This window comes from Carassius carassius, chromosome 50, assembly GCF_963082965.1.
Source record: "Carassius carassius chromosome 50, fCarCar2.1, whole genome shotgun sequence".
In the NCBI taxonomy this organism is placed as follows: domain Eukaryota; kingdom Metazoa; phylum Chordata; class Actinopteri; order Cypriniformes; family Cyprinidae; genus Carassius; species Carassius carassius.
The window spans coordinates 1,581,503-1,653,591 of NC_081804.1; the positions used below are offsets into that span (position 1 = coordinate 1,581,503).

The following is a 72,089-nucleotide window of genomic DNA, read 5'->3' on the forward strand; positions in this document are numbered from 1 at the left end:
TGTATGAGTTTATTTCTTCTGTTGAACACAAAATAAGATATTTTGAAAAATGTTGCTAACCGAACAATTGACGGGCAACTCTGACTTTTTTCCTACTATGTAAGTCAATGGTTCCCATCAACTGTTTGGATACTAATATCTTATTTTGTGTTCAACTGAAGTAAGAAACTGTGTAGTGTGAGTAAATTTAAGAAAGAAGGTGAGAAATTGTCTTTCTGTAAGTGAACTAAATACTCCCTGAACTGGAATATGTATTGATATTGAGCTTTAACTGTAGGATAGTAGATTATTGAGAAATAAGTGTTGAACATCATCACTAACAAGATGGGGGTTTTTTCTATGTAATGCATACATAAAAATAAAGGAGTAGTATATAATCAAATATTTTATTTCATCTCAGGCAAAAAGCAACAAAAAGTACCAGCAAAGTACCAAAACAAGTTCTTGAACGCATGTTTTTGGACATACACCATTGTGTGTATATATATATATATATATATATATATATATATATATATATATATATATATATATATATATTTTTTTTTTTTTTTTTTTTTGTAGTGTAACTCTCGCATGATTTTATTAGTATAGCCTAATGTACAGTTAGTAAAGTTGACTCAGACAAATAAAATCAGACTTTTAGATCCCCTAAAAATTTGAATATAGAAACTTTAGCGAGGTTCTGCCATCTGATACATCACTGTAACATTATTAGTGAAGAAACCAACAAACTATTTTTGAACTGTCACATCAACAGGTGATCGATGAACTGTCTTACCTTCGAAGAATCTCTGTAAGGCCTCCGTTTCATCAATCACGGTTTCCATTCTAGTGGCTCCCGCGTATAAACTCCATGAACATTAACGGACGGATCCTCCGGCGCGGCGCGCGGGAGTGGCGGGAGTCGCGTGCGCTTTAAACGCGCATCATCTCGACGCACAATTATCTTTATATAAGTTACTAATAAGCCACTGAGTTCCCCGGAACGAGTTCGGTGTCAATATCTTCTCTGGATTATAAAGGACTATAACAATAATAAAAACCAGTTTTGTTGTAACGGTTTCTTGCGTAAAACACAAATTCCTTTTCTGAGGAGATTTTACCTTTTAATGTCAGGTGGAGGCATATTCCAGTTTTTCCCTGATGATTTCGTTTATTTATAAGCACGAGGCATAACTACAGATCTATTTTAATACGAGATAGTCATTTGAAGTTAGATAACATATTTTATTCGGTTAAAATGAGCCAATGAGAGGTTTTTTCCGCGCACGGAGATACGCTCGAGTCACTTTCAGTGAAGCGCGCTCACCGTCCTTCCATGCGCGCTCTCGCTGAACTTGCGCCATGCGCGCGCGCTCACTTGCGAAGAATGACAAATGTCCCCCTAAAAAACTAGTTTTACCAAGGATTTTCTTTCCGGTTTATCAGTGACAATTTATTACGTTCGAAATTGATTTTTCAGGCCAACTAAAGAAACAAAGCCCAGAAACGAGACCTAAACACTTGCGTTTAATTCAATAATTAGTAGCCAAGTAATACATTACTGAAATTTTGTTACTTTTGCATTGAAAACATAAGGTTCTACTCTTAATTTTTTCCCCTGTAATTTAAAAGTATAGATAAAATATAACATAATAGTAGATTTAGCCTCCAGGTTTAACATATAATTTTATAACGCGTTTAAAATGTACTACCTTCTAATTTAAAAACTTTGGTCAACCATTTACGCAATTTTATTTGTATTTGTAAGAATTAAAAGAGCAGTTCTTGTCTATCCTTGTTTGTTAATTAAGGCTGATAAGAGGTTTATAAACTAATTATTAATGAGTTATGCACTACCTTTTAGAGAAAGTAATTACAGTAATTGAATTACACTATTAAATTTAACAAATATCAGCAAAAAAATGTAAATACCATGCTATTTGTATTTTTTAAGTGAATGTTATAAATAAGTGCTTTATATATCAAACTATTACCTTCTGATGGTACAGCTATTATTTTATTTAGGCCTATTTTTGTCACAAAACTACATGGTATTGTTGCGATTTTGTGTCATTTTGTATTATTTTTATACCGTTTTTTCATGATTCAGTTTTAAAAATATTGTAGCATCACATCGGTTGTGTTATTGGTTGAGGGATTGTGAATGAATGAGGTGTAATGCAATCATTTATCACTGCATGAGCTGAGGGATCTGTTTCTTTCGTCTCTTTATCCGCGACCTCTTTACAAACAATGACGCTGTGTCCATCCAACCCCCCTCCCAATCAAATGCAGTTTTGTTGTTTTTACTCACAGCTGGAGCATCTTTCTCTTTCGTTCTCTCGCTCTCCTTTTTCCTCTGTTTGACTTGAACAAGACGCCCGTTCTTCCCACGACACACTATGTGGATTGTTTGGGAGGACGCAGGCGAGAAAAAGAGAGCTTGAGGCTGCAGAGACAAAGAAACATCTGGCTGTGTTAATGCACTTCATATAATTGTGAGTGTAGCTGTGTGGCCGCACACATGTGACCATCCACAATTAGTGTGTGTGTTTGTTTACATGTGAGTGTCTGTATGTGAAGTTACAGCATGTCTTACTCTGGCTCTATATGGCTATTGTTGAGTAAAGTCATTGAGACCATGTCATTCAGTAAAGCTAATCTATAAGCAAATGATGACAGACACGGTTTGAAGCGATTTGCACTTTGCTTTTTTATTGCTAAAATAAGTTGATAGCAATATAAAACCCCAACTCATTACCCTCTAAAACATTTTCTTATTATATTTTACACAAAAACCTTAGAATTTCCTCTCTCTTTCAGCAGGTGTGTCTACATTCTGACTAATGTGTCTTATCATCCATTCAAGTAAATTATAAAGTGTGTGCTAGTGTGTTTGTGTTACATAGTTTTTATTTATGTGTGCGATTACTGGTTGCAGATATTTTTAAAACCAAATGTTTCCATATGTACATTATTAAGAATTTTATTTTTTAGTTGCATGTAGTTACAAAACAATGCAAATCTGAGAATTAATACATGAAAATACTCAATTCTATTGAAAATAAAAAACCCAGTCATAGGATCATTTGTGTCTTGTTCAATTTAGATATCTATTTTTTCATTTTAAAACTTCCAAACAAAACGTTTTTTGTCATGCCAATATTCAAAGTCTGTCTTTACAAACTTTGTTTTCTAGTTAGAAATAAAAAAATAAATTTCCGTCCATATTCATTTTCTATCCTCACACTGAAATTTGATTTGCAATTCTGCATCCTGTTTGCTACCTCAATTAATATGCATAATAATTGATTTATAATTTACATTATACCGTATGATTCTGATTAATTGGCATATTTATATACACATAAAGGTATTAGACCACTTATATTGATTAAAAACATTCTCCAACCTCGAGCCAGTGCCTCTTGAAATAATTAAAAAAAATACAAATAATTTTTTTCATTTTTAGAATAATTGTAATTTTTTTTCTTTTCTATTTGCCAGTGTAACATTAATAAATCCAAAGATTACAAAAGAGACAGAGAAACTTACTGTTACTGAGCGATTTTAAATCACAACAAATGTTTTCTCCAAAATGTTTGATCATCAAGCAGTAGCTTTTTTGTAATGTTTAAGTATTGGTATTCTGTATAATATGTTATTAATGTATAGTGTGTACTTGCCTAGGAATGATTTAGAAACCTCTATTTAAATGTTGTGTTGCATTCTCGTCACTCCCGTTCACTAGGGGGCGCCAGAGTCCATCACTCGGACCGAGCAGGGAAGTGTTGCCAAGTCCGCTGTTTTCCTGCGCAAACGCGATTGGGGTAGTTTTGTTGGGGAAATCTGGCAACCCTGAGGGACCAAATCAAGATTGCGATTGGACAGGCAGGTAACCCGCGTCATTGCCATAATCATGAATTTATCAGCAAAAATAAACGTATTTTTAATGATATTATACTGAAATCTTTATGTTACTCTATTATTTATTCAACGCTTTGAATTATTTGACAGTTATTTATGTGGTTTAATAGCGTTATTTGCCTTTGTAACACATTTATTGAAATCCAATTCTTCTTTCTTACTAATATTGATGTGCTGATTACAAAAATATGATGTGCAGTTTCAAAACTGAAAAAAAAAATGCTTTTGTTATTTTAACAAGAGCTTTAAAGCTAATAAACATAAATAATTAGAACTTAAAACTCTTTTTTGTAGTTTTTTAAAAAAGTTTTTATTAATATTTTTGAACTCAGGAAATTTTAGACCTTTTTTTTGCAAATCAGAAGACATTTTCTTTTTCAATATTCTGTTAAATTATTTCCATTTTTAATACCTTTTTATATTTCTATAATTATTTATAAATATTACATCGATCAACACTCCATATCCCATTACATATCCCATTACGGCAAAGCAGAAAACAGATTTGTGAACTGCAATTTTTTTTGCAAGATAACAAAACTGTAATTCTCATATGGCATAAGTATTGTCATGACATGTGAAATTTAGTAATTTCTCTAAAATATTATCTCAGAAATATTTCTACACTTGGACTGGAGTAAATCTATGGAAATTCAAGTCAACAAGAGAAACTATTTTAACTGGAACTGATTTAATTTGATTCTTTCACTCTCTGTAAAGGGTTTGTGTTAGCTGAGCTTGATTAAAGCACACTAGCCTGGAGATGCCAACATTGTGTTCGCACTGCTCAGATAACACTGACTAGCAAGCAGGTTAACAAATATTGTGCATCCTGGAATCATTTAATTTTATTGAACTGCACATTAATATTGCTGCACACACATGGAGAGCATAATTATTCTACCTTGTAATTCTACCACCAAAATCTTTCTCATATTAATGCATTGTAACAGTGCTCAGTCACTAAAAGGAATTGACTATTAAATGCATATTATACTTACATTCAAAATCATTTATAGAATCCTTGTGTAATTCAATAGTGTCTGTTTTACACAATATTTAATGTGAAATATTTTTATATTTGTGCATCATGTGTTGTGTTAACGGCAAAGTCTATGTTGTTCATGGCTTGGCTATTTATCAGCACAATGCAGCTGCTGTAACCCAGACTGTAACGTCACTGTCAGAACAAAAGATTTGTAAAATGAGCGTGGGGACAAAGCAAGAGATGCAGTCAATCTGTTGGCCCACACTGAGCCGCAGATACAGTGATCGGCCTCCTGAACGAACCACACTTTAATAATGCAAGCTTTAGACTGGCTTTCAGAAAATGAGCTGGTTTTCATTCATGGGAAAAACACGGGAAACAAAAGAGACGGACAATTTGTAACATTAGGCTCACATTTGTACCTTGTAGAGTTTCTGAAGAAATCCCAACTGTGTCTTAAACTACTGTATATGCTTAAATTGGCCAAGACACCAAAGTCTATACACAGAAGTCAATCTACTTTTATTTATTTTGACATATTACATAAACATTATGTCTTGTGGTTGCTTTAGCCTGGTTTCTCATGATGTATGCTCACTGTTTAGTGTGCTTTATACTGAGTAAGTGTTGATTGTATCTTGTTTTCTTTTCTAGTGCTTATTCCTGACTCATTACATCTCTGTGGCTACAGCTGACAGACTGTATTATTGCAATGCAATCAACTACTGTTTGCTTATCTGTAAATCAAAGTTTGATTACAATTCGTAATCTGCCATATATAATAATATTTTCATAAATAATACCTGACAATACTTGTTGTTTCCCTAATCCAGAATTATACAAATTCTTTTAGTTTAATAACCTGTATAAGACTGGGATCTACATGTCATGTGTACGGCACTTAAAAAATGTTGTCAAAAACATTTTTAAAGTAGACACTTTGAAGTGCATGATCCCTTTTTATTTAATAAAAAGTACTTTTTATTTACTGAACTCTTTTGAAACTAATTTTGAATAATTTGTTCTAATTAACAATGCATTACCTTTGTGTTCTATTGCAGGAATCTCTGAGGCAGGGAGCTCTGGAACTGAGCTAACATTGCAAGGAGTTTGGAGACCATGGACCAGGACCATCTTTTGCAGCTGTAACATGAACTTCTAGCTGGCACTTCTGCGATCGGGAGGCCATGACAGGTGAAGGGACCTTGGAGACCAGAGTGGCTGAGATGGGAGCTTATAAACTGAGATGCTTTGCTTTCTGGCAGTGGCTGAACCTTATCATAAGAACCTCTGAACTTGTAATGACTGGAATATCTGGAACCAGGTGGCCATGACAGAAATCTCTGGGCCTATGTGGGGATTGCTTGGAGCCAAGGGTGGCTGTGGACTAAGATGGCCTTTGGAGATGGCTCTGGCCTTTACAGGAACCTCTGAGGAGGCAACAACACTGTTGAGGTGTCTATGACAGATGTGCAGCAGCCATAGAAGAAACCCCTTTAGTAGCTGTGTGGTGGCAGAGAATGAGAGTGCTGTCATTGTGAAGGTGAAGAAAGAGAGAGAATGAGAGTGCTGTCATTGTGAAGGTGAAGAAAGAGAGAGAATGAGAGTGCTGTCATTGTGAAGGTGAAGAAAGAGAGCTCTGGTATGTGGACAGCTGTGGCAGGAACCTCAGGAATGGAGTGCTCATGATGGGAAAAACAGAAAGAGGCAACCAAAAGAAGTATGTACATACATATAATATCTACACATCCCTCCGGAAGCAGTTCCGCCAGACGCAAATACTCCTTCCTTAAGCCAAGCCACAAGACGCTACACAGTCTCCTGCTTCAGCCTACAAGACACAAAGCTGCATGAGAGACGCCAACTGGAGTGGTCTTATGTGACGACCTGAAAACAGGTTTGACTTTTTGGTTCCTTCCCATGATAAATTTATTATTTTTAGCTGGTCTCAGGTTCACTACCTTAAACCAGTTGTGGGACATGATTTCCCCCAAACCAAGTCACCGGGGGAAACGTCCTTATAACATTGTGAACACCAGAACCCCTAGTGAGCAGACTGTCACCTGCTGTGGTACTCTGGAGGGGAGTACACTGCTGTGTCTGCAGGAGAGAGCAGTTTATATGATGTGTAAGTTTGCCTTACTGCAGCACGATTGTTCTGTATCTATTAGGAAGAGATTAATTATATCATACATACCATGGTATGACTTGTATGGTGTCTTCCTCAGAATGTCCCAGCATCCAAAGTCAATCAGCTTGACTTCAGATGTCTCCTCTCCCTGTTTATCAGTAGGTTCTCCAGTTTGACGTCACGGTGGAGCACTCCTCGGAGGCAGCACGTGATTTGTGGCACTGTTTCTTCATTGAGGCTTTACAAGATTCTCACAGGGACAGGACCATTCGAGGACCATGATGAAGTGGTCAGGGTGGTCCTGATGATTTCTGGCACACTGGGACCTTTATTCGCCAGGATGATGAGGGCGATTTCTTTTGGAAGGGGTGCTGGATGATCAGACTAGAAGAGTTGAGTTATGGTTTCTCAAATAGTGATTTAGCACAGTCTTGGACTATTTTGCTAATTTAATTTGTGATTTATATTAATATTGTTTTTATAGTGCTTACTATGAATTTACATTTCGTGTGCTGGGTCCTCGTGACATATTTTAAAGCCACCTGATGAACAAACATAAAATAATTCATTAATTTAGATGCACCAAGAGGGTTTTTAGAGGGTTAAACATTTGTTGGCTTGGTAATGTGTTATATAATTTTACTTACTTTAAGATCATCCTCCAAACGTCTCCCTTCATACACCGTGCCAAATCCACCTTTGCCCATCTGATCACCCACAGTGTAGCAGCTGAAGATGTAGTCTATTAAAAGATAAAATAACACAATTTCACATGAGATCAGTGCATATGATGTGAGATGGTATATTTAATAAAAAAATAAGCAGGGGTCTGATCGCAGGGATGAGGATGTTGAGGCTCTGTGTTGATGCTGGGTTTTGGGGGTGTTCTAGGACGTTCACCTTGGAGATTGAAGAAATGTTTCTTTTCTGAGACCACAGAAGCCCAAATTCAGACCCAGAACAATAAAACCCACAGAAGAGGAGGGAGTTCAAAGGAGGAATCTTTATATTACCAAACTGCAGGGAGAGGAAGAGTAGATATAAGTCATGATCTGCAAGATTAACCACAATCTGATGTGATCTAGACCACCTCAGAGAAAACCAGTGTTGAGCTGCTGCAAGAGCTTTTGAAGCACAGCAGCTGTGGTCAAAGAGTTCTCGTGTGTTCTGATTGGTGGAGGATGATGATGAGTGGACAAATAGTGAGAGACTGATCTGCTCACCTGGTTATGTTCGTGGATGTTTCGACGTGGAAAGCAGTTCGGAATGGAAATATTGATATTTTATTTGTTAACAACATACTTTTCGTACCTTAATTTCAGTAAATGTTATGAAATTAGAGAACTAAGCCAATAGCAGCTCTGGCGGTGTCATTTGATTTGGATGGGAACTCCGGATTGTGAATCATTTGAGTCAATTCGGGAGTTCAGAGCGTGATTCATTTCAGTCAGTTTGGCAGTTCGGAGCGGGTTCGCGAATCATTTGATTCAGTTCGGGAGTTAGGAGCGTGAATAATTTGAATCAGTTCGGAGCGGGTTCGCGAATCATTTGAGTCAGTTTTGGGATCGCGAATCATTTCAGTTTGGGAGAATCAGTCAGTTTGGGAGCTCGGAGCGGGTTCGCGGATCATTTGAATCCGTTCGAGAGTTCGGAGCAGGTTCGCAAACCATTTGAGTCAGTTCGGGAGTTCAAAGCGAGTTCGTGAATCATTTGAGTCAGTTGGGAGTTCGTAGCGGGATCGCGAATCATTTGAGTCAGTTCGGGAGTGTGGAGCGGGTTCGCGAATCATTTGAGTCAGTTCTGGAGTTCAAAGTGGGTTCGCGAATCATTTTAGTCAGTTCGGAGTTAGGAGCATGAATCATTTGAGTCAGTTCGGGAGTTCAGAGCGGGTCCGCGAATCATTTGAGTCAGTTCGGGAGTTCGGAGCGTGAATCATTTTAATCAGTTCGGGAGCTCGGAGTGGGATCGCGAATCATTTGAGTCAGTTTGGGGATCGCGAATCATTTGAGTCAGTTGGGAGTTCGTAGCGGGATCGCGAATCATTTGAGTCAGTTCGGGAGTTCGGAGCGGGTTCGCAAATCATTTGAGTCAGTTCTGGAGTTCAAAGTGGGTTCGCGAATCATTTGAGTCAGTTCGGGAGTTCGGAGCGTGAATCATTTTAATCAGTTCAGGAGCTGGGAGTGGGATCGCGAATCATTTGAGTCAGTTTGGAGATCGCGAATCATTTGAGTCAGTTCGGGAGTTCGGAGCGGGAATCATTTTAATCAGTTCAGGAGCTCGGATTGGGATCGCGAATCATTTGAGTCAGTTCTGGAGTTTTCGAATCATTTGAGTCAGTTTGGGGATCGCGAATCATTTGAGTCAGTTCGGGAGTTCGGAGCGTGAATCATTTTAATCAGTTCGGGAGCTTGGAGTGAGATCGCGAATCATTTGAGTCAGTTTGGGATTCGCAAATCATTTGAGTCAGTTCGGGAGTTCGGAGCGTGAATCATTTTAATCAGTTCGGGAGCTCGGAGTGGGATCGCGAATCATTTGAGTCAGTTAGGGGATCGCGAATCATTTGAGTCAATTTGGGAGTTCGTAGCGGGTTCGCGAATCATTTGACTCAGTTCGGGAGTTCAAAGCGGGTTCGCGAATCATTTGAATCAGTTCGAGAGTTCGGAACGGTTTCGCGAATCATTTGAGTCAATTCGGGAGTTCGGAGCGGGATCGCGAATCATTTGAATCAGTTCGGGAGTTCGTAGCGTGTTCGCGAATCATTTGAGTCAGTTCGGGAGTTCAAAGCGGGTTCGCGAATCATTTGAGTCAGTTTGGGGTTCGTGAATCATTTGAGTCAATTTGGAAGTTTGGAGCAGGTTCGCGAATCTTTTGAGTCAGTTTGGGGTTCGCGAATCATAGCTGTATATGGATAGGCATTTTTAACTAATTAAGTGAACTCGTATTTTTTGTTTTAATGATGTGACTTTTAACAGTATCAATTATATTCAAAAACTAAACAAATCGTGCCTAAAAAGTGCACGCATATAGGCTAATGTAAAGTTGCATGATGAAGTCATACTAGTGCGCATGGCGCGTGTGCATTTTGAGTGCATTCTTTCACTGCATTATTCGGTGTATTTAAATGCATTTATGAATGCATGTGAATGACCACAAAATTCAAGATATGGGGGTTAGAAAATGTATATATTTATATCAATTTATGTAGTTAATCAATATCACATGAAGAGTGCCATTTCAGTTTTTCTCCAAAAATCAGCATGATTAAAATGTGATATTAAGTTACCACAAACAATAATTTAATTACAAACAAAATGTTGCAGAATAATGTAATATATGAATGAATAATAGCCTAAAGAACCTTTGTGCCAAAAGGGTTCTTTCTTGTCATTATAGAACCTTTTTAGCATAAAAGGTTCTTTGGAGTTGAGTAAAGAACCTTCTATATAGAACCCCAATGAACCCTTTTCTAAGAGGTTGTTTAGGATGTTGATCGTACACCTCGCCAAACGTCATCGGACTCATTTCAGTAATTCTCTGTCCATCGCTGTGAAACTCACTGACCACTACAACAAACCCACAAAGAGTGTAAGAATGTCTTCGCTTCATAAAGCCCGCGAATTCTATTCGAACGCGCTCTGTGATGTCATAAAGCTTTGTATCTCTCAGAACTTTCATAATGATTGCCGTTAATTTTATATACAGTATAAAAAAAAACAAGTAAAAAAAACACACACACACACAAGACCAAAATCTGAAAGTCAGAATATTGTGATAAAGCAAATATGCATCATAATATTAATTAAATGTTGTATCCAAATATTTTAAAACAGTTTTTATTAAATTTACAAAATGTAAAACATATTTTAAACAAAACAATAAAAAAAATTTTTTCTGCATATACGAAACCTCATAGAAGCTGCCATTAGTATTTTTAACTGGTTTAAAATTAAAATTGTGTGTGTGTGTACTGTAAATACAGTAAATAAGACTTAATAATGACTTTTAGGAGCCATATGATAGTTTGTCCAACAGAGGGCGTCTATTTAACATTTGGCCTAATATGTTCAGAATGTGATTTGATTTAATCGTGTGCAGTCTCTTGTTTTACAGTGCGAGGTTTATTGCTACACGTGTGTATCTTTTCTCTAGCATATACAATGATGGTCTTTTACTGTTTGAAATCACTACTGTGTCCTACATTCAACTCTGTTTGGAAACTGTAAACCTCAAACAAATTTGCCTCTAAATTTATCACCAAGTCATTCTTTTGAACAGTTTTATGAATAATGTTTAACAGAACTTGCTTCTTTCAGCAGTCAATGTAATCCTGAGAAAGTGAGCATTTAATGTGTCATCAGATGTTAATTATAAACCAAAACTCAAGGTTCCTAAAGCCAAACACTCCACTGATCTGTGCGCATGTACTGCACCAACCTGTCTGCATACCAGTGGACTCAAACTTTGTATGTGTGAAGTTTTTCTGTTTTATGTCATATGTGAATTTTCATTTTAAAGGAATAAATGAACATTTGCACTTATCTCTTCCAAGATGTAGATGAGGTTGTTTCTTTATCAGAACAGATTTGGAGAAATGTAACATTCCATCACTTGCTCATCGATGGATCCTCTGCAGTGAATGGGTGCCGTCAGAATGAGAGTTAAACAGTCCAAACTGGAATATAGAACATTAAATGCATAGAGCGTGCTTATGATGCTTTTATAATGCTATTTGTGTTATTTTTGGAGCTTGATGGTCTCTGGTCCCCATCCACTTTTATTCTACAGAATAAAGAAAGTTATTCAAGTTTGGAATGGTGTAAGGGTTACATTTTTATTCTTAAATAATCAGTTAAAAATGCATCCTAAAGTGAGTAAAGTGTGTTTGCAGGCCAGAGTCATGCTCCATATCAGTGACATCCAAACCTGTCCAGTGTTCCACACCTTTGCTCTTCTTTCACTCCATTCTTTGAAGATGCTTCTTCTTGATCATACAGAGTTACAGAACTGGACCAGGAACAGGAATTTGCTTACATCACTAAACAAATGTCACAATATGCCATACATGTTCTGATATAGGTTATAGTATTATAGTAATGTCCCTTTAAACCCATTTTCTGCTTTGCCAGTACATAGTGCATATCATATGGCAATAAAATTGTTGATAACGAAGAGATGACTTTCAGTGAACCAATAAAGCAAAATGTTTTCTTGGTCCAGGTATGGTAAAAATTTGATATAGTGGTATGGTATAGAAATTGTTCTGGTATAGTGCACCAGGTAGAGGATACATGTTTTAGTTGTGGGGAAAAGCAAAAAACAAAAAAGCAAAAAAGAAGATTTTAATTTAAATTATTTGCATTCATATGCAGTGAATTGCTTGTATGTTGAGGAAATGCATTGTGTGAAAGTGAAATTGATATAAATAGGCTATGGGTGAAGCACCTTTAAATAATATTTGAATTATTCAGTGTTATTAAATGCAATATTAGGTCTTTGTATTTATTTATTGTTTTTCATGTTTAGTACTCTGATATCTGAATAATGGATAGTCATTCAATCTCAACGTAACATTTTAATAAATTGCTTAAATGCATTATGTGACATTGAAATGGCTATGAATCAGGGTTTTTTTTTATCTACAGGGCGAAGGCCTTTAAATAGTCCATGACTAAAATGTTTTGTAAATGTTCCAGAAGCACTGCATTAAAAGTGCAGGCTCCGCCCCCTCTCGCTTGACAGGTAGAGTTACGAGCGCGAATCACCTGTCACTCTCGCTCGAGCGCACCTGTTGCGTCGTTATAGACTTTTCCCCTCAACTTTAACTTTTGGTTTTACATTTTTGTCTGTGTCAAGCAAAGTCGCCTTGGCTACCCAAACCCCTCCGTGTTTGGAGCAAAGTTCACCTCCGTGAGAAAACAGATTGATATGGAGCCTTGAAGAAGACTTTCTGGAAACGGGAGGAATTATCGGGAACTGAAGCACGGGACCGTAGATTCTCTCTGCTGAGGGTAAGAGCGCGTTAGGTCACCACTTGAGAACGACGCTACGCGTCAAAACTGTGCTTGCGATGCTTTACTTCTGAAGCGTCACATCCGCTCTTATTTGCGTTTATTTGCAAATATGAACGGAACGCAAATTCTTGAAAATTTGTTTTGGTCAGTCGTGCGATTAAACGACTAAACGCATCTATGAGACTCACTCAGACACTCACATCTTAGCCTATAAACAGAAGATGTAGCCTACAGTTTCAAATGATTTTAAAGTTGTAAACAAACACTATTGGAATATGTTTAGTATAGTTTAGTATAGTATTTCAGTTTTTCTAGTTAAAAGGTTCATGTAAACACTATTTGCTTTATAATTAATTATAATCCCCCACACACACTTTTTTTCAGACTACTCTAGAGCTAGAACCGCCTTTACAGGTTTGTGGACTGTTATAGTGACGTTTTAAACTTTCAGTACTGATTCATTAGCAAACATAATATTGCTGCTGGTATTTGAGGCATACAACTAAACGTTAATATTTCACCTGCCAAGATAAAAACAAGACTGACTGAGGTGACATTCAACATGGAGATATTTCTTGATAACTAATGTCCTGAAGTTCAAAAATCAGTGATGTAATTCTTAACAAACTGAGTTTTGCAGCTTATGTTTGACTACAGTTGACTGGCATTTTTAGAATGATAATCAGATATATGTGTGCCATTTATATTCCCAATAGTTTTTATCTTTTGCAAAGTATTCATTGTTTGGAAGACATTTGACATTCAGGATCCGTTCCAGGTGAACGTGATCGCAATTATATCTTGACCCGGGTGCTTGATCAAATCTAAACCTCCTTCTGACATCAGACCAGCAAACAAGCCTCATAAATGATCACAATACAGGACAAACACAGTCATTCACAGAAACCATCATCATCATTATTGACGGGGAATAAAAGCTTTTAGCTGACACAAGCTTTTTGCTCATGTTTATGTTCGATTCACATTATAAAGCCAATTCACCCCTGCAGGGCAAAGGTCCAGCAGACATTATCTCCATTTGCCCATTTGTTTGAGGAGACTACTTCATTTACTGAAGTCAATAAAGGAGAGCTTAATGGTCATGGGGGCTTGACTTTTTTTGTGTATAGCTTTTAAAGCTTACACAGATCAGAGTTTTGTGGTTTTATTCAGGCCTGGGATCTGATTGGCTGAGGTCACCTGGAATTTTTAACTGACTGGTCACTGTAATATCTCCCAACTCAATGAATCAATCTTCTGTGCTGATGATGCCTAAAAATGAGCACAATAGAGCAGGTGAAGCGGAGATAGTCATCAGAGGCTGTTTGTTTTTGCTCAGTCACTTAAGTGAAAGCAAATTAAATTACACATCATGTTCCTCGTCAAAAGACTGTGGTGGCTCTTTCTGTGGCTTGTTTATGCAATTTGCTTGGAAACCAAGGTGGTCATTAATGTATATGACTTCTCAGGTTTAGATCTGACAGATATGTGTTTTTGTGCATGTGTGGTCTTTTAGCGGCCACTTCATGCATGTTTTAGTGACCTGATTTGCTTTGAATTAATACAGTAATTAGCTCACAGGATGTTAATTGTACAGGAATTGGAATTGTAGTGAATTGCACAACAGCAAAAAAACAAAAACATAATTGCATCATTAATTGTGACTAAGTTTGCTAATTTACTTCCTTATATGCGCTTACAGTAAATACTATCAAAACAATTGAGTCATTTAATTTTGCAATACAGCACCACAAAATTACATTGTTTTCAAATTACTGTTTCACATTATATTTTTAATAAACTGATTATATGCCAATTTTGAGGCAGAGGTGGGTAGTAATGAGTTACATTTACTTCGTTACATTTACTTGAGTAAATTTTTTGGGTAACTAATACTTTTTGGAGTATATTTAAAGATGGGTACTTTTACTCTTACTTGAGTTAATTTTTTGGAAAAAATCTGTACTTTTACTTCGTTACTGTGGGCGACGCTCCTGTCGTTACTTTATCTTAATGCAATAAATGTTATAAATGCTTCAGTTTATTCCAAACGCACCGTCTACTTTTCTCTGGACAATGAGCGATTCCCATTCGCGAATGATTCATTCTTTTGAGTCAACTCTGTTGCAAATGCTTGATCAAACCAATTGGCAAACGAGTGAATTGGTTCATGAATCAGTTTGAATGATTCGTTCAGTTCCCTGCCGCACGCGCTGAGCGTCTGAAGCGGTTCACTCAGAGTTGTAAGGTTTAACATCAGCAGCGTTGAAAACGTTTCTATGGAACTGCATTGAATTGAAAGCAAATCTGGAAAGACTATTTGCTAGCGATGAAGATCTTTATTAGATGAACACCGCGTGTTTAACAGGTAATAACTTGGGCTACATTCGATTACAGTACACGATAGCACTGTGACATTAGTTTGTTGTACGTGTGGCTTATAACAGAAGGGAACCAAGTTGAATGCAGCTTCCAAAAGACAAAAAATAGCAGATTAATATTTTATTAATACTAATACAATCACACCGGCGTGAGAATTCAGCGAGTCATACCATCAGCTGCTAAATTCAGATCTGCGATTGCTTGCTGGCGCTGAGCCAGAGATAGATGCATTTATACAGCACTGCGCATTATAACCAATCACACACGATTCTGTTGAGCTTATTAAAGCATTGGCCAATCAGAGGCGTTCAGATGAGTCATCGCTAAAATGCCGGTGCTTCCTTCACTCGCTCGCTGACCTGGAGACCTCTTTCTGGCAAATTGATTTCACAGTGTTAACAGGTTCAGTGATTTTAATGGGAGCTTTTGAGAGTGACTGAACTCTAGACTGTCAGTGAAAATGATTTTTGATAATGTAAATGTTATTTGCTCTCTTTATGAACAATGAAAGATTACTAGCAGTTTTTATATCTCATTAACTTTCAATGTGAATTTCACATTTAATATAAAGTCAGTCGTATTAAAATATGTTATGGCATGACACCTATATCTGTTACTTAGGTAAACAGACAGATGTTCTGTAACTTAACGGTCATGTGAGGAGTTTTCACTCTTCTCTGTGTCAGAGGTTATTTATACATATATAATGAATACTTTAAAATATAATTTATTTTGTGATGCAAATCCGAATTTTCATCAGTTGTTACTCCAGTTTTCAGAGTCATGATCCTTAAAAATATAATTCTAATATGTTTGTTTTATTACCAGTGCTGGAAACAGTTTTGCTGCTTAATATTTTTTTTGGAATCTGTGACATTTTGTTTAGGATTATGATAAAAAGAACATCATTGATAGTAAATCAACATATTGGAATGATTTCTGAAGGATTATGTGACATTGAAGACTTGAGTCAAGGCTGATGAAATATATATATTTATACACACACACACATACATTACATACATTTTATCTATATATCTAAATAAAAATAGGCTCAGTATATATGACCCAAAGTAACTAGTAACTAACTACTTGAGTAGATTTTTTATCCGATATTTTTTTACTCTTACTCAAGTAACTATTCAAGACTAGTACTTTTACTTGAGTACAGTTTTTGGGTACTCTACCCACCTCTGTTTTGAGGTAAATTAAAGCATTTTGTTTTCAAATTTTGGTCCATAAAATCACTAAAATATTATTAATTTATAAAAAACACATTTTTATCCATCTATCTATCCATCCATCCATCCATCCATCCATCTATCTATCTATCCATCCATCCATCCATCTATATATTATATATATATATATTGCATACACAATAATGTGTTTTGAAGTTAAAACTGAACACTGAGCAGTACATCTGGAGAAATACAGATCAACAAACACAAACTCTGGCCATTAAACAAATCAGCCTGGACAAATAAAGCTAAAACCCAAATGAAAGGAGTGGGTGGAACCAACAATACTTAAGGTTAAAAACAAGTCCAGGAGTGGTGGAGGCATGTGACGCAGCCTTAAATAGGCACATTGTGAGAGGAAATTTTGAATCAGCCCCAAAATGCCAGTCCATTCAACCGCTCAGGTGTGTCAAATACCACAGGACAAGAGTCAATGAACCTGCAGTCTGTATAAACCTGGTATAAAGAGAGCAGCCATTTAAACTCACCTTGGTAAAACATGAGCTATGGGAAATGCCTTTGAACAGATGACACAATATACAGCCAGTGCATTACATCTAATAAAATAAACAATAGCATTACATCAATCATTTTTATGCAAAGTAATGCTAACCTGGGCACGATTTATGTATGATGCAAGGATTTCTATTTCAAATAAACTATATTGTATATCTTTAGAACTTTTTATTCATCAAAGATTCCTGAAAAAAAGTAGAATATTTTCCACAAAAATATGAAGCAGCACAACTGGTTTCATTGTCGAAATGTTTCTTGAGCAGCAAATCTGCTTCTTAAAATGATTTCTGAAGATCATGTGACACTGCAGACTGGAGTAATGATGCTGAAAATACAGCTGCAGATCACAGGAATAAATGACATTTTACAGTATATTCAAACAAAAAACAGTTATTTCAAAATGTAATATTTCACAATATCACTGTTTTTACTGTGTTTTTGATTAAATAAATGGAGCTTTGGTGAAAAAAATCTTACTTACTCCCAAAATATACCCAAACATAGGTATACAGATTAGCCTAATAAAAGAGCAAATCTTGTCTGATAATGTTGAGGAAGCTAACAATTGGTAAGGCAGAAAGGTGATGTTTTTAGTCTGGGGTCAGTCACTGCCTATTTTTCCTCACCGTCAGACATCCAGGTGACCAGCAGGTGTTTTTTATTCAAAGTGGGATTGTTTTTTGCTGTGAAGTGTTGTAGTTTGCCTGTGGTGACTAGTCATACTGCATGCAGAGTAGACAGTTTCACTCCTCATATAACAGTGACAATCACAACAGTTATCTTTTTTTCTTAGCTTATTTAGATTTAGGTTTTTTAATGTCAGTGGTTTAATGGATGAATCTATGTGAAAAGCAGTTTCTTATATTACTCAGGAAAAAACGGTTGTAGAAACAATTTTTTACTTAGAAATAAAACTTTATGTAGACATACTGAAATTCTTTTATCTTGTAAAAAATACTCAATAATCTTTTTTTTTACGGTTTTTTTGTGACTTAGAATCTTTCCAGCAATTTCCTAGTTTCTTCAGTTTTAAAAAGTTATGTAAATGTTATGACAAAAAATATTTAAAAAATGTTTATGGAATGTTATAAAATTATTAATATTTGATACATGTTCACAATGTTGAGAGGAAACATTCTTAAAACCCCAAAAATGAGTGTTTCAAATAGAGCCCGACCGATATGGATTTTTTGGGGCCGATGCCGATATTAACTCGAAAAGAGCCGATTTATAAGCCGATATTTTGATTTTAAAAATAAACTGGATATTAGACCCATTTCCTATAAACTGCACTTACACAACATTCAATAGCAAAATATCTGCCTGTTCTATGTATGTGGGCTGTATAAACCATTTTCCAGAATGGACTATGTTAAAAAAAAGCCTTAGATTACAGTCTCAATGACTAAACAATTGCACATCAAAAGTATATATTTTTTAATGATCAAAAAACAGTCTGGTTTTAAACATTTAACACTTTTACTTTCTTCCAGTTGAAGCTGGTTTTAACAGTCTGTGTGTTTACTGTAAATAAATGATAATACTAAAGTATTTGCAGAAGTAGTCCCACACTTTGCTGCTACAGCATTCACCTTTTTCAGCCATCTGTAGGCAGAAAGAGAGACGGAGAAAGAATAAGCATGTGTATTAATAATATCACCATGTATCATTACTCATGCCATCATTAGAATTATAATAATAATAAACAGGGATCTCCTACATAGGCAAAAATTAGAAATATACATATTTTTGTATTTTTCAAGCAATAGGTATGACCTATTACCTACTTATATTTAACAATATTATTTCAACATTTTCCTGTTATGTCTGTAAAGTTGCTTTGAAACAATATGTAAAAAAGAAAAAAAGCGCTTGTTCAGCTCACATTGTCCCCTCTGGTTTAATCATTTCTGACGCAGCTACTGTAGTTACTGTAACTACACTATTTGCTCTCACAGACACATTCACGACGGACCCGTATATCTTCTCTTCTCTTTGTGCAGTCTGAATCAAAACATCATCACGCGCTGGCGAACGTAAAGTTAGCCTACTGTTACCGGAAGATTACGGAATCAATTCGAAGTTGAATGGTTAACGTTAGTGTCATGAACACACCGCTGTCAATTTTAAGAAGAACCACCTTCAAACAAGTTAATAGCAAGCATTTAAGGGGCTTGCTAAAAAAGGAAGCTATTAGCGTTAGAGTAACGTAACAGTTGTTGTTTTTTCGAGGCACGCTGTACATAACTTCTAGTCATTGACTACACGCGGCCCCCTGCCACAGTTACGTGGTCATAATGTGCAGATATATTTAGATATATTATCTGCAGATATATTTAGAATAAGTTAAACGCTAACGTTATAGTTTGACCTCATTATTAACGTTCGCGCTCTTCCACTGATAAACATGGTATTAGCTTTGTTGCTAATCTAATATAGCAATGCATTAGCGGCTGTAAGTGATGTTACAGAATATTTAGAAGTGATAATGATAGGACCGTTAGCTAGAACTACCACACTGTTTTTATATACAGTGTATGAACTAAATCTACAATCATTTCACATGACGAACGACAGACTCACCGTCAAAAGAGTGCACCTCCTGTGGCTTGGCTGATAGCTTTCTTCTGTAGTGGATTTCTGGCGCTGTTGTCAACTGGGGAGTTGCAGAGCTCCCTCTGGTGGGCACACTATGCAACACTCATAACATGAGTGAAGCATGAGACTCTGTTTTTCATGTTTCATCGGCCGTTATAAACGCCGATGCCGATTTAAATGCAATTAGCTCATATATCGGCCGATAATATCGGCCGGCCGATATATCGGTCGGGCTCTAGTTTCAAACATTCTAATGTAACATTCTCATGATGATTTCAAAATGATGACATGGAATGTTTGAAGATTCAAATGTAACATTCTCAAATGATAGAATAGAATGTTCACATAATCAAGAAGGAACGTCTTAATACAGAAAAAAATGTTTTAAATGTTTAAAAACATTTTCTTATCCTAAAGGGAATGTTATCAAAATGCTCTCAGAACATATATTTGTCGGCCGAGTTCATACAGTTGTCATTGAATAACAAGCTATTCTGGTCGATGGATGTAAGTGTGAAACTCTTCCGTGCTATCAGCGTTTTGTGTTTGTAATGTATGGTACTGATAAAACTTTACATAGTCAAATGCTTATGTGCAGAGCTTTCATAACAGCCTTTGTTTTTCACTTTGCTTAAGGTTCAGGATTTCATTGATTTAACAGCTTTCAGGTCATCGCATAGGGACTCAGTGTCCCATAGTTCTTGCGTGGCTCTAAATGGCCTGTTATATATAGTTTTATATGTAAGTCTCTGATTGGTCAAAGCGGCCGGTTTATTGTCTGGCTAAAATGGTCTGTTGTTGTGTGTGTTTGTCTAGTTCTTTCACTTTGAGCTGAATGGATAGGTAATGGACAGATTGCTTTCAATTGTAAAGCAACAATCAACAGTAGCTGACATTTATTGACACAAGATGAATGAAAGTAAATCAAAGTTTATATTTTTTCTCATGTGTCTTTCGTGTGGACAACAGTGAGAACACAAACATCTCTGCATATCGACCAAATGGTAGTTTTACCATCAATTTCACAGCAAGCTTGACATTTCCGTGCAGTTCATTATGTAGAAATAATTTAATTAGCTTTTAACTAGGAACTAAAGCATTGAAAAGTGAAGCTAAAATGTGTAGAGCTTTACTGAAACACATCTCATGTTATTACTGTTCAAGTAAATGTTTGATGTGAACATAACAGATCTTAAGATTTTTTTGATGGAATGTACAGTTCATGTTACTTTTTAAGGGTTCAGGCTTGTTTTCTCCAAACAGTCTCAGTGATACCGGATATCATCCAGATTAAGGCCAATGAATAAAACACTGTGATAAGAGATACACCACAGATTACATGTTCTGGATGCGCAGCTATGTAATTGAGAGGCATGCAATAAAACCAAAGCTTACACACGCACACACACACGCACACACACACACACACACACACACACACACACACACACACACACACACACACACACACACGTTTGACTAGGTATAAATAAGGGCATACCATAGACTTTTATTGTTTTTATACTGTATAAAGTTATTTACTACAGACTGCAAAGAATGCTGTGTTATTTTTAAAATGAAAGCTTCCAGCTGCAAAGCATTTTTGAAAGTTAGGCGCTTTGTTCACTCTAAACAACATTTTAAGTTAAATCAACTTTCCTCATCAATGTTTATGCATTTGTTTAAACTTTCCTCAAAAATCATAAGATCTGTTATGTTCACATCAGTGAAATCCTTAAATAAAGGATTAGAGAAACTTCTGTTTTAACTTATTAAATGAGGAAATATTTATTTCAGCAAACCAAATCAAAAGGAACACTAATCACAGTAATGAAAAATAATTCCTTATAATTCTCCATGTTTTGACCAAAAAAAGCTAAATTAAATCATTCAAGTTTCAAACACTTTTTGTCAAGAAAAAGGTTTTTAACAGAAATAAATGTGGTGTCTCATGACAGAATTAGTCTATATGCAGTGTCCGTAGTTTAGCTTCCATTAAAGTGCTGTTTCTTTGTAGCAGTTCATACTAAATTACAGAAAAGTTGTCTTTATTTACACTTTCTTGTAATTTCAACATTTTCTACATCAGATAGTTCATTCAAAATTTTAAAATAGAGTTTACCTGACAAAAATTTACAGTGTTCCTTAAAAAGAGAATTTTGAATTTTAGACAATACTTTGTTAATTGTTTTTCCACATAACAAAGGGGGTTTTGTCAGATTTAGCTCAAATTTTAGGGCAATTTTAAGCATGGACATTCAGTCTGACCAAAAAAATGTGTATCTGTTTTTAGAAACAGTATATAAAAAAATATGTATACCACAGTAAACATTACAAACGAGTAGTGTTGCATTTGTCACATGACCTCATTAAATGTTTTTTTCAGCAAGTGTAAAATAAATGATTAAATAAAATCAGTGTATAGCACACACATAAATACAGTATATTTATTTTTGCATTTTAATATAATTTTACGACATCTTTTTGTTAGTTTAATTAATAGCGTCAAAGAGTTTATGTTGAAAATTGCAGTTGATTTTGCTTTTTATTTATTCGGTGCACTGGAAAAGGAAGGTTTAGCACATTGGATTGTGGGATACATAACCTTAGAAAGTGTGCTCTGGTTATATACTGCACATTTTGGCAAATGTAGAAGGTCTTCTAGGTGTGACATGCATTCAGCATATTTTACACATCATCCTTACTGCACACTGTAGAAATAAACAGTAGAATGGTATGACTTTGAGATTCTGAAACCGGTGAATATGAATTTAAGAAGAAAATGTTACTGAATTGTGTCAGTGATTTCAGCCCTTGGCATCAGTCAGATAGTCTCCTGTACCTCTGACACACCTTCCTCGAGGTGGACATCACAAACATGAGTACAAAGTCCTTTTATGTTGATCCTCACTTCATTCTGGAAGTGACTTTAATATTTTATGGTTATACTGCTATGACGGCCATACTGTTATGATTGAGTGTACGTGTCTTTCATATCATGTCCGTGTTTAGTCTATAGTCCACATAGTCATTTATTGTCATTTATTGAGATCATTGTGTTAATTATACAATGACTTTTCAGGGCCTCTGACCTTTTGTTTAGGGTGTATTAAAGCCTAATTATATATATAAGAAATATAGATTTATTTATATAGGCATCCCTCATACAAGTATTTCACATTATTGATCATCAGCTGCCACTAACATGCAAATAAAGTACACAAATAATGTTTTTTACATTCTACATGCATGCATATTGTTTTATTAGCGAGTATAAACTCTCTCACACACACACACACACAGAGGTTCTCCTCTGATCCAGAAACACACATGCCCTCGCATCAGTTAATTGCCGAGCCGGGGAGTTTATTTTTTATAAAGCCTCAGAGTGTGTAATTAATTAAGCGTCTGAAAAATGTCCGCGTCCCGAGGAAAGGCAGGTCTTGTTTCAGGCTGGGCTGCCAGCCTGCTGTTGTCTGCTCCTGCATCTTTACAGGACAGCGGACAGAAGCGCATGTACTGGACAACCAAAACAACACTGTGGTTCATCACACCCCGGTACCGTGGTACACTGAGGCATCTGATACACTTCATAAACTCAGATAGAGATATACCACACACAAAGACAGGAAATCTTCCAAAACGTTGGGCTAACATTGTGTCAACGTTGTGCATGTGTTTTAACTGTTCCTAAAGGGTTCATGGAATGTCCGTTTAATGTTAGTTTAATGCAAGTTTTCACAATGAAATTAAAGTGTTTTAACTGCTAAAGATTTTCTCAAATATTTTTCTAAATAATTTATCTAAATTTTGTGTGGATGGCATGATTTCGAAACAGTAGTTTTGGTTGTTCCAACTCTAAATTCTGAGGGTATGAAGCTGATGTAAAATAATGATAAATGTTATGCTAAAGTTTCAAATTATGAAAACGGTGTAGTTTAATGTTACTATAATCAACATGGAGTGATTAGAAAACGTTTAACTGTAAATGTGTATATGTTTTTAAATGTTCCTAATATGTTAATGAAACATCCTTATTAGTATTTGTTGCAAACAGATATTATTTGAGAAAACTGTGTAAGTTTTTTTCCCACTCACAAAAAAATGATTAATAATCCCGAAACCCATCTGTTTTTAGTTAAAGGCTGTTAAATGTTATGCTGATGTTTAAATAATGTTCTACTACTATTAAGAAAACTTTGGGTTAATGCTGTGTATATGTTTTTAAATGTTCCTAAAATGGTAATTAACATCATTTTGATGTAAGTATTTAATGCAAGTTCTCACAATGAAATGAGAAAACATTATTTTGATTTTTTCCCCTATAAAAATGACTAATAATTCCTAATTATTAATAAACTAATAAACTAATAGACTAATAAACATTATCCTAACGCTTAAATAGCGCTGTTCTCAAACTATGAAAAGTTTAATGTTACTTTAACAGACAGTGATTACAAAATCTTTTTTTGAACTGAAATTTGACTGTTTGAATAAATTAATGCATATTGATTATTCAAGAGCTGAGCAGATTGCAGACAGTCAGTTCACGCTCTGTTTGATGCTTTTACAGTTCTTTAAAGGAATCATATGCAAGAGTCACACAGAGATGAATTATTCACAGCGGCCAGGACAGAGCAAGAAAAAGGCCTTTGAAAGAGAGAAGGGTGCAGGCGTGGAAAACCAAATAGCACAGTGTTTAGCGAGAGATTAATGACAAATTAAAGAGGCGGTTAAAGAGTCATTAGTGCATTACTGCTGAATTTAGTGTTCAGACACACCCCGTGGGAAGTTTAGGGAGATATTACAGTACAAAAATGATCTTTGGTTTTACTGTAATTGCTGTGCTGTGTTTCATTTCCTGTGGTGGAGTGTAGTGTTGATGTATTCTGCCTGGCTCTCTTTGTTGCAGGTGAATGTCGTAGAACATGAATGCTTTGGGGACCCCAACAAAATCAATCAAGTAAGTCTCAGATCTGAGTCATACTCTTATACACAGTTGAACTTGGTCGCTTTTAAACATGCAAGCTCAACATTTTCATAATATGTTCATAATGCAACATAATATGCATCATGCATTATGTGAGTACACCGTTTTGAAAAGCATCTCACTGAGCAAGTTAATTAAAGGAAGAGTTAATCCAAAAATGAAAATTGGCTGAAAATGTGCTCAACCTCATGCCATCAAAGATGTAGATGAGTTTGCTTCTTTATCAGATTTGGAGAAATGTAGCATTGCATCACTTGCTAACCAATGGATCCTCTGCAGTGAATGGGTGCCGTGAGAATGAGAGTCCTAAAACACAACTCCAGTCCATCAGTTAATGTCTTCAAGTGAAAAGCTGTGTTTTTTTTTACTTCAAACCATCGCTTCCAGCTCTATCCATAATACGGCTTTCTACAGTGAAGAAGTTATCTTGTCTGAATCAGGAGAGAAATATGCACAGATCAAACACTGTTTACGGGGAAAAACAGACCAAAACAAAAACGTTGCTTGCTAATTGTAGGAAGCATTATTATGGATTTTGGATTCATATTTTGGCCAGAAGTGATGGTTTTGTAGTGAAAACACTGTAATAACAAACTTACAAACACATTAACTGATGTACTGGAGTGCTGTGGATTATTGTGATGTTTTTATCAGCTGTATTGACTCTCATTCTGACGGCACCCATTCACTGCAGAGGATCCATTGTTGAACAAGTGATGTAATGTGAAATTTGGATAATAGCCTGAGGGAGAGTACAATACATTTTAAACAGTACATTTTCCTTTTTTGAGAAATATTTAAAAGTATAATTACCTTTGTAGAGAGTTGTATCACGAAACATAAGAAGACCGTGTGCTTACAGTGCGGTAGCTCAATGCATTTATTTACTTTCAAATAGTATGTTTTTGGAATTAAACGCATGTAAAAAGAGTGCAGCTTTTACAAATGTTTTTTAGAACCTTCACACACCTAACCAAACATCCCGTAGTTAGTGATTTTTTTTGTGAGATTGTGTGTGTGTTTGTGTTACAGTTAACAGAGCTGCACTGTTTGGGAATGTTTGCCTTTCTTGCCCTGTTGGAAACAACCTCTCTCTCTATCTCTCGCTCTCTCTCTCTCTCTCATACCTCCTTTCCTCACTCCCATATGCTCTCACAACCTGTAGATCTTTCTAATCAGTCTTTGTCCAGTGTTCACATTAGACTGAGAGTGTACCGTTTAGATTATTTTAATCAAAACTAAAGACTGTAAAATAATGAAGAGCAGACATCGTCCTCCACCCTCCTCATCCTCTTTTGCTCTTCTTTGCAGTGGGGTGGCCAGGTCGGACAGCAAGATCAGTGCCAAAACCCTGTTCGGTAAGTAAACATCACATTTATTTGTAAATTAAAGGTGCTGTGAGCAATTTCTTCCTTTTTGCTTTGTCCATAAATAAACAAATAAAACTGTACTTTCAATACAAGTTGCACTTTATATATATATTGCACTTTATATACATAGAATATATATATATATATATAAAATAAAATAGCTGAAATCACATTTAAAATGTTTTGTACACTTTATGAAGTAGTCATGTTAAAATTCGCTAAAAAAATAGAAACTATCTGCTCAAACAAATATAATGAGCCTTATTAAACAAACATACTCATTTTTAAATTTTTTTTTTTTACTTCAGATTTAATAAAATAATTTTATTTTAAGTAAAATAAAATAAATGATTTGCTTGCATCTTTTAATATGAAATAAAATAGCTAAAAGCACCTTTAACATGTTAAACACACTTTATTAAGATGTTAGGGAGAGAAGTTATGAGCTAAAACGAATATGAAGAGCTTTATTTATGGAAAACATAAATATTTATTTTTAAATAAAAATGCAATTAAATATTATACCTTGAATAGTTAAAATAAATACATTTATTTTTCTTTAAATAAATACATTATTTTACTTTACATATAAAATTAAATAGCTCCTTAAACATGCACTTTTAACATGTTTTATATACTTTATTAAATTGCTATGTTAAAACATGATCTTCCAAAGCAAATGTAATAGGCCTTTAAGAAACAAATAAAATGCTTGTCTTTATTAAAATTTTTCAACTGAAATGAGTGTAACATTTCACACAAGAAAAGTTTCATGAATGATTTAAACAGATTCACTCAGCTTGTTTTTCATGAATAAGGCTCGATGTTTACCTGTGATGTAGTTGTGTATAGGATTTAGTTTATCGTGTGTATTTTTTATGGCTCTTCCCTCCTATATGATGTCACATCCTCTTTCCTGTTTCCTTTGAACTGACAGGCAGTACGTCACTGTACGATATGTAAATGCGCTGGTCGTACAGTAGGACATTTGCATGAGCATCACACACACTCATAGACCTCACTGCGATTCAGCTAAACCATAACAATCAGACATTTCCCTAACAAATGAGCGTGCCAGGATATTTCAGACTATTGAGGTCATGAGGGACAGAGAAATCACTTATAACCATTTACTCTAGCTGCTCAGATCTGGTGGGTGTATTTTACTTTAGGTAATCTTATTGATACGTAGACTTTAGAAGCTTCAGTTGATGTCTGATCACATAGGATGACCATACGTTCTGACCGGGATTTCTGAAAAGCCTAAAATGTCTGGGTTTTGGCTTCAGCAAGTATGAAAACAATAGGAAAACAAAGCCAAAACCCACTGGACTTATGGTCATCCTGCAAGTTTATATCGAGCAATTTAGACTTTATGAGAGAGTTTATGTCTCAAAGTTCTGACTTTTCTTCTCAGGATTATGAATTTATCTCTCCCAATTCTGTTTATATCTAGCAGTTCTAACTGTGAGATAAAAATGTGCAATTATCTTTTTATTTTATCCCATGTTGGATACAAGCTCTCATACTAAATACCTTTTTTTCCACTATAAAGAATCTTTTGTGCAATAAAAGGGTTCTATGAATGTTAAAGGTTCTTCATGGAACCATCAATGTAAAAGAACCTTTATTTTTTAGTGCATGGAGCAGATATATGCTTATATAGTCATGAACAGACTCTCTTACTGTGAAGACATGAGTGTAGACATGAGTGCTGAATGTGAATAATGCCAGCTTTAAATAAATGCATGGAGCGTGATGTTTATCACACGCCTGTCGTCATAACAACTAGGTGTGTGTCTCCGGGGGTGTATGTCTCATCCTAAATACACACACAGTCTGCCTCTGTGCCCAGCCGGGTGTGTCTGGAAAAAGGGGGCGTGTGCTCAACCCGGTCTGACATGTACATAAAAGAGGCTTTTGAGCTTTAGAGAAAACAAGAATGAAAGTAAGAAAGGGCAACATGCAGAAGATAGAGATAGAGAGAACCTTCCTGCTCTGAATCTCTGAACCATTTCTTGTTTCCCAGAAGCTCAAACACTTAAAAGGGCTTTGGTTAATGGATAATAGTAATGAGGTTGAGAGAGAAACGAGGAAAGTGGAAGGTGTTACACCTACTGTACAGTAATACAAGCTGAAGCTAGAATCTCAAGAAAACATGTCCAGTTCATATTTCACCCGAAAATTCATGAGAAAATAATACAAAGTAGTATTTAGCTTAAATAAAACTGTTTTTATGATTTTACAGTTTCCATGACATAAGCACATTTGCAACCAAATGTTCAAAATCTCATTACTGTAATGCAATTGGATGTTTTTATTTTTGAATAATTCTCATAATTGCCATAGGATTCTCAAGTCAGATTCTCAAATAATTTTGTTACTTGGAATTTTAGATTTTAGATTTTTTTTCCACATGGGGTATTTTTTAAATTTTTTATAAAAGCCTCAGAATAAACAAGTTAAATATGCAGATTAAATAATATATCATTATTTTTGCATTACAATATTGAGAGTAGAAATGTTTTGCATTAAAAACCTACGTCAAAACTACGTCATGATGAGGAAAAAAACATATATAAGTCGCACTGGACTATAAGTCGCATTTATTTAGAACCAAGAGAAAACATTACAGTCTACAGCCGCGAGAGGGCACTCTATGTTTTCAGTGTAGACTACAGGAGCACTGAGCAGCATAGAGCGCCCTCTCCCGGCTGTAGACGGTAATGTTTTCTCTTGGTTCATGTCTCTTAGTTCATTTCTCTTGGTTCATGTCAAATTAATTTTGATAAATAAGTCGCACCTGACTATAAGTCGCAGGACCAGCCAAACAATGAAAAAAAAGTGTGACTTATAGTCCGGAAAATACGGTACATTTTTTTAATGAGATTTTATAATAAATTTAACCAAATTTTCATTATCAAAAAGCAAAAACATTCTCATTACTGCCATGCAATTGGATGTCTTCTTTTTGATTGATTAGAGATCGAAATATGAAATGAAATATGACCAGGGCATGTTTTTTATAGGCTTTGTGCAATTCACCCGTGTGTTTTTGTGTCTTACATCACAGACACAACATGTTTTTATGTTTTTATGTTCTGCACTCTGGCAATGACCCGTGGGACGGTACACAGTCCTGCCAAGGGAACACAAATGCACACATGCAGAGTCAAACCTGATGCTCTTGCAAAGTTTCGCATTTCTGTTTGCTCTTAACCACTGAGCCGTGCCTTAAAATTTGTTCTTGTGGTTTGGTTTTATTGTGTCGTGTACTCGGTTTAAACCTCACTTCCCATCAGCCCTCTGCAAACCAGTTCATGCAAAAAAAAAATAAAAATAAATCAGCTGCATCATGTTCACAAAGGGTCCATGCAAATGATCTGGAACTCTTCAAACCCCATACACTTATCACACGCTCACAGATATATGAGTGAAAGACATCGTCTGATCGACTGGCTCAGGATAGCATTACAACTGCTGGACTGTAAACAGTTATGTAATATGTTAAATCTATCTGCTTTATATGGACGCCTGTTTCTCTGATGGGATTTTAAAAAGAGGTCATGAACTGCCTTTTTATTATTTTGTACTGTTCTCTATGTTCCACTCATTATATTATCAAGATTTTTAAAATTTAGAAGTGATCGGCTATTTCCTGTCCTGTTTTGTCCCTCATCAGAACGCTCTGTTTGAACAGCTGTAGAGGATTGTAGCCTTGGAAGTAAATGCTTACTGCTATGATTGGTTAACTGTTGTGTGTTTGACAGTCTTCACACATGAATGCTGCTGTGATTTAGGTTAAAAAACACATAAATACTCAGTACAAATAAAATAATCTGTAATAGCAAAGCAATAGTGATCACGTAATAAAAAGTTACTCACACTCGTGTGTTGCGACATTACTGTTGATCCAATATATTCAGACTTGTTGTCTTCAGAGCATCTTTATCATTTGGTTTCTGCGTAGACCTGCGTTTGCCTCTCTCATTATTTACACTACATGCGCAAATCGGTGGGTGGAGCTAAACAGACAGTGATGTCCAAGCAGGCATTGATCTTCTCCTGCAGAGGTGGGCTTTAACCACACTATAACGTCATAAAACTGTCAAATTTCAATATTTTATTCAGAATACAACACAGATGACATATCAAATGTTTAAACTGAGAAAATGTATCATTTTAAGGGGAAAATAAGTTCATTTTAAATTTTATGGCATCAACACGTCTCAAAAAAGTTGGGACAAGGCCATGTTTAACACTGTGTGGTATCCCCTCTTCTTTTTATAACAGTCTGCAAACGTCTGAGGACTGAGGAGACAAGTTGCTCAAGTTTAGGAACAGGAATGTTGTCCCATTCTGGTATAATACAGGCTTCTAGTTGCTCAACTGTCTTGGGTCTTCTTTGACGCATCTTTATGATGCGCCAAATGTTTTCTATGAGTGGTAGATCTGGACTGCAGGCTGGTCATTTCAGTACCCGGATCCTTCTTCTACACAGCCATGATGTTGTAATTGATGCAGTATGTGGTCTGGCATTGTCATGTTGGAAAATGCAAGGTGTTCCCTGAAAGAGACGATGTCTGGATGGGAGCATATGTTGTTCTAGAACTTGGATACACCTTTCAGCATTGATGGTGCCTTTCCAGATGTGTAAGCTGCCCATGCCACACACACTCATGTAACCCCATACCATCAGAGATGCAGGCTTCTGAACTGAGTGCTGATAACAACTTGGGTTGTCCTTGTCCTCTTTTAGTCCGGATGACCTGTCGTCCCAGTTTTCCAAAAAGAACTTCAAATTTTGATTTGTCTGACCACAGAACAGTTTTCTACTTTGCCACAGTTCATTTTAAATGAGCCTTGACTCAGAGAAAACGCCTGCGCTTCTGAATGTTTAGATACGGCTCCTTTTTTGACGTATAGAATTTTAGCCGGCAACGGTGAATGGCACGGTGGATTGTGTTCACCGACAGTGTTTTCTGGAAGTATTCCTTAGCCCATGTTGTGATTTACATTAAAGTATCATTCCTGTATGTGATGCAGTGCTGTCTTAAGGGTCGAAGATCACGGGCATCCAGTATGGTTTTCCGGCCTTGACTCTTACACACAGAGATTGTTCCAGATTCTCTGAATCTTTGGATGTTATTATCCACTGTAGATGATGATAATTTCAAACCCTTTGCAATTTTTCTCTGAGAAACTCCTTTCTGATATTGCTCCACTATTTTTCGCCGCAGCATTGGGGGAATTGGTGATCCTCTGTCCATCTTGACTTCTGATAGACACCGCCACTCTGAGAGGCTCTTTTTTGTAATTCTGACTTATATTACAGAATTTGAAAGTTTTTTTCTCATAATTCTGACTTTTTTACAATGTTCATTCACAAATAGGAGATCAGAAGGACAGCTAGAATTGTGAGATTTCAAAAAAAGTAGTTTCCTTTTTTTTCTGTGGTGGAAACAAAGAAAAAAGAATTGCAATTTGTTTAATTTTGAATTTCTAGATATAAATTTAGAGTTGCGAGATGTAAGCTTAGAATTACGACATGTAAATTTAAAGATGAGATGTAAACTTACGATTGCGAAGTGTAAAATTAGAATGGAATGATTTAAATTTAGAATTGCGAGATGTAAAATCAGAATTGTGTCAATTTAAATTGCGTACACTCTAAAAAATAAAGGTGCTTCACGATACCATAGAAGAAACTTTTTGTCTAAATGGTTCCATAAAGAACCTTTAACATCTCAAGAACCTTTCTGTTGCACTAAAGGTTCTTTGTGGTGAAAGAAGGTTCTTCAGATTATAAGAAGGTATGAAAGAGATGGTTTCTTTAAAGAACCTTTGACTGAATAGTTCTTTGTGGAACCAGAAATGGTTCTTCTATGGCATCGCTGTGAAGAACCTATAAAGCACTTTTTTATTAAGAGTGTAAAGTGTAAACTGCGAGTTTTGAGATGTAAACTTTCGATTGTGAGATGCAAACTCAGAATTGTGATAAAAATGTCGAATTTTGAGTTTATATCTCACTATTCTGGCTTTCTTCTTAGAATTGCAAGATTAAAAAAAAGTCAAAATCAACTTTTTTATTTTTTATCCTTTGGCAGAAAAGGGCTTCCATAGCTTTCTGCTTCTTTTCTCATTTACTTTCAACTTCTGTGCATTTTCCTTTCTATTGGATTCTCTGATTGGTCAGGATCTGTGCTGGTGATGGTTAGAGGTCACTCACCCCATACGACAAAAATTTCCATACTGCCTAAATTATTTTCCAAAGCACCCAAGCAACCGCATAATAATGCAACACCCTTGTGGTTTAATATGTAAACCGTTGACTCTGCAAGTTAGAATGGTGCTTTGAAACCGTGAGCACAGAGGATGCTGTGTGTGTTTGTAGGTGTGCTTGTGGTGGCCCATGTGTAACAGATGGCATTCCCTGAATTGTTTCCAGATGGGACACTCTAGCCGTTTGGCATGGCAGCATCACGACAGGCGATGCTTGTATCTACAGAGGGGATTGAGACAGGTTTTTATCTTGATGGCAACAGTTTATTTAGATTGTTATGGCTTTTGAGATGATATTTGCAACCTATTTTATCTCTGTGATACGGAAAATCATTTTTAACTATTAAAAAATGTCAACTGGGACCATCAGGAAAAGGAGAAAACTGTTTTTATTTGACAGCTGGTTAAAAAAATCGGTTGACGTTTGGAAAACTTTAAATACACACTATATTCAGTAAGATTTTATAAAATAAGTGAATGCTTTTATTCAGCAAGAATGCATTAACACATCAAAAGTGACAGTAGAGACAAAAAATATAATGATTTCCATAAAAACATTAAGCAGCATAACTCTTTTAAATATTTATAATGGTAATAAATGTGTCTTGAGCAGGGAATTGTCATATCAGAATGATTTCTGAAGATCATGTGACACTGAAGTAATGACTGAAGTAATGATGCTGAAAATACAGCTTTACATCACAGGAAGAAATTACATTATTAAAATATTGAAATAGAAAACAGTTCTCTTAAATAAATGCAATCTTTAAATTTAATTTATTTTTTAAAATGTAATTTATTTTTTAAAATGTAATGTATTTTTTTAAATGTAATTTTTTTCTACAATTTAATTTATTTTTTAAAATTTAATTTAATTTAATAAGTAATTGCAATAATTATTGCAATGAAAATGAAGGGGAAAAAAGACCTTTACATTTTGAACAGTATTGTAATATAAAACAAATGGGTGTTTAAACTTCTGTTAAAGAAAGTTCACAAAATATGAAAATTTACAAAAGTTCACAAAAAATATATTTTATTGACCTTCAGGTCATTCCAAACTATTTTTTGCAGAATAAACTAAGAGATTTTGAAACATCTCTGAGTTTAATTTTGTCTATGCATAAAATGTAAGTACATTTAAGTTCTTCAGAACATCTTTTGTGTTCCACAGAAGAAAGAAAGTCAAACAGAGAAAAACAGCTGTGCATGTTGTGAAAGAGAGATAGGTGAGAGACATGCAGAGGTGAGAGAGATTGTGTTACTGGACCTCCAGCAGTCACGTTAGGACAGCGCTTGCCTGACGGTGTGTGTGTGTGTGTGTGAGTGCAAATATGTGTTTGAGGGTCAAAGTTTTTTTGGGATTTTCTACCGAAGGCCATCTTTTATTCTTATTTAAACTGACGTTTTTGTGCTTTAAAGTGCCATCAGGTTGCAGACTGAAGTTGGAGAGTATAAACATTGTGAGGAGAAGAAATGTGCTTATGTCATACATTCAGTCAGACCTAAAATCTACAAGAAACAACAACACTACTACTCAGTGTTTTAGTTTTTCAGTAAAACATCTAAACCTTCTTAAATCAAGATATTTTTACTAAAATGCCAAGACATTAAAATGAAATGACTTTGTGCTTAAAACAAGAATGACTATCTGCCAGAAAATTAAACTTGATTAAATTTCCAGTGAAACATTTAAATATTCTTAAAATCAAGGTGCATTAACTTGAGAAGCAACAATGTTTCAGAAAACGAGAATTTTTATTATCAAACGTACAAGACCTCATGCTTAAAGCCCTTTCAGTTACGGTTATTTTTCTGAGCTCATTGGCAGATATACTCAACATTCTTTTGCATTTGAAGTAAAATTATCTTGATTTTTAAGAATGTTTAGACATTTTTTTTATTGGAAAACAAGACAAAAATAATAAAAAGTAACAAAAAAACATATATTTTTTACAATGAATTACCTGGAGAAAAACATTAATTTTAATGCTAAGATGGTAATCTTTCATATAGCTGAATTGGCATGACAATTATTGTCAACCCAGAATTGTGAAAGGCTGGAGCTCGTCCCGTGCAATGTCTAAATCTCCCTCGTTGCGAGCTGTCGACAAGCTGCGAAGCGTTTGGAGTAAATGTCAGACATGAATAACTCATGCACGCAGCTCGACTTTCACAAAGACGGCGTGCTCCAAAGACTCTCTCCATCCAGCAGGAGGAGAGAAAAGAGTGTGAAGAAGACTTCCTGGAGAGAGATAAAGGGAGGATGTGCTGGAGGAGGGGTGTGAAAGAATGTAGCTCTGAAATGTGATTCCCGTAAAGCAGCTGATAAGAATGCGTGCTCATTTAGAGGTAATGATTAGCTCTGGTCACTTAACCCCAGAGATCCACACAGGCCAATGACCCCTCTCCTGCTATCACTATCTCTCAATTCAGTTTCAGTTTAGTGTACTTAAATGTGAAATTAAAGACATTTACAATACAATTACAAAAAAATCTATCTCAAATAATTGCTGTTCTTTTGAACTTTCTATTCCGAGGATCCTGAAAAAAAAGGTTTCCTCTAAAATACGAAGCATCACAACTGTTTTCAACATTGATATGAATAAGAAATGTTTGTTTGAGCAGCAAATCAGCATATTATCATGATTTCTGTAGATCATGTGACACTGAAGACTGGAGGAATGATGTTGAAAATACAGCGGAGCAACACAGGAATAAATTACATTTTAAAATATTTATTTTTAGATTAGATAGATTTTAAATTGTAATAATATTTCACAATTTTACTGTATTTTTTATCAAATAAATGTAGCCTTGCTAAGCAGGTAACTCATTAAAACATAAAAGAAATCTTAATGCCCCATAAATATATATATATATATATATATATATATATATATATATATATATATATATATATATATATAATAATTATTACAATATTACATTTAATAAATATTATTCATCATTAAATAATAATTTAGTCACATACACATATGTAGTGATTCATTCATATTTCATGCATCACTTTTGATTGACAACCCTCAAAAACATTCAGTCACCATGACAACATGCCACCCATCCATACTGTTTTGTAACATTTTAAACATAACCTTGTTATCAGGATTCTTACAGTGAGACCTCCAAAGAACACCATAAACATACTGTAGTTCAGCACTAAAACATGTTTTCAAGAGAGAACCGTCTTTGATTCTGCTCTTTACCCTTGAACTAAACTTAACACGTCTGTTAAATGGCTTTTAAACCTTAAACGAGCCATTTACTGTAGTCGTCAAGTGTTTGCCTGAGTGAGACGTCTGAAGTTTTTGTGATTCATTTCTTTTCAAGAGATCAGATGAGATCTCAAGAATGGCTCAAACTTGCTCAGATTTGCTGCAGTTTGCAATTAAAACTCTCCTGAGCCTAAAAGAGCAACATATGTGCACTATAATTTGTTTGAGTTGATCTGTCTTAACAAGCTAAAGCAAACGTGTTGTTGAGTGTTTTGTAAAAGACGCAATGCTGAGCTGATTTAATAGGACTGCTGTAAAACAAACAACGATATGATATTGAAGTTGGGTATGGGGGTATGTATTACACAGTTTGACCTTTGACCTCGAATAAAAGAGGCAGGTGAAACACGATTCCCAGCCTGTCCATAAGTCCATCAGTTCGTAGCATTACTGGTGGAAGGCAACACATTTTTACGCAAGTGAAACAATGGAGATATTTAATGCACATTTGTAGACAGGAAGTTAATTAATTGATTTGAAAGGTAGGAATGAGAATTTTTTTTCCTTGTTAGGAGTCAAAGGTTTTTAAAAAATAAATAAATCTTGTTTTGTTGATAAAAAACAGCGAACAAGCATTATATCGCTAACTGCATTGATGTGTCATGTTCATAATGCAAATGTTGACTGGTGTTTTATCGGTTTCTCTGTTCGTGCACATGAAACGTCTCTTTTAAGTGATCTAGACGGTCCTCTTACGCCAAAATGTGGCACTATTCAGGTTAGTTTGTGTTCTGTGTGAATGCTCAACTTGAGGATTTATATCCATTGCATGAATCTATCTAAAAAAAAAGACTTTACATATGAGGAAACAGTCAAAACACAGATAGTGTCTTTTTCCTCTAGCAAGTCTGTGAATAGTGTCTCATATGTCCGTGTTTGTTTCTCTATTTCTTTCAGAGCAACGAAAGAAGTACTCAAACTCGAACGTCATCATGCAAGAGACGTCGCAATATCATGTGCAGGTGAGCGAGACTCAAAACTTTCTTTGTCTTGAGCCTTTCAATTCTGTTTCTTAATTCTCTCTGAGCTTATTGATTAGCTGAACCTCACCACAGTGTTCGGCTTAATATTTAACACGATGACTTGATATTGTAAAAAAAACAGGTAGGTCACTCGATAACTGCAGAGATTTGTCAGGGCAGAGTTAACCTCCATCTGAACTGATTAAGCAATCTGTGTTCTGAAATCTGCATTATACAATGGATAGTCACAGTCCTCAAATTTGATTTGACGAAATGCAGCAGTGCATTTTATGCAACACAACCTAAAAGAACCCAGCAGAACGAGCAAATTAGCCTTGCACAAGTATGTTATCACTGTGCTAATAAAACTACACTTTGATCCAGGCCTGATTTGAGACGTTCTGTTGAACTTTGTTCTGATCTGGATGCATAATTTTGCTCAGTCTATTTTTCCACACTTTCCCCCTTCGCTCATTGTAAAGACTATATCGTCTCTCTTATCTCCTTTTCTCGCTCTCACACACGGATAAAGTTGATAAACACCCTTGCCAGCAGCAGTCATATCAGGTCTTGAATGCTTGTAAACTTGAGATATCAGAAGCATCATGTCACAGAAATCTGAGTCTAATATTTTTGGTTTAATAATTGATGTGAATATTATTCTGAGTATTGGCCAAAGGAGCATAACGATCTCTTGGATGTCTGGAGTTAATTATTGGATTTTGACATTTTCCGTAGAAAATATCTTGTAGAACTCACTGCCAAGAGGCTGAGGTTCCTTGGGTTGTTTTTAAGGGTATTTCTAGGAGGTTGCTAGGGGGTTTAGAGGCAATGCTAGGATTGGTTTTAGGTCAATTTGAGGTGGTTGCTAGGGTGTTTGAGTGGTTTTAGGGCAATACTATGTGTTTTATAGGGTGTTGAGGGGTTTAAGGGCAATACTAGGTGTTTTCTAGGGTGTTTGGGTGGTTTTAGGGCAAGTCTGAGTAGTTGTTAGGGTTTCTGAGTAGTTTTAGTGTAGTGATTGAGTGAAGTGACGTGTGACCAAGTATGGTGACCCAGCCATATTGCTGCCGTGCCCGGGGAGCAGTTGAGGGTTCAGTGCCTTGCTCAAGGGGTCTCTCCTCAGTCGTGGTATTGAGGGTGGAAGAGAGCGCTGTACTTTCACTCCCCCCACCGTCAATCATTGTCGGACCTGAGACTCGAACTCAACCTTTGGGTCATAAGTCAGACTCTCCAACCATTAGACTGCCCCACTTTAGTGCATTGCTATGTGTTTGCAAGGGTGTTTTGGTGGTTTAATGGCAATTCTGAGTGGTTGCTAGGGTGTTTGAGTGGTTTAAGGGCAATTCTAGGTGGTTTCTAGGGTGTTTGCTGGGCAATTCTGTTGCTAGGGTGTTTGAGTGGTTTAAGGGTGTTGGTATGGTGTTTGGGTGGTTTTAGGGCAAGTCTGAGTAGTTGCTAAGGCATTTGAGTGGTTTTAGGGCATTGTTAGGTTTTTGCTAGAGTGTATGGGTGGTTTAAGGGCAATTCCAGTTGGCTTCTATGGTGTTTGAGTGTTTTTAGAGCAATTCTGAGTGTTTGCTAGGCTATATTAGTGGTTTAAGTGGGTTGCTAGGGTGTTTGAGTGGTTTAAGGGCATTCGTGTGGTGTTTGGGTGGTTTTAGGGCAAGTCTGAGTAGTTGCTAGGGTTTTGAGTTGTTTTAGGGCATTGTTAGGTTTTTACCAGGGTGTTTGGGTGGTTTAAGGGCAATTGTAGGTGTTTGGTCTATGGTGTTTGGATGTGTTTGAACGTTACCAGGGAGTTTGGGTGGTTCTTAATAAAAATAAGTTTCTCTTCTAAACCTAAAACCCACTAAAGAACCTTGTATATATTGTTTATAATGGTGTGTTTTGATCCATCACCTCAGACCAATGAACTGAAGTGATTCCCATTAGCTTGAGTTCAAACAGCTTCATGGACATCACTGACCTACTCTCTCGCAAACGGACTGTACTGTATGTGTGCAAACATGGACAGCCATCCCAACACAAGCAAAGTTAAACTTTCTCTTTGTGCAGTTGAACGTTGGTTGATTACATCCTGTTGAAGCCATGCTGAGATCTCCTTCCCTAACATAACTCGTGACAAGACTTAATCTGCTTATGAATCAAGCATGATGCTTTGAATAATTAGTTCTTTTTGATGGGAAAATTTTTGTCATATAGTACTGTGACACGTAAACGTACACCAACCAACACACACACACACACACACACACACACACACACACACACACACACACTGACAATCAGTTCCTTTAAGAGCAACACCCAATGACTTTCAGAAAGAAAAAATGTTTAGTTTGACAATAGGGGCAATATCTAAGCCATTTCTCCTAGAATGCAATGGAATTAAATGGAGAGAAACTCAAATTTGTTTAGTTTTTGTAGTCAGCATAGAAGCACAGAAACACATACATTGTGTTTACAAATAATAGTCTAAATGCACACATTTTTTCTTGTTTTTTTCCTTTTTGTATATAGTGAACTGTGAGACATTTACTGTATAGAGAATATTGAATAACTGATCAAGTTTTGCACATGTTATGCAGTTATATTCATGAATGCTTAAAAAGGTTACTTATGTTCCTTTCAAGTTCCTCAAAATTTCCATTTTCCTTTTCTTTTGTGTTTGCAGCACCTGTCTACGTTCATCATGGATAAATCGGAGTCCATTGCTACAGTAGACGATGCAATCAAGAAGCTGAAGCTGCTGGACTCCAAAGACAAAATCTGGACACAGGAAATGCTGCTGCAGGTGACGGAAAAATCCATCAAACTCCTGGACTCCGAAACCAAGGTGAGCAGGATCATTCCCTGTGTGCATACATAGGTAAAAAAAATTGCCTTTGTAAAGTCAATATTAGTTCTAAATTGACATTATTTACTTTCTTAATCCATGGTCCTTGTCCTTTTGTGAATGATTCATTGGTATTTGTTATTGCAAAGAAAATATTTTTTGTCTTTGTAATCATTCATCATGGGCCACGTTCACACAGCAACAGAAAACAGTTGTCAGTCATGTATTTAAGTATTTAATAAAGTTACATTTACACAAAGTATACTAATTTATGGGCGTTACAACCGCAACCGTACTAGTTTGCATCTTAAGTGTTCAGTTAAAAAATAAACCTACTTGAGGTCATTGAAATGAGAACCGATTGAAGACATTAGCATGTTCCACACCTGTTCATTTAACAAAGCCTCCTCTAACCCTATATCCAAGTGAAATCTGATCTGGAATAACTGGATAGGGAACGTTTCGTCCGTGTGAATCGATTGTGATTGTGCTGCCATTACTCTGCTAATTTGTGACCATAAATGGCAACATTACTAGATCTTTGAACTCATTAGGGATCATAATCATCGTTTTCAGGGTCGAGGGTTGTGAGTGTCTTTTGTTTTTTTCCATATTTACAGAAATTATTTAATTTTAAAATGATTTAATTTAATTTTATTTGTTGAGTTTCATTCAAAAAAAAGTTTTAATTTAATAAAATTAAAAATATTAAATTGAATTTAATTAAATTAACATTTCTGAGAAAAATGAACAGTTCCAAGTAAATTTATTTATGTTTTGGAAATCAGTTTTGTATGTAATTCATATGTTTATATACTATATTAATCTTTTTTTTTTTACATTTAAAATTTCACATTTAATATACAATATATATTTACTACTTTTTGTTCTTTGTTTGTCTATTTTTTAACAAGCACTTTAGGGTTAGGTGATATTGAAGATCAGTCTAATTCTTCGTTCCTTATCTCAGGAAGAGCTTGAAAACTTTCCTCTGGCCACGGTCCATCACTGTCAGACGCTGTTGAACCAGACCAGATATCCTTCCATCCTTCTGTTCGTCTGTCACGACAATGAACAACACAAACCAGACATTCACTTCTTCTACTGCGACGAAGTAGAGGTGAGACCTCCCAAAATGGACCTTTACACCCTTGCAGGATAAACACTATCGAGAGCTGTTTTCACTGGATCTGTGTGTGTGGTTGTGTTTAGGCCGAGATGGTGCACGCTGACATTGATAGCGCTCTGGGAGACAATACACGCGGCAAGAAGATGCGACCGCAGACGCTAAAGTGAGTCCCAGCTCTCATAGATACCAACAAATGCTACTGGAGTGGTTTTTAAATAACTTACTTAAATTACTAGCCAGAGTGACTGAAACCAAGTCTCTGCAGACATCCGTAACAGGATCAGCAAATAGTAAAGGCTTTGGTCACATGCACACTTGTGTTTTGGAACCGGTGTGATTTTCTTCCTAAAAACATGGTTCCAGGGTCATCAGAGATAGTAGACCGTACAGCTATTCACACACACATTAGCTCTCTACTTAGGTAACTTAACTGAAAACCAATGCAGCCTTGTGACTAATGAGAAGGAGATGTGATTCACAATTGCACAATTGATTTCAATAGTTTGAGTTAGCATGTTGCTAAGCTAACAAAGCTATTCACATAAAATAGGAAAATACTGAGAATTAAGTACATTTTTAACTGGATCAAACAATTTTTATACATTTCAGCATTGGTTTAGTTCTATATAATCAACAGTGCCCACATTCTCCACCACCTGAGCTCTTCACAATGCATGAAGGGATTGTCTCTGAAAATTACGTGCTGGAGAGACAAAGCGTATAATTTGGCCAAAATTAGCTATCATTAAAGGATAGGGTGTTTAGGTCATTTTAGGCCATTGCTAAGTGGTTCCTCTGACGTTTAACCTCATAAAGCCTACTGTATCATATTTGATACACACATTTCTAAGGCCTCTAAATTATTAATATGGCCAAAACCTTGCTGAAAACCTGTTTTACACAAACACTGCATGCCTTCTATTGTCTGATTGATAGATTATACTTTTATAGCAAGCAAATGGCCTTTTATTACAGTTGTGAAAACATCTTCCGTGTCTTCATACTGACTTTTATTAAGCAAGCTTGAGGATAACTTTTATATTGTTAGTATTTCAGGATGAACACTTACAAGACTGAAGTAACCGGTTTAGTTACTTAGGTTATCCATACCTCATCTTTTAGAAACATACGATCCATCAAACACGATCCATCAGGCTTCTGATGGAGGTTAATTTCTTAATGGTCATTGTATTGCATTGCATTGTTTTACACATATAAACAAAAACATTTTTAAAAAGCTTTGATCATTGAACGAAGCATTTAAATATCACCTTACGAAGACATCTTTGGGAGACAGAGTGACAACGGATATTTATAAGCATTTTATATAAGTAGTCTGCTATACTGTTATAAAGATGCCATTGATTTGCATTACAAGCTCTTAGAATTTGATCTTTTTGGGCATACAATTAGAAATTACATATTTTTCATTACAAAAAGATTGCCTTCTCAAAAGATTTTGGCCAAAATTACCCATCTTTAAAGTTGTTGACTTATATAAGTCGGCTGCTAATTAGGTTTTGGAGCACATGAATCCTCTCTTTCTCATTTCTCCATCAGAATGAACCAAGAAAAGATGAAACGCCACCGGGAGACCATCATCCCGGCCTCTGAGCCTAGGAGTCCTGGCCCTGGGGTCAAAGGTCGCGTAGCAGCTACAGACATGAAAGGTGCCAAGCACACAGACACAAAACACTTATGTACTTACATTTGCGATAAATGCATTGATCTTAAACACTCTGTGTATTTGTCCCAGATGAATTGTCGATGCAGGACCCTGAGTCCAATATGAAACTGGCCCAGCGGATCGAGAAGGACGTGGTGAGTGCCTGGATAACACTGGATATCTGCACACACACACACACACACACACACACACACACACAGCATTGAGTGTATCAGATTTGTGGTTAGTACATTAGACCATGTGTAATGCTGTAACTCAGGCTGTGCGTTTTCACTCTGTGTTTGTCATTAAGCAAATCCTGAACTGCGCTCTAGACGACATCGAGATCTTCGTTGCACGTCTTCATAAAGTGGCAGAGGCTTTTGCGCAACTTAACCAGCGCAACAGGAGCAAGAAAAACAAGAAAAGAGGCCCTGCAGGTACATATGCATTTGATTTAAAACACCTTTCATTTATTCCCTCAATATAATCACTTATTAGCTAATTTATACTTGGGAAAACAATAAATATCTTCGCTGAACAAACATGATTGTCGTGTGTGTTTCAGAGGGAATGCTAACGCTACGAGCTAAACCTCCATCAGAAGGCGAGTTTATCGACTGTCTTCAGAAGCTGAAACTCTCTTTCAATCTGCTGGTGGGTTTCACTCTCTTTTGATGCTTCTAAACTGAAAACGCCCTTAAACATAAATACACAATGCTTTAATTCATGCAGAACGGCTGTGGTTTAAGATCATCTGGAATGTGTGCACTCAAATTCAAACTTTTGAAACAAACGTTACAAAACGCTGAACGAAGCAAGAGCAGGTTACAAAATGTTGTTTTTAGTTCAAATGAAAATTGATGTAAGGATTGTTTTATGAACAGAATACACAAATGAATTCTGCTCTGCTTCATGAAAGAGAGCGTGAGTGAGTGAAGTGTTGGTCTGTGTGCGCCCTCTACAGGCCAAACTGAAGAAACACATTCAGAACCCCAGCGCTGCAGAGCTCGTGCACTTCCTGTTTGGACCTCTAGAACTGGTGAGGAACTGAGCACGTGCACATGCACATGCACATGCACATGTACAAAACAAAACAAAACAAAACAAAACAAAACCTCTTTTGGTTTATTACGGAACAGAAATTTAGGAATAGAGTTCAACCATCAGACTAAATAAATGCTAATATCACCACTAAAAGACAACTTTTTGGATTTAAAAGTAAAGTTAAAGGTAATTAACAATGCAAATAGAAGTATAAATGACCCTAAAAGATAAATAAATAAACACTGGCAACAAAATGCCCTTGTAAATGATAGTAGCACAATAATTTGTTACACCAAGAAATATATTAGTAGTAGAAGTGATAATAATATTAATAATCAGCATCCTGTTTGGTATTATAACAGAATGCAATGGTGTATAACAGTTATTTTGCAATGGCTCATTCAGGGTTCATCCAATTATAATGTGTACACTTTGTACACAGCTCTCGATTACAAAAACACTTTTGTCTGTGTATTCAGATACTGCAGGGTTGTGGCAGTCCTGAGCTGCCGCGTGTGGTCATCTCTCCTCACCTGTCCCGAGACACAGTGGACTTCCTGAGAGGACACCTGACTCCCAAAGAGATGACCATCTTTGAGCTGCTGGGAGACGGCTGGACACGGCCCAGGTGATGATTCAACCGCTGTGGATGTGTGTGTTAGTGGTGAAACATTGATCTGCGTAATCAGCCAATGCTTGCTTTTTTTCTCTGTATCAGATGATGGTCGTTCCCTCTCGGGAATCCCAAAATTCTCTTAAACAAACAGGATTACCTGTGTTATTAGAAAGGTTTTTATTTTAGCAGTTTTGACTAATGAACAACCAATGTGTGTTTTTTAATGGCTGATATTATTATTATTATTATATGAGGTATTATGCGATATGTTAAATGTTATCTCTCTAGAAAGAACGAATGAATAGATAAATTCTCTTAATTAGCATCAGTCATGGCATGTTTTACCACGTTGTTTAATTCTGGGCGTGTCTTTGTGTATCTTAGAGCTGATTGGCCGAAAGATCAGTGCGCTTCTCTGTATGTCCCAAAATTCCGGAATGGGTGGGAGCCTCCGGTTGAACTATTCCGGTCGTCCTCGTGGGAGACGGAGAGCGCCGGTGCACCGGTGAAGACAGAATACAGACCGAAAGAGGTGAGAGAGATGAGTCACGATCTCCTGTGTGTGAAAATCTCTCTTTTCTGTATTAATTGCATTTTATCTTTTCTCTCTTTTCCATGTCAGTTCTTTGGATCACAGTCATCGATCTCTTCAAACGGGTGAGTGAGTTGTCAGATCTGAGTAACTTTGAGGTTTTGAACTGTAGAAAAAAAGATTAAAATCCTTTATTTTTTGGCTGCTCACGTTTTTTTTTCAGGTCTTTCTCGACGCCTCCTGCTTCTCGCAAGTATGCAAAGATCCGCTACCACTTTGTGGCACGTAATGCAAACGAGCTGTCGGTGCTTCAGGATGAAGTTCTGGAGGTATGAAGAATGAAAAATAGTTTAATAAATCACGTTTAACATCTTCTCAAAGACAGCAATGAGATTACACTGTGCTCTCATGGAGTTTTTCACTCGAGTCTCCTGTGAAAATAGCAACTTCATACGTTTCCTCTAGAGTTTCTCAAATAGTGCCAACAAGCCAAAGTCTCAAAAGTCAGTGTTTTCATAATTTCTCATCAAATTCCCTAAAGATAAACGGATCTGGGCTGAAATTCACAATCATTTTATAGCTCGATACTCTTACTTTGATAAAAAGCACCTTGCAAAATTAAGTGCAATACAAGTTGTGTTATGAAAGAAAGAACTAGAACTGTGTGTTTTAAGGTGCTGGAGGATGATAAGCAGTGGTGGAAGTTGAGGAACCGGAGCGGACAGGCGGGATATGTGCCCTATAATATCCTGGATGTGGTGAAACTTGAGGATCCTCATGCTTTTATTGACCCGCCATACAGTCCAGGAACACCCTATAGTCCGGTAAACACATGTACACACTAAAGCAGCAGAAAAACAGGACATTTTTGATCATTAAAAATACTAATTAATCATGATTTTGTTTTGCTGCCACTCTCATGCAGTCATACCGAGGACAGTCGCCCTCCAGCTCACTGGGCAGTGACAAAGACGGTGAGTTTTGACAAATATGACCAGAAGAAAACCTCTGAGAGTGTGTATTTGACGTGTTTCTCCATCACTGTTCTCAGGTCACTCTCAACAGATGGACAAAGTGAACGATGAGCTGCTCATGTTGATCACTGGTAATAAGGTTCAACAGCCTGCGAGGAACTTTAAAGTGGTGCGTCAGTCTGCTGTCCCGCTGACCTTTAACTCCAACCCGGCCGAGGTCAGCGCCTGGCTCCATGCCAAGGGCTTCTCCAAACCGTGAGTCAAATCTATAGCTTTTACACTGAACTCCTTGAGTCTCCTAATGTAATATATATATATATATATATATATTTACTGAAATCTCAATCCTAAACTATGAATAAATATTAATATATATATTTATTTATTTTTATCTGAGAACTCAGTAAAGATGATTTCAAATAAAGAGATCTTTTGAAAAAAGAAGCTAAGATAAATTCAAATAAAAAGAATGTATTTACTGAGAACTCAATCTTTCTAGAATATAAAGAATTTAAATTCTGATAATTTTTTTTATAAAATAAAATATATATATATTTTTTTCTTAGAATTCATTAAGGCTTCTTAACTATGAGAAATAAAGATAAAAAAATAAAATCATATTTATACTGAGAGCTCAAAGCCTTTTAAAATAAAGAAATTTAAATAAAAATAATTCTAAACTGAAATATATATGAAACTAAGAAGAATTTACTAAAATAACATTATTATAAAAAAAAAAAAATCATTGATCCTAAAATGAAACATTAAACCAAAATAAAATGTTTTTCCCCTTGAGAACACTTTAAGCCTTCTAAACTATGAAAAAATTATTTAAAAAAATATATTTTTATATTTATTAAGAGCTCATTAAAGCTTTTAAACTTAAAAACTTAAACTATAGTAAACAAAATGGAATAATCAAAAAAAGATCCCATGCACATCAGGTGCATCTTTTTCCATTTGAAAGTTTCTCATTGAAATCAGAAGCTGCATCGGGACATATTGAAGGGTTTGTTCCTTTTTTAAATGTACCCATAGCCTTTAGTTTGTCAAACCCTAAAACACAACAACACATTTGACAGCTTTACTTTGCTGTTGCTAATTGAAGGCAGTTTGATTTCACGAGATCTTTAAAAAAGTTATATAATTGAGAAATAATGCATCTGTCTGTCAGGACGGTGGAGCGTCTGGGAATCCTGACGGGCTCTCAGCTCTTCTCTCTGAATAAAGAGAACCTGAAGGCTGTCTGTGGAGACGAGGGATCTCGCGTCTACAGCCAGATCACCGTCCAGAAAGCACAGCTAGAGGTCAGAAGCACTTCATACACAATATGATACATGTACTGCTAAACACCACAGAACTCTTCTCATTTGGCTTTCTCCCTCCATCAGAAGAGTCGAGGAGATACAGAACTGCAGGAGATTCTGAATAAACAGCAAGAGAAAATTGCATCTGCCTGAATGCTCACATGGACTGTCAATCAAATGGTCACCTGGCAACAGTAACCATCAACCAAACTCACCAATGAAGTTAGATGATATAGATTCTGCCACATCGTCGACCAAATGTCTAATCCAATATCTTTTCTAATTGTATATTTATTCCTGGTGCTTTTTATTATAAGTGTATGTTCGGACCTTATTGTAATTTATCCACACACATTATCTTGTTCATGCTGGAAAATATTTGTACGCTTATACGGCTCTCTATGGCATGGAAACAATATATCGTTGAGTCTCATGAAAACATGTACAGGTCACGCTTCAAAATTATAAGAAAAAAATTGACTATGATAAAAAAACTTTTTTTTGTTGTTTCTGAATTTGTCATTTTAACCACCATTGCTCAAAGTTAAATTTTTAGGCAATGATTAATACAAAAAATGAAAACAAGTAATAATCAGTATAAATAAATATCAGTGCAATGGCTTTTCACCTCAAAAACAAAAGGACTATCATAGAAATAGACTATTTTAGGATCATTAACATTTTTGCATCATTTTTGTCAATTTCTCAAAGTACTGCAGACATTATGTTTTTGATGATTTTTTTAAGATTCGTTCACAAATACATAAACAATATCAGTATAAATGAAAAGCAATACAATTACTGTCATGCATTCATGTTTTACAATTCAAAAACACTCAAAAAAAATTAAGTTAAGGTGAAATTCAAAAATGTATGTAATTTAAGCTAAATATACATATTTCTTGTGGATCATTTTGTGACCCGTACATGTTTACCGGTGAGATTCACCCGTGTCCATAAGATTGAGCGGAGTGATTGTTTTCTTGGGTTTGATGTATGATTGCATCTGTGACTTCTGTTTTTGAAAGAAACGAAAATGTAAATAATGTGCTAAATTCAGTCTCATCACATGTTCTGATGCTGATAGTTGTGACGAATGAATGACGCGAGAACAGTAGATTTATCAGCTGGATTTCATGCACTTCTTTCCTTTGTCAACACGCAACAAGTGTTTTAATTTGTATAAAGGGCATGTAGAGATTTTGATCCTTCAGGATGTAGTTCAATCACAATTGAGACACTTTAAAAACACGCAGATGAGGTTGAATCAGTTTAATTGGTTACCAGGAGTATGAAATCATGTCATATAAAACCAGAAGTACAACCTCTTAGTATTATCCAGCTAGTTTCTCCGAATGTTATTTATAAAAACAAAAATCTCTGTATTGTAAATTTAAGAAATAAATGACTGCTAAAAAATGGTACCTCAGAAATTATCCTCAAAATATTCAATGCATCTAGAAACTATTCTAAATCTAAATTTCAGCGATTGCAATCCAGCAATAACATGACTTTCAGGCACGATCATGCACATTCATGTACCTTCATATACTTTATTAGGAGCAAGACCCATATCTCTCTGATCAGTCTCTTTAAAACACATTCAAAGTGCCACAATTACCCTTTAAATATCAAAAACAAAAGTGCTATGCATCATTTTAGCTATCTGATTGACTGGTCTTTTAGTTACACTTTTTAATGTCAAGTCTGTGACATGCTGTCTCTGATTGGTGGATTCTGCTCATTTTTTTATTTATTTTTTAAATGCAAACAGAAGTGCGGTTTTATTTGTTGAGGTACGCATCCAGCCAGAGTTCTCCAGATTTTTCCAAAGACCTGAGAGAAGAGTAAAGGAACAGTTAGAGCTGAAACATCTGCCAGGATATGCACACAAAATTTAAATAAGTACAAATCCTTCATAAATGTGACCCTGGACCACAAAACCAATCTTAAGTGTCAATTTTTCTAAATTTAGATTTATACATAATCTGAAAGCTCAATAAATGATCTTTCCATTGATGTAAAGTTTGCTAGGAGGACAATATTTGGCAGAGATGCAACTATTTGAAAATCTGGAATCTGAGCGTGAAAAAAAATCTAAATACTGAGAAAATCATCTTTAAAGTTGTCCAGATGAATTCTTAGCAATGCATATTACTAATCAAAAATAAGTTTTGAAATATTTACGGTAGTAAATTTACTAAATATCTTCATGGAACATGATCTTCGTGAACCATTTAAAAATCACAATAAAGCATAGTCATAATCCGTTCATAGTAAATGCTGCTCCACACAAATAGTTATCATTTACATGCAGAGCGTCTCAAACTCCATCTTTGCATCTGCTGTGAGTCTGAGTTGCTTTTAACGTTCATCTGTGAATAATGTGCACATTTCTATTAGAATTATAAGGCAAGTCACTTATAAACCCAAGCCAACACAGGAGAATACAGAATTATCTTTCTAAATATGCTAAATGTTCTTAAAAACTTCAAAATAAAAAAAAGTTTAAAACCCTCGCTCCAAGTTTGCATGTTTTGATGTCCACGTGTTCTTCAAATATCAAAAGGCATTTGAATTAAATGTTAATCAATATTAAACAAGAATTATAATCGCACTGTAAAGTGTAAAAACAAAACTCAGGCCGTTGGGACCTTTTGCAGGCATTTGATATAATACATAATGAACAAATTATGATTATTTTGTTTTATTACTTTATGCATTTAAGCGATTTTGTAAAAAAAAAAAAATCTATATATTTTCATATTTTATTTGAACCAATTTTGATTGCCTCATTGTGGGTCTATGGGGGTGCCAGTAAGACCCAAACACAAAGTCATAAAATTACAAAATACATCTGTTAAAACTTTGCATGCACATTCATGTCCCTAAATGAGACATTTTCACCAAATTTCATGAAAAAAATAAAACGGCATAAACAGCAGTTTGAAAATTAAGTGTTGGCCAAACTGACCCCAACCACGGCAGACTGTTAAATTTGTTGTCAATGTTTCATTTAAGGAATAGTTCAGAGCAAAAGCTTATTTTGAAGGTGAAACCGTGAGATTTTAGGTGTGCATCATACCTGATGATGTCAGCAAAGGCCCCGTACAATGTCTTCTCGTGGTACTTGACTCCGTATTTGTCACACAACGCTCGCACGTGTGGAGCGGCGCGCCAGTAATTGTGCCGAGGCATTGTGGGAAAGAGACTGGAACAAGAAAAAGGCACAGTTGTGAAATTCCAAAGATAAACTGAAGCCATTTTCACACTTTTGTATTTCTTACTGGTGCTCGATCTGAAAGTTGAGGTGTCCGCTGAACCAGTCGTTGAAGGGGGATTGCTCGATGTTACAAGTTGCAACCAACTAAATGACAGAAATGCATAGAATGGGTATGGTAGAATGACTTAAACCCAGTGCGGCTGTGACGGCTCAGAATGTACCTGCATGCTCAGCCAGTCTTGGTGTTTCTCATAGTCGATGTTCATGGGGATGTGGCTCATCTGGGTCACCCACACAAACCAGTGACTCTCCATGAACCTGCGGCCCACAGGAACACCACAATCATGTGACTGTACCCTAACCAGGATCTCACAATTAGATTGTGTTACACTAAAATACAATATCAACTTTAAGTCACCCAAAGGAATTGGTGGTGCGGTAACCATTAGCTATGTTTACATGTAACCTAATATTGTTGATAAATGGATTGACGGCTCAATCAGATTGAAAAGCCTTCTTGCAAACACCTCACTCAATCCGACTGAGCTTGGGGGGGGGGCTTGGTTAAAAGGTGTCTTGGGGTTCGTTTAAACAACTTTCTGAATCTGAAATCAGATTGAATTCATTTCCATTGACAAAAATGAGCAGGGCATGTAAACATACACTAATTGAATGGCTTTGACAGCATCAGAGCACTTCACATGATACTACTGCTCTTATACAAATCAACATATTCTCTCTCAAAAGAAATACTTTAGTCTTTTTTGGGGGGGTATCCGGTGGTAATTCCATGGTAATTTGATATATGGGTAGTTTTTACCCAATTTTACATATTTATTTAAAACATGAGGAAATCTGTAGAACATTTAAAGAAAATATCATGGAAAATTAGTGGATGGGGAAATCAGTGATGCACCAACATTTTGGCAACCAGAAATATTCAGTTGTGGCTGAAAGAGTTCGGTAGAGACGATAATGTTTAACTAACCCTTCTCTGATGTTGCATTTTGATAATGTCTATTTGGTGCACATGAACACGATAAACCACAACAGGTAAAGATGTCAACTGTGCAAACACTGATTTCTCATTTTTTTGTACATCTTTTATTGTGATTAAATTTTGGTCAGTGCCATTTTCAGTCGATGCACATTTCAACTGCAGACAGATGTCAATAAAACGGCTAGTAAACAACAGGACAGGACTTCAGGAAAGCCATTCATGTCCAAATCTCAATAGTCAGCTATAAAAAAAGTAACACTAACGAGGAGCACTTAGATGAAGACATGCACTACATTACACATGCTTTATCAGTTAGTTAGTTTAAGTCTCCATTAATTTCTGTTGAAATAAATTTGTCATGGAAACTTTTGGTATAGGTGTCAAACAAAATTTTTTTTGGCTGGCAGTCACAGAGAAACATTGAGCCAGCTTTATGATCTCTTACACACCAGCAGCTGTGAGCAATCAATGCTCCAGCGTTCTGATTGGTGCAGGAGGAGTGGGCGGAGACTAGAGCAATCAGACAATGAGAGAGTAATGAGTGAAGGACACGCCCACACCGCTCTCTCTCTCTGGCACAAACACAGCAGTGTGTAAAAATAAAACCGTAGACTTATTTCGTATATTCAAATACCAAGGCATTTCCAAAAATACTTATGTGGTAAATGTCCAAATAACTAGTATATATGGTATTATTTTTTATAAGTAGTCGTATTTTGCTTCGCAGCCAATGAGAATGCATTTGGAATATTACATTGAAAATAAATTTATTTTAAGCAGAAGTTGTAGATGAAATGATTGTTTTACCTTACGAAATTAAACAGAATCACCGCCCAAAACACTCCGTAGAACTGTGTGTAACACAGGAAGTATCGAACGTAGTAACTTATACACCACGCGAGGTCCTAAAAGAGATATGACGAGAAGAGATAAGATAAGGATGAGAAAGTGCTGTAAAATTACATTCAGCAACAATAACACGGCAAGAGCCACAGTGATCATGGGAACCTACCACCCAAAGACCATGTAAGATCATATTGTGAAAGATCTGGAACTGGAAATAAACCGGAATGAGCAAAGGCGGTCCAACTGAGAAACAACGACAGAAAAAGGTGTTAAACCTCAAGCATGGTTATAACTCGTCATACAGGATGGAGATATTTTGAGTGAAAATCATAATCTGCACATAAACAGACATTTAACACTTATTTTTTAGAAGAAATTTGCAAAAAAGACATGATTAAATGTGCTACATGGGACACTTAATGATAACACATTGTCAAATGTTTAATATATGGCAAAAAATGTAAGTTTGGTGAATATGTTTAATATGATATTATTTATATTTTACATTTTTATTGAATATATATATATATGATATACATGATAGGTAAAAATTGAAAGCCTGAATGCACTGTAAGTCGCTTTGGATAAAAGTGTCAGCTAAATGTAATTTAATTTAATTTAATTTATATATGTATGTTTGTGTATATATATTACAGTATATTTTAATGTATTACATATTTTATGTACAGCTCTGTTGGGTCACAGTGAATTTAATATTATTATTATATATTAATATTTTTAAATAACATTTAATAATATATAAATAAAATGCCACTTATATAAAAATATATTTATATTATATTATATTATGTAAATTCTACATAAATGAAACTTTCTATTCATAAATGGTACATTTCTATTATTATAAATTATATGAAAATTAAGCGATATTTGTTTAATGGAGGATTAAGCACACAAAACATGCATTCAAAACAAACTGTACAAATCAGAAAACCTTCAGTTTATCAAGAAGATCTTATCTGATTGTTATTCATTTTCATTAGGATCCTTTATGAAATAAATTATGATGTACATTCCAGTAGGAATCTGGTAAAAATCCCTGTAGCCATTAACCGACTTACTGAAGAAGAAGTACTTGTGCTGATGGTTGTAAGGCAGATGCTTGATCTTTTTAATGCCGTACTGTAGTAAAGACAGACAGAAAGAGTCAAATCAGACCCAATCAGGTATTTTCTTCATGCATGCATCATGCGGATAGTGTGTTTGTACCTCCACAGGCTGCACTTTTCCCACCACAAACGCGTTGAGCATGTTGACATCCGGGTCCTTCTTGAAGACGTTGGGTTTAGCGTGATGCTGGAAGTGGCGATGGTTCCACCAGCCCGCAGACGCTCCCTGAGGAACACCGAAACATCAGACACACAAACAGACCAAAACAGGTTTCCAACTGAATCTCGTACAAATTTAGATGTTTTATATGTAGCAACTTTCATGACCATACAAACATCACTCCTCGTGCGAAAGCACATGGTGGACCCAGCTTTGTCGTTAGCATGATGCTAAGCTAACAATGTGAAAAACTGTATCCAAATGCAGAGCAATCAGATTTGTATTTTTTTGGTATTGAGGTAATCATATTCACGTATATTTATCTTTTTGAACATAATATTGTTTACATGTCCAGTTTTGTGTAGAGAAGTTAGAGCATATCTCTGTTGAAAAATACAAGGCACAGTGTGGAATAAATACACGTCGCACAACACCTGCTGTACGCTGACTGATGTTTATACTGTACATCCTGGATGAAGCCGAGCTACTATCACATTACCTACATCTGCTAGGATGACTTCGCAAAAAAAACAAAACAAAAAAACAGATTACAATTGCAGACACACTAAAGCCTAAACTGAAACTGTTTGTAAAGGTGGTCCACACAGAACGTGTTTTAGCTTTGTTTTCACTGCGCTGATTTGTAATAGTTGTCTATGTAAACTTGCACTACGTAGATGGATGTCTTTGTATGTCTCCCACTGTGTTTTTAACTTTTTAAATTTTAAAAACTTGTGTCTCGAAACTCAGCCTTCTTGTCCAGGTGCATGCTAGTGTTTGCCTTGACGCGTTTCTGCTTTTTGAGGCCATTCTTAAAAATATTCTTGTTTGCCGTAACCCGACCGACCCTGTCAATTTAGCACCGACTCAATTTTTTTTTTTTTTGCTTTTAGTCCGACCGACTTGCCGATTGTAAATTTGCGTTAAGACCGACCAATTATTTTTTTACTCTTCAAACAACTAATACAAACGCAATAAAATACTATTAATTATATTTAAGTAAGTATTGTAAATATATAGATTGCCTTGGCCTACATACAAAAATGAAGGCTATCTTCTTTAAATAAAAAAAAAAACCTTGACATCATCTGTGTTTACACGGATGTCACACTCTAAAAATCTATTGCACGAATCAAGCACGAAATCAACCAACACAAGTTTCGAAAACGAAAATAAGAAAATGATTTTAACGACCTTTTCTCGGAGCGCGTCCAGGTTTTTTTTTTTTTGTTTTGTTTTTTTGAACAGGCATCACACAGCAACTGCAGCTTCGGACAAACACGCATAACAGCAAATAATACTTCTGCACAATGTTTCTCTTTTTACTACAGAAATGTGAATTCAGCCGGTACTCAGTCTCATACAGTGTCGGGCTTGAATCGCCTAGGGCTGTCAAAATAGCTGAAAAAACTAAATTCGAATTTTTTACTTAAATATGATCAAAATTCGAATTGTATTCGAATTTTAAATGCATAATTTCAGTTAGGGTGAAGAAAAGCTTTTTGCTTCTCTTCTGAGGCTCAAGATAGCGCATCGAGCAAAATATTACTGACACATATTTGTCATCGCATCTCGTGCGCGTACACGATGTGAAAGATGAGAAAGCAGATACTGCGTGTCGAGCTCGTCCGCCTTTGAAAGTTGTGTAGACACAGCTGTGCACGCGGCCAGATGGAAGGGAACACGTACCAGGGCTCTTAAGGCAGCTTCCTTAATGCACACCTAAAATTCATATGCGCATTCAAATGTGGATTTTTATTTTAAATTCGACGAATATTCGAAAAAATATTTTTTTGATAGCCTAAGAAAATCGCCTATGCGATTTTTTTGTTGTTGTTAAAATTTAATCGTAAACACAGCCATGTTGAAGCCTGCAGTAAATGTTTTGCATTATGGCAGTCCACTCTGCTTATTGTTTTTCGAAAATGTTGCACTCCTGTTTGTCATTTTGCACGTAACTTCACGCCAATAAATCATCAGAAATATTGGTCTTTACCAATATATTGAATCTTTACATTCCTCCTGCCTGTTGTCCGTGGATTTACCTATATTTGGTGTTATTTGGCGTATAAAACTTTAGACATTAAATATTACATTTTACAATCGATTCAATGAACACTCATCACTCAAATCAAACAGGATTTTTTTCACAAAAGTGACAACCCAAGAAAGCAAAGTAAACGTTCTCTCATTTGTAGGTTGCATTGACAAGTAAAACAGTACCTCATTTTTTTTCTCACCTGAAAATCATGCAATAAACATGTTTTTGACAAAGATTTAAATTTGTTTGTGGTCTATATAGCCTGCATCAAAATGAGGTTTGCAATGATGCGCCCGAAGGCACGGGTTGAAGACCCAGTCAATGACGTCACGATATGCTAATTTGTTTAAATTCATACCGACGTCATCACCATCACAAAAATGTACTTTTTTTTTTACGTTGAAACTTGAAGAAAAAAAAATAGACCGACCTACCAATCCTTTTTTTTTTTTTTTTAATTACTGTTACTGCAAACCAAAATATTTTTAAGGATGGCCTAATACCAGGAAAAGTCGTTATGAACAGATGTAATTGGCTTGTCTTTTCAGTGTCTCTCTTATGAAGTTCATCTCATAAACTGCATCTCAAAATTCTGCCTTCTTTTCCAGGTGGATACTATCATTTGATGTTTCTAGATTTAGCTTTTAAAAAAAGCGAAACGTCATTATAAACAGATGTCTTCATTTCGCGGCTCTTTTACTGTTTTGCACCAACGTTTTGAAACACTGCGTGAAGTCCGATTTTTAAAACAATGGCTCAAAACCCCGCATTCTTTTCCAGGTGGGTACTATTGTTTGAAATTTTGCTTTTTTAACATGGCTATAAATGGATATCTTTGGCTTTATTCGCTACATGTTTAAAATTAACAGATGTCTGGTTTCACGGCCAAGGCTTAGATTAAGCCAGGATTAGGCCATAGTTCAATTGGGACATTTAAGTAGTTTTATTATCGTGCCTTAGAAAAAAAACTTCTGATGTGCATCTTGAGACAAAACAATAGAACTGATATATTTTAAAAATCAGTCAGTCCAGTTTCCTTTCAGTAAAAACAGCCCAGACATGCATTTTAGTCTAGGAATAGGCTTAAGTGTTGTCTGTGAAACTGGGAGATCATTTTTTATAGTGAAGACTGGGCAGGATATGTTGGTACCTTCAGGTGTCCGATGACAAATTTGTGCACTAAGTGATTCCACCGAGAGGTTTTACACACGGACAGATGACCGAAGTCATGCTGCAGCCATCCAGCCTGCGACTATAGACATAAAACAAACAAAAAAATGATCATTCAGTGTATTTTTGCATCAAGAAGAAGTCTCTTTGCAAGAAAACTCCTCGTTGGATTATGGTTACCAGTCCATTATACCTGTTACATGTCCATTATACCTGTGCAGTAGCCATTAAAACAGCAACGATGGCCGTGTTGATCCAGCCGGTTCCAAAGTGCCACACCAGCATCAGGGCGATGACCTCCAGTAGCAGGATGTGACCCAGATGCAGGATGAAAAACAGGGGCTGGGTTTTAAAACACCCCTCAGCCTCCAGACGCTCACGAAGGGCTCGGAAATCCTCCACAAGAGCAGCCTGAGAGAAAACGAAGGTGACATCACAACAAATACAGTCCTCTATGGGCACGTTCACACCGCGAGTGACAATCGCATTTAAATGCAGAAGTGATTCATGACCTGAATTTTTAGGGCATGAATGTAGAGGAGTGAAAGCTGAATTGTGTGACTTGTGTCTTCGGCCAAAGGTTAATTTGAGCGGTTCATTGCCTTTTGTGCTTTAATGTCACACTTACGTAAGCCAACAAGCTGTTATTTGGGTGTTTGGGAAGAGGAATTACATTCTGACTGTCATTCTGTGATGTGAAGATCATGATCCAGAACTCATAAAATACACAGTAGCAGTTTTCTGGAATCGAACCCATTGTGCAGCAGTATTGAATTGAGAACGCCTTTTAAACTGCAATACAATTCCTCAGTTTGAGCTGATGTATGAAATAGATGTCGAATTTGAATAAAAAAAATAATGCAATACATTAACATTTATTCACTAAGCAGACACTTGTAGAAATTAGAAAAGCTCATTTCTGCCACAAAATAATAATAAAAAATTAAGTAATTACAACTTTTATCTCACAATTCTGATTTTTTTTGTTGCAATTCTCACAATTCTGAGAAAACATCAGATGTGTGTACAGTATGTGCGCCATAATATGTCATTTAACCGCAAAAAATAAGAAAAAAAATGCATTTTTAGAAAAGGGAAGTTCATCAGTTGAACTAAGACTGACTGTTTGACAAACTTATTTAAAAATGTTAAAAAGCTAAAAATGACTTGGCATTTGAAGATGCGATCATTTCCCAGAATCCTTTACCTGATAAGTTTCTTTGAATTGTAATTCGGTAAATTCCCGTCATCCAAATTTGAATTTCAACTCAACTTCCTGTGATCCAATTTCACGCTCATTAACTGAATTCTGAATTTAATGCGTGCATCTTAACCAGAAGGGCGACAGATTCATGGAAATTCAACCAGCTATCATTTTGATTGTCAAATTTGTGACGCTCAGAAAACTCAGAACTGCTGTCTAAATTGGATGCACATTATCTAGTTTTGAAAAACAAAATACTATATTTACTAAAAATATTATATTTAAAAAAATGTGAAATTTTAGATTTGGCACGCCTTCCTTACTCTAATAAATTCAAAGGACTGGCACCCTTGAATTTTCTCACTTCAAATATTTATTTGTCGTTTTCTAGTAATTCATCATACATATTAATATTCATCATCCAGATATTTTAAGGAAATCCATATTCAATGGACTGATAACATGTTTTATTCATCTATTCTGTGTAGGTTATGTCTCGAAACACTCACGTTTTTCTGGCAGTCTTGACTGGGTTCAGACGCCTCCAGCTCCCCGATTAACAGCGGCTTCATGTATTTCCTCACCAGCTGAAGGTCTGGATGAAACGCAGTAAACGCCTCCTGTTACACCAGATCAAAGAAATACCACACTGATAATCCTTATTTTATTCTTATCTGAATCAATCCCAACAACACTGAAACAAACAGCTGCTTTAATAAGCCTCCTACTTAGACATGCTGCATAGCTTCTTACATTTACTATATTTGAATGTTAATGCGTATTAGTATTTGTATGATTAATTATTCACAATTACATAAATTTTTTGTATAATGCCTACAAATTTTGGTTTTGACTTTGACAAACTTACTTTATAAAGTAGGTTTGGCCATAATCTATGGAAGCACATTTCCGCCACAGAACGACTACATGGGAATTGCAACTTTTTATCCCATAATTTGGACTTTGTTTCTTGCCATTGATTAAACGTTTGACTTTTTTCCTCACAAATCTGAGTTTGCATCTCACAATTCTGACTTTTTTTTGTCTAAATTTCATTTTTTTTTGCCACAAAACAAAAAAATATAAAAGGTAATCACATTATTTTTCTTTATTTCACAATTCAGACCTTTTTTTCGCGGTTTCAAGTTTATACCTCACAACTGCAGATTATACATTCCCAATTTTTAATTAACATTTAATCTCAATTGTGAGTAATTAAGTATATCTCATAATTCAGATTTTTTCTTTTTTCAGAATTGCGAGAAAGAATTCCGAATTGTGAAATAAAAATTCGTAATATTTTTTTTTTTATTCCATGGCGGAAAAGGGCATTATTGAACATTTTAACCAAAGGTCTAGGCAGCTCAGTAGTGTATGAGCCTTAGTTTTACAATATTAGAGTGTAAAAATCTATACATTATATAGCTTTTTGGGTCATGATGCACAACATGTTGTCTTGGTTGATTTAGAGCCTGTTTTGCAGTAATCTAGTCTACACTTAGATTTTATAGAATGATTTTAGCACAATTTTTTAACTATAAAGAAAACAAAAGGGTGCCTAGCTCACTAGATTACGAGACACATCCATTGTTTTGCAGTAATGTGATATATATAAAATTCTTCCGTGTTAAATGTATTGTAAATGTATTGATGTCGAGTGTTTTACCGTAGCATCTTCTCCAGCATAGTGTCCGATGATCCTCAGTCCTCCGGGGTGTCTCTTCACCCACTGGCTCACATTATAAACTTGCCTTTCCACCACGATCCACTGATCTCCAGACTTCGTGTGTTTCTGCACCTCCTCCCAGGTGTAAGTGCCCAACCTCCCGTTGGTACCGGTGATCCGGTCCGTCTGCTGTCCTCCGCCGCCCATCACTGATCAAACTCTGACTGACTGATGCTTACTTTGCACTGCAAGACCATGTAACTCAATTAAATATTTCATCATTTTTATGAAAGTGTCTAAGAACAGTTTGACTCACTTGAAAAATCATGCAACAAATTGCATTTGATGTTCACTTCTGCCATTATGCACAATTTAATAATAATAAATAAGAAAAATCCACACTGTAGAAGTCTACATTGTTGTAAAAAAATAAATAAAAAAATCCCTAACTTCCAAAAATGAAGTTGAATTTGAATTGAATTTGAGACACAGCCCAATGTTCAGGCATGATGACAAGTTGATATCCACACTGTAGGTAACCTGAGAGCATCATGAATTTTAAGTAAAAAAAAACATTACCTAATGTATTACTTTGATTAGGAATGAGACAGTGAATGCTCACATAACCTCATTAATTATGCAAAGGAACCTGTAAGGCTCGTGCTGAAATACACGTACAGAAAGATTTTGCTCGCTTCCTTACTTTGCGTTAAGTCACATCTGTTAATTTTTTTTCTTTTCTTTTTTCAATTTGCATGACAAACTAACATGCACAACAAAGCAGGAATAAAAGCATCAACTCTTAAATCTTCAGAACTGCTTCTTTGAACATTTCAAATGAATAAACTGTTAAATATTGCATTGAAAATGAAAAGGCATCTTTTCATTCAAAGAAAATGAACGTGTCAATGCATGTAAGCATTCATTCTGTTACATAACATGAGAAGAAAGAAAGACAGAAAATGCACTTAGGTTAAACTTTCAATAAGTCACTCACCCTCTCTGCGACACTTTGATCACACACTCTTATGGTTGGTGTGTGATGAGAAAGAGAAGCGTCACTCTTCATCACTTGTACTTCTGCTGAGTTCCGAACTGATCATTCGAGTGCCACCGGCCAATCAGCGCGCGTCTCTGCGCCAGTCTCGCGGACGATCAGCCAATAGGAAGAGAGAGAGAACTTTGAAAGGGAGGGGAGAGCGCGGAGGAGATAAAGAAGAGTTACTTGGGTTCGAGTCTCACATCCAGCAAGAAAAATGACATCATACTAAACCAACATCAGTGATTTTAACTGAAACATAATGTAAAAATGCTACATTAAAAACATCTTATTATTTATAAGAAATGTACATTACCATGCATAGTGAAAATGAGTAATAATACAGTGACATGAATTGAATAGCTATTTAATATGTTGGCATCAAGATAATATAATTCATGAACATCAGTTATACACTGATACATGCAGTCACCATATGTAACACTGTAATGCCCCAAACGTTGCTACTATTGTACATTTTAAGTTCCTTCCAATTCATTTGATCCAATATGAATTCAGAATCAGAATGAGAAAGAGCTTTATTATATACATTCAAGGAAGATGTTCTGGTGACAGAAGCTTCCAGTACAGAGAGACAACAACAACACACAGATAATAAGAAATATACATTAATAAATATAAACAGAAATAGACAGAATTTGTATATACAGTTGTGGTGTGTAGATGGAGTAGAATAGAATTTACAAGGAATGAAATTAGATGTATGGTAGCATTGAGAAGGCTAAATAAAAGTGGCATTGCACAACTTTTTATTAAAAAGAAGGGGAAACATTTAACTATTCAGTAGGTTGCCTTGGGAAGAAACTTTTGCATAGACAAGAAAATTCTCTATGCTTATTAGCACATGATATAAGCACACATTCGTGACTGATCTTACTGTTAAACATTTCAAATGAAAAACTTTGGACTTTTCCATGCAAAAGAAAACACTGACTTATTCTGAACCTGTTTATTTTCTATACAGCTGCATTTTACCATCTATCAAAATTTGTATTCACTAGTTTTATTAACATCTGTGAATATTTTTTTCTCTGATAAAGCCTATAATAAAATAAGATAAGACGATTAGGCCTACATGATCATAAATCCTAATTTGCATGCACAGAGATGCATAAAATAACATTTTGAGGCTGCAGCTTTCCTTTCCTTTTAGTTCACAATTATTTTACCAAATTTTTTATCATATGTAATTTTCAGCTAAACTTAAGAATGAAAAATAAAAAATCTCTCTATACCTGTAAAATAAGCTCATGTATATATCGGTAGGCATATATCTGTACATTTTAACAGAAATAACATTCTTTCTGATTTCTAAAAGTGATTTAGACATTGCTTTTATTGGTTATAATGCATACATCATAAAAACAGTCGTAATGGTTACAACAGCCATGACCTTCATAAATTCATAAAATCATGCAGGCAGAAGATGGGAGATATTTAGTACAATTTGTGCACAATTAGGAAGTGTTTATCCCCTTCAAACACAACAAAAGTGACTTTTTAACGTTGAGTCAAAAGTTTTATATCACAATGTCTGTGAAGAAACTAACTACTTCCAATGGATTCAACTCCAATGAGTCTTCATAAACATCATTAAACTTATATTGCCCACCAGTAAAAATCCTTTTTGAGCCCTAAAACATGAAATGTGGTTATAAAATGAATAAACGTGACCAAAACTTCATGGAAAACCCACCTTGTGAGTTGCCACCGTTTAATAATGGACAGCATCATAAAAGACGACTTGACTTTGTTGTGATTAAGTTAGAAAATTAATATGAAGATTTCAAATGAGAATATCATCTCATAATGAATGAAAATCTTAAAGGCAGGTGGTATAGCCTGATTTCTGACCTGAATCTCAGCACTCAGCATCAGGTTCAGAGGTCTATGAAGTGAGCTGGCCATGCACGACGGGGGTTTGTGCTGCTCTGACACCGTGGAACATCAAGGCTGAACTTTGATGCATTACAACAACACTTCAGCAGAAAAACACTTATATAGGGCAGAGTAATTTAGACACTTCAGTACATGCAACACCACAAATAATAAGAAGACACATATCTATGACATAAATCTATTCCAAATTTCATAATAATAAAAAAATCTAATAACTATCATATAATGATTTAAAGATCAATAGTTTATAGTATATTACATTTTGAACAGGCGATGTAGGACTTGGAGCCATGAGTGGACTTCATTCAGATGTAGTTTTTGAATGTTATTTTCAGCCGAGTGTGAATCATCTCACTAAAATTAGGTTTTTGCTTAGCCTTCTCCTGTTCATCCTCACTGTGCCACCATTAAAATACAGTACATTTGTTTATTTATTTATTTTGTGTAGATATTATGCACATTCAGAGCAGAGAGTTGAATTGCAGTTGATTTGCTGACACCAACATTTTTACTTTAGATTTGTGCCTACAGTTTATTTATAGCACCAAACAACTTTTCTTTGTCTCTTATCTGTATTGCTTTTCATAACAGTATATCTCCTTTATAACAATGCAAGCTTTTAATATAGCCTATATATAAAAAAAAATAGCCTGTGTGTAGCCTACATGTAGCCTAAATAAACGTAAACAATACAATACGCATGTAAATAAATAAAAATTATATGTGCATAATCATAGGTATTTTAATTAAAAAATATTTAAAACCATTATGAATTATAAAAACAAATAAAAAATGAAAAGTTTCATCACGATCAAGTTTTTAAAGAACGTTTAATGTTGATAAATAAAAATAATACATATTTCATACACCTTATTTAACAATAATAACAAATACGTTTGCATTGCATAACGTGAGCTTGGAATAGAGGAATTTGACCGCCTCTCTCCACTCGGGCCACGTGACATATTTTGTGTAACTCTCACGTCCCTGTTTCGGTTGCTAGGGGAGAGAGACGGTCCATGGCAACGCTTTACGCAAACTCCACACCGAGAGAGAGAGAGAGAGAGAGAGAGAGAGAGAGAGAGAGAGAGAGAGAGAGAGAGAGAGAGAGAGAGAGAGAGACGCTAGGCGGCTTAAATGCACAACGTTGGAAAGAAATACAGACATCGAGTCTTGCGCTTCTGGAAACTTCAAACTGACATCTCAGAGGATTTCAGTGTGATTTAGGACCACGCAATCCGGAGGTACAGTTCGGTATCATCGGCTCGGTTCACATTGCCGTCGGCCAGGTCAAAGCGAGAGCGCGAGACACTGCGGCCGGGACAAGAGCTGTGTGTGTCGGCAGAGAGACGCTCAGCACCAGCGCTCACACAATCAAACCTGACCGACTACTGAAACGCGCTGGGAAAGTTTGTGACTGTAATGTGAGTCAATTAATGCTTATTATATACTAAATAAATAACTAATGAACTATGAAAACGGTACGTGATTAATATGCACATGTTGGCAGCAACTGAGTTTAATTAAGCTTTCTTCCTGTAACAGTTATATTTATTTTTACAACTACTACTATTGCTATTATTATTATTGTTATCTCTTCTAATGCATACAATTTTATAAAGAGTGCACAAAGCAATTGACACAAACACATAGAATGGCTTCTTGCTGGTATCGCTGCCTTGTTTGCTGACGTTGGACTGAGGGGAAGCCGCCTGTAGTCAGAGCACCATGTGTCGCTGTGCTGGCTCTGTCACTGACGGGTCAATCCTACTGAGTGAAAGTGACACAGGGAGGGGGGGGCAGCCCCACAGACCGCCTCACCCTCTTACCCCGTCCTGAAAGACACTCTCACGACACACACAGACAAGTGCCGGGCTAGCCGGCAGAGGGTATGGGCAACTCGTCCCGGAAAGAGGCCCAAGACGAAGGAGAGGAAAAGGAGACGAAGGGAGATAAAGGAGAGGAGGAAAAAACTGCTAAAAAAGGAGAAGTCGAGGTCATGGAGGATGAGGAGTTACCGTTCGGAGTCCACAAGCTCTTGGAGAGCGGAGATCGAGTGTTGGACCTGAGCTACTACAAGTTCCGTCGCCTTCCTCGTCAAGTCCTGAACCTGGAGTACCTGGAGAAGCTTTACGTCTGTGGAAACCGCCTCCGCAACGTCCCTAAGGGTATCATGCGGCTGCAGGCTTTGCGTACCCTGGGGCTCGACTTCAATAAGCTTGTTGATGTTCCTCTGCCGGTGTGCCAGCTGACTAATCTCACGTGTCTTTACCTGGGAAGCAACCGGCTGATAAGCCTCCCACCAGAAGTGAGGAACCTGCAGAACTTGCGTTGCCTCTGGGTGGAGAGCAACTACTTCCAGCGATTCCCCAAGCAGTTGTACGACCTTCCCAATTTACGCTCACTGCAGATTGGGGACAACCGTCTGCGCATGCTTCCCTCTGACCTATGGCGCATGGAGTCCCTGAGAGGACTCTGGTTGTATGGAAACCGCTTTCAGGAGTTTCCACGAGTGCTCCTAAAGATGGAGCAGCTGGAGATTCTGGACATGGATCGCAATCGGATATCAGAGTTTCCAAACTTGCATCATCTATCGGCGCTGCGACTCTTCTCCTATGACCACAACCCTGTAAAGGAGCCACCACGTGTAAGGGAGGAGGTGCTTATAGTCGGAGAGGGCGCTGAGGAGGTGTTGCAGGCTAGAGGGAGAAGGAAAGAGGCAAAAGAACAAGCAGAGAAGGACGCAGAGGACGCGGCGGTCGTGGCGGCAGCGGCAGCTAGTCCGGTCATTCACGGAATACTCAAGAAACTCCGAATGAACTCCGCCCTTAACCTGGCAGCTGCTAAGGAGAAGGTAACAAATGAGTCTGTTGCATCAACAACCCCAACTGGGGATGAAAACGGACCACAAAATAATGACAGATGTGCATTTTTTGAGGAGGCGGGGCTTGGTTATGACGATGGGCGTCTGGAGTATGAAAGGGAGGAGCTAATCAGTGAGGGGGAGGGGTATGAAGGCGACGAGGGGGCGGAGTTCGAATATGAGAGGGCAGAAATGGACTATGAATATGAAGGTTATGAGTGAACAACCTTGATCCTTGCACCTGTGGGTCATGGTATTCTACTTATTTTATTCTGAAGTATGTATTTTCTGCAAACAGAGTTGCAGTTTGTTTTCGCAGCCAATTGTTTTAACCAATTTTTCAATTCTTTGGTGTGGACGCTACAAATTTCCACTTTAAGCATCTGAGGTGTCACTGCAAGGGTTGCCGGTTCAATCCCAAGGATGAACTGGAGAGTACCAATGAGGTATTGGGTGCCCAAAAATGGCACTTAAGTAACCCCAGGATGCTTTATGGGGCAATGAAAGCAACTGCAAGTCGCTCTAATTAAAAACATTAAAATTAAATTATGTCTGATTGGAAAGTTGAATGCAAGGTCAAGTTTAAAAAGAGCAGGTCATATGGTATTTTAAAGTCTAATATTGTGTTGGAGTTCCCTACAACAGGTTTAAATGCATCTAAGGTCAGAAAACATTGTAATTTTCTCAAAATATACATTTAATATTAGAGTAAATGGTTCCAAATGATTAGTTCCTAGCAAGTTTGGAGCAAACCCCTCCCTTCCATAAGCCTACTCTGCTCTGATTGGTCAGCTGGCCAAACCTTTTGTGATTGGCACAGAGAGGAGTCGATGAGCCAGTTAGCCAGCGCTACCATTGACAAAGTACCTTCACATAAAACAATAATATAGTGCTCCAATCCGTTCTTATAATAAAGACATAATACAGAAACACTTATGCAAGTGAATCGTGCACACAGCTAAAGTTTAGCTGCTAAACTGTGAACACTTAAAACAATAATGGTGGGTACATTAGCCAAGTGCTAATCGCAAGTGCTAACACACCAATAGTGTAAGTGTTTGTGGGCAGGTCAGATTCTGTTTGTCTTTCGTGGGCCGGCGGAGATTATTCAAATGTGATACCCAGTGAGTAACATGCAAAAGATTTCGAAAATATTACGACTCGTTAAGCTGACTCTGAGTCGACTCTCTCTTTTGAGAGACAATATCTTTATTTATCACGCACATTTTTGATTAACAACTTTGCAGATTGTTTTCATTTAAAGATAGCTATGTTATAAACTACAAAAGAGATATTTTTCAAAAACCTATATGACCTGCTCTTTAAAAACAATACCCAAAATGAATTCTTTGCTATCATTTGCTCACTCTCATAAAATATTTTCATTTACAATCTGCATGAAGGAAAACAGGTTTGGAATGACTTTAGAGTGAGTAAGCAATGGCTCAGGAAACATGAAAATCTGTAACACAACTTATTAAATACAGCTTAAGTATGAGTGACTGTTGCTATTATTAGAAGGCATTTATTGTTGGCCGGACTATTACTGCAATCCTCAAACACAGGACTCTCTTCAATAATTACAGGGTTTAATGATTTTAAGATTTGTCATTTGTAAAAATCAACTGTGAAGACCTGTGAAACTGCACAACTTTTTTATGCGTCACAACTACATTACTATGTGCTGTGTATTTTTAATTAAGAGCAGGGCTCAGGCATTTTTGTTGGTGAGTGATGTGTGTCTACTGTTTATAAGAAACTTGATGCTGCAAATACAGCGATGTGTGTTGTTGAAACCAAATATTATCTTATTAAATAACCAATGAGTTTGCCAAATATGTTTTAATGATTCATGTCTTGTCGGACTCTGAGAATCCTAAATGTCTGGCTGTGGAACAACGCTGACATGATCCGAGACAGATGGGAATAGCTAGCCAAGTTAGCACTAATAGAAGTAAATGTTCTCTCTCGTCTGAAGCTTGAAGGACTCAATGTGCGAAAGTCAGAGAGGAGGCGTGCGGACAGAAGAGAAACATCAGGGAAAGAATTGTAGTGAGGGTACAATCCATAAAAGGCCTGGGTACATGTTTTGGGAGAAAGACTGAGAGAGAGCAGCACTTAATGTGTAAATTATGAGGTCCCAGAGGAAAGACTGTAATGGATCCAGCAGGTTTGTGGGTTGGGTGATGGTACAAAAATGGAAATAGTGTTTAACACCCAATTAACACCGCAAGCGAGCCACACGACACAATGCAAAGCAAACTAGATCACACCTGCCATAGTCAAAGAAGGTGTCTCCACTGCAAGAAGTTTAGACGACTTTATTGATTATGATGGGAAATCTAGGAAAAGATTTTCAGTGAATCGCAATTTGGCTTCAGACTTGCAATATAACACAATCATATGGACCACTTTTCTGATACTTTTAAGGTGCATTTTTATTTTTGTTACTTGATGAATACAAGTTATTATTCACATTCTTAAAAAAATAAAAACATAAACTCACCTTTTGTGTTCTACGGAAGAAAGTCATATCAAAACTCTTTGGTACCAAATGCATACGTTCAAGAATTAAATAATTGTTTTGAATTATAGAGTTCATCTGGAGAAACCACTGCTCTCTAATTTACATGTTCCTAATTTGTTCATTCTTTCCCTCGAATATCAGTCTTATATTTACCTATGTTTCTATTCCAGTCACATCTGCCAACTCACTCATTCTAGTCAAGAAGTGTGTTTTCATTGCCGTTTCCACCTCTTTCCCCTTTTCTTCCTTCATCCATCATTATGCTGGTTAAACTCTTTTCTCCATTTCCTGTCACTTCTCAACTCTCCCCGAAAGAAGGTCAAAAACCGGTCTGTTAAAATATTTACATAATGGTACGAGTCTGTCATTACTGCTACGAAGAATCTGAAACAAGTGTTTTAGCACATCCTTTGACAGGAAGTGTGTCTCTGCCCAGATCTCCAAACCAATCATGCATACACAAATGTGCATGGATCAGGTGTCTTTAAAAAAGCTAGTTTTCAATTTGTAAATAGATTTTTAATTCACATCTACAAACAGCCAATTACATTTCAGCTGGAGTGCATACTTTGAGCAAAGCAAAACAACTTGCGGTTGGCAGATGAGAATAAAGCAACGCTTTGCATAGTGAAACTTGGCTGTTTCAAAGACACCAGAGCCGTGCACATTTGCGTACGGTGGGATGAGTTGTGTTGACTCTGGCAGGTAGAGCTATGATTTCAGCTGTGGAAGACATTGAACAATTGATCAAAAAAGTGGTTTGATGGCTGCTGAAGTGTTGCTATTTTGAGGTAAACAGACTCTGCCTTTCATTAAAACGTACTATTTGTGGTGTTACTAAAACAAGCATTACTATTACAATTGCTCATACTTTTTTCTGGATTGTGATTTGAACAAACACCTAACAACATGTATTAAACTTTGGTGCAGAACAACGTTTGAGTTTTGACATGAATAACAATGCAAATTGGCCTGACAGAAATTAAAACAATAAAAAAAGGACAAGTAAAAACAGCACAGAACATGTCTAATAATCTCTCTAATAGTCTGTCCCAGAGATCGTGGCATAGCTATTAACCCTGGTTCGTCAAACAGCAAGTATCTGCAGAGTGCTCTGAGACAGTCCAGGCCTGACAAAGAGAACATAGTCTCTGTGCTTAATCATTTAGCAGCTTACTGCTAGTTTACGTTAACGCCATTCTCCCAAGGTCAGCCGCATAGCAAGCCATGAATGAGCACTGGACCGCCTCTGCGGCGCTTGAAACTTCATAGCCGTGTTACTGGCGCTCGCAGTAATATCTGTCACTGCCAGATCTCAGCAGAAGTCATCTGGTGTCAGAAATGTAATCCGAGCCATTGTGACTGTGTGTCAGCATGAGAGGAGGGGCTATCATGGTCCAGCGAGTATGATTTTGCTCAGAAGTAGGGCATGTTTGCATGGTGTATATGCCAGTTGGTTGGTTTTACTCTGTAAGCCATTAAAAGTGTATTTGCACGCCTAGAAATCCGCAGTGTGAGAACTACATTTTCAGATTTACTTAAGAATATGGCATGCATGTCAGAATATGCCTATTTATATACATATATTTCAGAATATGCCTACTTCCAAACTATATACTATGAGAAACACAGTATGTGCGACATGTAGTATATGTCCGAATTCATAGTATTCATAAAATAGGTGAGATTCTTAAATGTGCTTCTGATGCTAAAATGTTGCCAGGGATATAAAGTGGTTGGTGGTGCATTGCTAAGGTGTTCTAAATTAAATTAAAAAAATCAAATTTATGCATTTAGCAGACTCTTTTATCCAAAGCTATTTACAGTGCATTCAGACTAACATTTTTTACCTAACATGTGTCCCCCGAATCAAACCCACAACATTTTGCGCTGCTAATGCAATGCTCTACCACTATTTTATTATTATTATTTTTGGTCACAAAATATGAGATTTATTTTTTTACCAGGCAAATTTGAAGTGTTCTTTATGTCCATATAGTGCAAATGGTGAATCAAACATAAAATATTGTTTTATACTTAAGTTGTATTTGTTCAAATCATGTATGAACCATAATAATATTAATGCTTGATTGTTTAATGATCAAACAGCTCAATTTACCTCAACACCTCTGCAGCCATCAAACCACTTAGATACAAGCACTTGAGTCACTTTTTCGGTGTTAAACACTGGCTAAAAAGACCAATGTTCCTTTATTTAATCAGTCCTTATTCTCTTTCTCATAAGGATAATTAAGGATAATGAATGATCTGCTTGTGTGGGAGAGTGAACCCTGAGATGAGAGAGAGAGGCTTACACACACCAACCTAAGCAGGCAGCATAACGGTGACCATATGCCAGCCAGCTGAGCTTTCATTTGTTGCCTCCTTTCTTGGCATGGCTAGGAACTTGTGTACATAAGTTTTGCATATCTGTGTGTATCGGTTTATGCATTACAATGTATATATGAGTGTGAATATTTCTTATACACAATCTGTTGTTTAAAGGGGTCATATGACGCAATTTCAAGTTTCCTTTCTTTTTGGAGTGTTGTTCTTGAATAGATAAGGTCCCTAAAGTTGCAAAGACTAAAAGTGATATTCTTTATAAAAGTTAAGACTCTGCCACGCGCCCCTAAAACACCTAGTTTAAACACGCCACCACATGTCTACATCATGATGTGGGAAGATTTGCATAATGCGCACAAATATTCACGCAAAGACAGAAGGTGTAACTTTGATTCTCGCTGTTGCTGCCAGCCAGTCTGTTTCCTGCTCCTGGGAGAGCAGACTACAATGTCGGCTGTTGTGACTCACAGTCTGTAAGTACGTTTACATATTTAAAAGATTTGCCACTGATGATTCAAACGCGAGTTTTGGGCAGTGTAGAGCAGCGCTTGTGGTTTGTCATTTCTACAATCACAAACGCAGAAATGGTTTTATATATACGTGGCGCAATGCAACACAGCACGTAAAAAGACATTATACGTCATTATAATCTGTAATAATTTCCCCACTGGATGCAACAAATGCCTTATTTGTAATGGGTTTGAATGTTTTTGTCCTGTTTCTCCGGCCGGTGTTCTGTTTTGCTATCTTCCGTTAAAAATGCTAACTGTAAATTTATGGTTTATGAACGTCTACATCTACCACAACTCTAATGATGTGTTATATTCGCAGTTGTAGCTAAATAGTACACAGCTACAGGATACCAACAATAAATATTTTTTTCTACCTATTAGACTATGTTTTATTAAAGTCTACACCCACCCCAACCCTAAACCTACCTTGACATTAATGCAAATATTAAATATTGTTGTTCAGCATGAGAAAACAGATGTGTGCATGTGCAGTAAGCCCTGGTAGGACAATCTGACGGGTAGGATGACATTTCAGGACACTGGGACACGGTGTTCTGACGATTTGTGCTACCCTGTCAGATTTTGCTACCTCCCATTAAAACAGATTGTAGCATAATTTGACAGCAAAAAATGCTACCAATCAGATTTTGCTTCCAGCATGATATTAATGTGGTGTGAGGCTTTATTAATGTGTACACCTACCCAGAACCCTAAATCTACCCTTACAGTATTAAAAATACAGTGTTGGTAGCATAATCTGATAGGTAGCATTGGTTTGTTAGAACAACAGCATTACAGTATGGTGAGAGGCGTAACATTTCCGTCACACACTTGAGGCATTCGACCAATCACAACACACTGGATAGCTGGCCAATCAGAGCACACCTAGCTTTTTAGACAGATGAGCTTTTTAAAAATGACAAAAGGCGGGGCATAGAGGAGCAACAATAAAGTTCAGTATGTTGAAAATAATGTGTTTTTTTAACCTTAAATCACAAACACATTTCATTACACCAAATACACAAAATAATGTTCTTTTTAGCAACATCATATGACCCCTTTAAAAAAAAACATGTTTAAGCAACACTTCCTGATCTTGCATTCAGTCTAACATCAATAATTATGTTGCTCAACAGTTGGTATCCAAATAGATTTCTTACACTTTTTGAAGAAAAGTGAAAAGACTTTTAACCAGAATAACAAAAAATGTTTTTAACCAAATCATGCCTTTCATGGTGTTAAGACTTTGTTCAAATCACTAACCCTATAAGATCCATAAATTTGTCTGCAAAAGGCCAAGATAGTGATGATCAAGTTAAATCGGACAGTATTAAGTTTAAATTAATATTTCAGATTTATTGTGAAGCCAGGACATCAGATCCACTAAGATTAAACCTGTGTGAAAGAGAGACAAACAGTGGATGTTATTAACATGTATTCAGGTGTACAAGAATGCATGTATATGATGTGTTTATGTGTGTACCTATCCGTATCTCGTCCACTGTACCCGCTCTCTCTGTGTTTCTGTATGCCGCCTCTCACCCACTCTGATCTCTGCTGCTCCTCTGAAGATTTGTCACAAAACCTGCAACAATTATAAGGATAAAAACCTAATTTAAGCCAATCAGGACACACTCATCTCCCCAGCAACCA

The 72,089-nt window shown here is 36.3% G+C and overlaps 4 protein-coding genes across 10 annotated transcripts in view; 2 read left to right on the top strand and 2 right to left on the bottom strand.

Annotated features, from left to right (window-relative positions):
- Positions 1 to 1,339, bottom strand: part of LOC132133263 (myelin regulatory factor-like) — a 35,654-nt gene extending 34,315 nt beyond the window's left edge. For 2 of the 3 annotated variants that reach the window (XM_059546066.1, XM_059546067.1), the window contains exon 1: positions 782 to 1,339. In XM_059546066.1, coding sequence (XP_059402049.1) covers positions 782 to 830 — 49 coding nt within the window. In that variant the 5' untranslated portion in view covers positions 831 to 1,339. The remainder of the gene's footprint in view (positions 1 to 781) is intronic. The other variant, XM_059546065.1, reaches the window with a different exon arrangement.
- An 11,450-nt stretch (positions 1,340 to 12,789) lies between these two features.
- LOC132133520 (epidermal growth factor receptor kinase substrate 8-like protein 2) lies at positions 12,790 to 47,518 on the top strand. 5 transcript variants are annotated; one of them, XM_059546376.1, is made up of 21 exons: positions 12,790 to 13,039; positions 24,692 to 24,742; positions 26,081 to 26,127; positions 36,615 to 36,679; positions 39,357 to 39,518; positions 40,489 to 40,638; positions 40,731 to 40,810; positions 42,208 to 42,317; positions 42,404 to 42,468; positions 42,627 to 42,753; positions 42,882 to 42,970; positions 43,281 to 43,355; positions 43,840 to 43,988; positions 44,361 to 44,508; positions 44,599 to 44,633; positions 44,732 to 44,837; positions 45,183 to 45,332; positions 45,434 to 45,482; positions 45,560 to 45,737; positions 46,657 to 46,789; positions 46,874 to 47,518. In XM_059546376.1, exons 2-21 carry the CDS (start codon positions 24,708 to 24,710, stop codon positions 46,940 to 46,942), a joined length of 2,022 nt encoding a protein of 673 aa, XP_059402359.1. In that variant the 5' UTR covers positions 12,790 to 13,039; positions 24,692 to 24,707; the 3' UTR covers positions 46,943 to 47,518. The 5 variants fall into 5 exon arrangements, with proteins under 5 accessions (XP_059402359.1, XP_059402358.1, XP_059402362.1 ...); XM_059546379.1 differs by lacking the exons at positions 12,790 to 13,039; positions 24,692 to 24,742; positions 26,081 to 26,127 and adding exons at positions 36,090 to 36,199; positions 36,401 to 36,435; XM_059546378.1 differs by lacking the exons at positions 12,790 to 13,039; positions 24,692 to 24,742; positions 26,081 to 26,127 and adding exons at positions 36,093 to 36,198; positions 36,356 to 36,435.
- Positions 47,519 to 48,361: 843 nt separating this feature from the next.
- LOC132133825 (acyl-CoA 6-desaturase) lies at positions 48,362 to 60,384 on the bottom strand. Its single transcript, XM_059546820.1, has 13 exons — positions 60,227 to 60,384; positions 59,230 to 59,474; positions 58,073 to 58,183; positions 56,573 to 56,770; positions 56,340 to 56,441; positions 53,089 to 53,214; positions 52,941 to 53,001; positions 52,025 to 52,101; positions 51,820 to 51,917; positions 50,234 to 50,330; positions 50,077 to 50,156; positions 49,875 to 50,000; positions 48,362 to 48,625 (listed from the first exon to the last, which is right to left on the bottom strand). Exons 2-13 carry the CDS (start codon positions 59,434 to 59,436, stop codon positions 48,574 to 48,576), a joined length of 1,335 nt encoding a protein of 444 aa, XP_059402803.1. The 5' UTR covers positions 59,437 to 59,474; positions 60,227 to 60,384; the 3' UTR covers positions 48,362 to 48,573.
- Positions 60,385 to 63,705: 3,321 nt separating this feature from the next.
- LOC132133486 (leucine-rich repeat-containing protein 10B-like) lies at positions 63,706 to 67,524 on the top strand. Its single transcript, XM_059546335.1, has one exon. It carries the CDS (start codon positions 64,080 to 64,082, stop codon positions 65,271 to 65,273), a length of 1,194 nt encoding a protein of 397 aa, XP_059402318.1. The 5' UTR covers positions 63,706 to 64,079; the 3' UTR covers positions 65,274 to 67,524.
- The last annotated feature ends 4,565 nt before the right edge of the window (positions 67,525 to 72,089 follow it).

What these genes read in the sequence shown, in the direction of transcription:
- LOC132133825 (XM_059546820.1), bottom strand. Translation starts at nt 59,436, where the DNA reads ATGGGCGGCGGAGGACAGCAGACGGACCGGATCACCGGTACCAACGGG. An exon ending in GAAAAGTGCAGCCTGTGGAG is followed by an intron (nt 53,002 to 53,088) that starts GTACAAACACAC and finishes TCTTTACTACAG; the next exon opens with TACGGCATTAAAAAGATCAA. An exon ending in AAGACTGGCTGAGCATGCAG is followed by an intron (nt 50,157 to 50,233) that starts GTACATTCTGAG and finishes TCTGTCATTTAG; the next exon opens with TTGGTTGCAACTTGTAACAT.
- LOC132133520 (XM_059546375.1), top strand. Translation starts at nt 26,025, where the DNA reads ATGAAGAGCAGACATCGTCCTCCACCCTCCTCATCCTCTTTTGCTCTT. An exon ending in CAGTGCCAAAACCCTGTTCG is followed by an intron (nt 26,128 to 36,614) that starts GTAAGTAAACAT and finishes TATTTCTTTCAG; the next exon opens with AGCAACGAAAGAAGTACTCA. An exon ending in AACTCTCTTTCAATCTGCTG is followed by an intron (nt 42,971 to 43,280) that starts GTGGGTTTCACT and finishes CGCCCTCTACAG; the next exon opens with GCCAAACTGAAGAAACACAT.
- LOC132133486 (XM_059546335.1), top strand. Translation starts at nt 64,080, where the DNA reads ATGGGCAACTCGTCCCGGAAAGAGGCCCAAGACGAAGGAGAGGAAAAG.